The sequence below is a fragment of the Galeopterus variegatus genome, unplaced genomic scaffold (assembly GCF_000696425.1).
Source record: "Galeopterus variegatus unplaced genomic scaffold, G_variegatus-3.0.2 Scaffold2450, whole genome shotgun sequence".
NCBI lineage: Eukaryota > Metazoa > Chordata > Mammalia > Dermoptera > Cynocephalidae > Galeopterus > Galeopterus variegatus.
This window is the reverse complement of record NW_007728561.1, coordinates 415,049-476,646: the sequence shown is the minus strand read 5'-3', so window position 1 is coordinate 476,646 and position 61,598 is coordinate 415,049. Positions and strand designations below refer to the sequence as shown.

At 34.9% G+C, this 61,598-nt stretch overlaps 1 protein-coding gene and 1 pseudogene across 4 annotated transcripts; one reads left to right on the top strand and one right to left on the bottom strand.

Annotated features, from left to right (window-relative positions):
• Positions 1-3,777: 3,777 nt before the first annotated feature.
• LOC103597875 (SWI/SNF-related matrix-associated actin-dependent regulator of chromatin subfamily A containing DEAD/H box 1) lies at positions 3,778-61,057 on the bottom strand. Of its 4 annotated transcripts, none has more exons than XM_008581743.1 (14): positions 60,932-61,057; positions 60,077-60,317; positions 44,048-44,225; positions 36,847-37,018; positions 35,237-35,303; positions 31,744-31,844; positions 28,122-28,223; positions 27,077-27,158; positions 25,036-25,427; positions 13,211-13,410; positions 7,547-7,637; positions 4,650-4,749; positions 3,960-4,019; positions 3,778-3,857 (listed from the first exon to the last, which is right to left on the bottom strand). In XM_008581743.1, the coding sequence occupies exons 2-14, from the start codon at positions 60,264-60,266 to the stop codon at positions 3,778-3,780; spliced, it is 1,815 nt and encodes a 604-aa protein (XP_008579965.1). In that variant the 5' UTR covers positions 60,267-60,317; positions 60,932-61,057. The 4 variants fall into 4 exon arrangements, 2 of the variants coding, with proteins under 2 accessions (XP_008579965.1, XP_008579964.1); XM_008581742.1 differs by lacking the exon at positions 60,932-61,057 and adding an exon at positions 60,594-60,819; XR_551148.1 differs by lacking the exons at positions 3,778-3,857; positions 3,960-4,019; positions 4,650-4,749 and adding an exon at positions 11,846-12,021 and having other exon boundaries at positions 7,561-7,637; positions 60,932-61,040.
• Positions 33,484-33,864, top strand: LOC103597874 (annotated as a pseudogene).
• Positions 61,058-61,598: the final 541 nt, after the last annotated feature.

Here is a 61,598-nt window from a genome sequence, read left to right as displayed (position 1 = left end):
GGGCTGGGGGTGACTCACAGAGCTCGCAGAGTTGGGCCGGTCTGGCGCGCTTCACTCCGCCCCTGCGCCTATTTTCATTACTTTAAATAAATTTTTTGATTTCCTGTTTAATTTCTTCTTGGAACCATATGTCATTAAGTAGAATACTGTTTAATTTCCATGTATTTGTATAGTTTCCAGAGTTTTGTATTTAATTTATTTCTAATTTTAATCCATCGTGATCTGAAAAAATACATTGAATAATTCCAATTCTCTGAATTTGATGAGACTTGATTTGTGACCTAACATGTGATCTATCCTGGAGAATGTTCCATGTGCTGATGAGAAGAATAAATATTCTGAGATTGTTGGATGGAATGTTCTGTAGATATCTGCCAAGTCCAATTGGTCTAGAGTTGTTTGGCTCTTGTGTTTCTCTGCTGATGCTTTGCCTAGGATTATCTGGCCAATATTGATAGCGGGTTGTTCAGGTCCCCTGCTATTATGGTATTAGTGTCTATTTCCTTCTTTAGGAATAATAGAGTTTGCTTTATAAATCTGGCTGCTCTGACATTGGGTGCATATATATTTATGATTGTTATGTCTTCTTGATAGATCAATCCTTTTATCATTATGTAGTGGCCCTCATTATCTCTTTTTATGGTTTTTAGTTTAAAATCTATTTTATCAGATATAAGAATAGCTACTCCAGCTCAATTTTCATTTCTGTTTGCATGGTAAATCTTTTCCCATCCTTTCACTCTTAGTCTGTGTGAGTGCGCCGCTTGGGAAGTGTGGTGGCGCTCCCGCCGAGGGTTCGGATCCCACATACAGACCGGCCGCTCACTGGCTGAGCGAGGTGCGGGAGCAACACCGAGGGTTGCGATCCCATAGCCGGTCCCGGTCCGGTACGGGCGTGACACTGAGGGTTGCGATCTGTTGCCAGGCACGAAAAAGGACAAAAAAAAAAAAAAAAGGAAAAAAAAAATTTGATGAGACTTGATTTGTGACCTAACATGGGTCTATCCTGGAGAATGTTTCATATGCTGATGAGAAGAATGAATATTCTGAGGTTACTGGATGGAATGTTTTGTAGATCTCTGCCAAGTCCAATTGGTCTAAAGTACTGTTTAGTTCTTGTGTTTCTCTGTTGATTGTTTGCCTAGATGATCTGTACAATATTTAGAGTGGGGTGTTCAGGTCCCCTGCTATTTGGTATTAATGTCTATCTCACTCTTTAGGTCTAACAGTGTTTGCTTTGTAAATCTGGCTGCTCCAATGTTGGATGCATATATATTTATGATTGTTATGTCTTCTTGACGGACAGATCCTTTTATCATTACATAGTGGCCTTCTTTATCCCTTTTTATGGTTTTTGGTTCAGTCTATTTTATCTGATATAAGAATAGCTACTCCGGTGCATTTTTTGTTTCTATTTGCATGGTATATCTTTTTCCATCCTTTCACTTTTAGTCTATGTGTATTTTTACAGGTGAGGTGAGTCTCTTGCCAGCAGCATATAGTTGGGTCCACCTTTTTAATCCAGTCAGTCATTCCGTGTCTTTTGAGTGGAGAATTTAATCCTGTTACATTGAGTTGTTATTGAAAGGTGCTGATTTACTCCTAGCATTTTATTGATTTTTGTTTGGATGTCTTAAGTATCTTCTGTTCCTTTCTTTCTGATTCACTGTTTGTCTTCTGTGTTTGTTCGTTTCTTGGGGTGATAAACTTTTTTTTCTCTTTATTGTTAGCATTTTTGTTTTACTGGTGGGTTTTGTTCTTTCTTGAGTTGTATATGGCAGTGGTGGATGTTTTTCAGGTGTACCAAACCTAGTACTCCCTTGAGAATTTCTCATAAGGCTGGTTGTGCGGCAGTGTACTCCTGCAGTTTTTGTTTGCTTGAGAAATATACTATTTGTCCTTCATTTCAGAAGGATAGCCTTTCTGCGTAAAGTATTCTTGGCTGGCAATTTTTGTCTTTTATTATTTTGAATATATCATCCCATTCTGGCTTTTAGGGTTGCCTGATGAAAAGTCTGATGTTGGTCTGATTGGGGCGCCCTTATAAGTGACTTGACGCTTCTCTCTTGCAACTTTTAAGATTCTCTATCTGTCTTTGAATTTTGCCAATTTGACTATAACACATCTTGGAGAGGACCTTTTTGGGTTGAACAGGCTTGGGGATCTTTGAGCCTTCTGAATCTGAATATCTGTGTCTTTCCCTGTACATGGGGAATTTTCTGCCATTATTTCATTGAATGTGGAATATCCATGATTTGGATATGGGAGTGTTTAAGGTTGTCTGTTATCTCTCTCAGATTTTCTTCAATATTTAAAATTCTTTTTTCTTGTCCGCCTGTGTTAATTCAAACAGCCCATCTTCAAGGTCAGAAATTCTCTCTTCTGCTTGTTCTAGCCTGCTGGTTAAACTCTCTGTTGTGTTTATTTCATTGAATGAATCCTTCAGTTCCACAAGCTCTGCTACATTCTTTTTCAGGGCATTGATTTCTTTGTACATTTCTTCTTTCAGGTCCTGTATACTTTTTCTCATTTCATTGTGTGGTCTAACTGAGTTTTCTTGTATCTCATTTAATTTCCTTAGAATTGTTGCTCGATATCCTTGTCATTTCAAGGACTTCCTGTTCTATAAGATCTAGAGTTTAAGAGTTATTATTTTCCTTTGGTAGTGTCATACTTTCCTGATTTTTCATATTTCTGGTATCTTTCCTCTGGTGTTTAGTCATTGTGGCAGGGGATTTCATAGTCCACTCATTCGACCCTACTGTCTGGCTAGGATCCTGCAGTGACTGCCAATTCAGCATGGCTACCTCGGAGTCTGTGTGTTGGTGGCTTGGGCCTCTCTGGGCACTGGGGACTGGGGACTGGTTTGGGCTGGGGATCCTGCAGTGCGTTGCTTGCCTGTTTTCATGAGGGTGACTTGGGGTCCTGTGGGCCCGGTGGCTCCTGGGCCTCTCTGGGCAGCACGGACGGGCCTGGGCGGAGGTTCTCTTGGTGTGCTGCCTACCTGTTGTGGCACAGGTGCTTGGGCCTGTGGGTCCAGTGGCTCTCGGATCTCTCTGGGTGGCGCAGACTGACCTGGGCTGGGGATCCCGTGGAGGTGCCTACCTGTTCCAGCACAGGTGGCTTGGGGCCTCTGGGCCCAGGGGCTCTCAGGCCTCTCTGGGCAGCGTGCACTGGCCCCAATACTTGAATTTTTTTTTTTTTGTCCTTTTTTGTGACTGGCCGCATCGTGCTCAGCCAGTGAGCACATCGCACCGGCCATCCCTATATAGGATCCGAACCCGCGGCGGGAGCGCTGCTGTGCGCTCCCAGCATCGCACTCTCCCGAGTGCGCCATGGGCTCAGCCCACTCAATACTTGAATTTTAAATAAAGGCAGAATCCAACCCTATACTTGCTGCACTCAGCCTTGCTCACCTCACCTGGCCCTAACTGGCTTTTTAATTATTAACACTTATCTGCAAGTTAGAAATATAAATCATTTTGGTAGGATATCTTGAGTTTTACTTTAAGCTTAACTGAGAGTCATATTATAAGACTATGCTTTCAAAATAAGTGCACAAAACCTTTTTATATCCACTGCTAATGAGCTGATGTACTAGCAAAACCTCTGTATTGGTGGTATACCCCAAACTAAAAAATGCCCGAATCCTCAACATATATCATTCCACTATTTTGATACACAGTTCATAGCATAAACTTTCCTATATGACTACAAAATATATATATTTTTAATTTGGAGGCTGTGCAAATCTCTTCCAAAAAATTTTCTCAGTACTTACGTGGTCACAATTACATTGTACTCTTCATATTTACTATGAATGTTGAATCTAATTTGTTTACGTTCTTCTTGAGAGCCTAGAATTTAAAAACAATACACACATTTTGACTGTATTTATAGTGCTTTACTATAATTTTAATGAAACTCCCAAAGTAAAAAGCAAAATGACATATTCTTACCATAGTAACAGAGCACCTTTAAAGTGGGGCACCATAAATTAACTTCCCTTAACCAGTTATCTATGAAATAAAAGAGATATTACTTGCATCTGCTACAATAGGGTATGTTCACACAGTTAAAAATACTGAAGTTTGACAAGTTCTACTCAGAATTATTCTTTTATAAATATAAATAACATGATAATTTTGTTTTTATTACAGACCCTTCACAAATTACTCCTTATAATTAAAATGATCTTGAGGTTTTGAAGAGGCATCAAAATAAGGGACAGAAGACCAACTATTATATTTATAGGTGATTATAAACTTTCAATTTAAAGAGATTTTTATTTTGTTACATTCATATGTAGAAACAGTCTCTTACTCTAACTTCCACACCCAATCAATTTAGAAAGAATAGAACAGTAATTTCAGTAGGGATTAATCACAAACTTTCTAATTTAATTCACTAAATGTTTAATTATAAATGAAAAAGTACTTATTTGCTTAAATACTCTAGTAAACTTATCAAATGGTCTTAGTACTACAATAATGTAAAAACTGAATAAGTGACTTTTATTTGAATTATTTTCTGTTAAAAGACTGCCAATACAACAACAACAACAACAACAACAACACACACACACACACACCCTTCTACCTACATAAAACACTATGAAGTCAAGTACAGTTGTCTCCAGTATTACAAACCTATAGTTGAGGCTGGAACAACGATCAAATGAGGACCTTTATTACCCTCCTGATAGAGGTATGCCAGGAACGCAATGGCTTGAATAGTTTTTCCTAGGCCCTAAAATTAAGTTTAAAAGACAATATATGAAATTTAAAAAAGAAAACAAAAAACAAATAAATATTTGAAAATACAAAAAGAAAAGAAGCCTTTCTGGGCTGTATTCATTTCAGACATCCCATCAAAAAATTCTAAGAAAACTTCTATGTTCTTAGTTCTCAAATGAGAAAATTGATCAAATCTTTGATGTACTTTAATAAGCAGGAGAGATGGATCTTAATTGCTAGTTTATATGTGACACACGTTAATATGGAATTCTTTTTGTATTGTACAGAAAGGACATAATTTTGTTTACTGCTTATATATAGCAAATATTTAATACACACTGGATGGATTGAGGATGATGTCCCATGACTAACTGGAGTTAAACATATACCTAGTCTATTACCCAGCAATTCCACTCTTAAGAATATTATCAAGAGGGGAGGTGAGAAGAGGGTGGGGAAGAATATTATCAAGAGATTTGAGAGCATATGTCCACAAAAGGACTTGGGTAAGAATGTTCATAGCAGTTTTAGTAGCTGAATATTGGAAATAACTTACATGTCCATCAACAGAAAAATAAACAAATTGCGGCATGTTTATACCATGAACTACCATATCACAGGGCAATAAAAAAAGAAAGCAAACTGCTGATACATGTAAGAACACAGATGAATTTCAGTAACATTATGTTATACCAAATGAACCAGAAACAAATAGTACATACTGCATATACTATATAACTAAGAAAAATTAATCCATGGTGATAGATGTCAGGATAGTGGTGGTGGTAATGACTCTAAAAAAGCATGAGGAACTTTCTGGGTTGATGAAAATGTTGCTTTTTTTTCTTTTTTTTTTCCTTTTTGTCTTTTTTCGTGACCGGTAATGGGATCGCAACCCTCGGTGTCGCACCTGTACCGTGACTGGCAACGGGATCGCAACCCTCGGTGTTGCGCCCGCACCACGCTCAACCAGTGAGCGGACCGGTCTCTATATGGGATCTGAACCCTGGGCGGGAACGCCGCCGCGCTCCCAAGCACCACACTCTACCGAGTGCGCCACCAGGCCGGCCCGAAAATGTTGCTCTTGATGGTGGTCATGTGGGTGTACATATATGTGGAAAGTTCCTAAGCTGTACATTTGTGATTTTACTGCAAGTAAATTAGACATCAATAAAATACTGGTTCAAGAAAAACCTACTGAGGAGATTTAGCTCCTTAGGGGAGCTAAACATTACCAACTGTTATGAACTGAATTGTGTCTGTCCCCACCGCCCCCAAATACATATGTTGAAACTCTAACCCCAAATGTGGCTATATTTAGAGACAGGGCCTCTTAGGAGAAAATTAAGGTTAAAGGATGTCATAAAGGTGGGGTCCTAATCCAATAAGGCTGGTGTCCTTAAAGGAAGAGAGATGTGCGCACACAGAGAAAAGGCCATAAGAGGACACAATGAGAAGGTCCACAAACCAAGAAGAGAGGCCTCAGAAGAAACCAAACCTGCCATCACTGTGATCTTGAACTTCCAGCCTCCAGAACTGTGAAAAATAAATTTCTGTTGTTTAATCCCCTCAGTCTGTAGTATTTTGTTATGGCAACCCTAGCTAACTAGGCCACAAAGTTATCAATATTATGTTTTAAAGGTTACAAAAATAGTCTCATTATTTTTTTAAATAATATATCTTATTTGATACCAAATGCAATCTTATAATATAGCAATTATCTACATTTTATTAATATTAGTTCTGAGAGGTTAGGTCACCTGGCAAGGATCAGACAGACCAGGAGAGGCAAAACTGGGGCCCAAAACCCAAGCCTGAGTCCCAGGTCTAGTTACACAACTAGACTACGCAGTTATTGCATATGTAATTTCTATAAGTATTTTGAAATCCTGTATATATTATTCATTTTCTATTAGATAAATAGCACCTTTATTTTAACGACAGTATGAAGTATGTATGGGAATGTGTCTTATAGTACCGAAGATTACCTTCCTAGAAGCTAACTAGGGAACAAGCAGCACTAATCTTTGTTCATTTTTATTTTGGGAATCCTCATAGTGGAATACACATGTACATATAAATGTTTTCTCTCTTGAACAAGACTAATTTTAAATAAGCACTATATAAAAGGATAGCTGGAGGGAGACAATGGTAGAATAAAGGTCAGGTCTCTACATGACAATACCTGGACTATTGGCTTTAATGTACTTTCTGAACTTAGCTTTAAACAAATGTGATGTGGGAAAGAAAAAAAGACTCCGAAAGACATCAAAGAAAAGTAAAATGGCTGAAATGATGTTGCTGATATATGTGTGGATTTATTTCCTGACAAGTATAAGTATCTGTGTTAAATTAAAATTTAAAAGGCAGCCATAGAAAAGCACATATAGCAAAATGTCAGTATTACGTATGTTTTTATATGTATATACATGTGTACACACACACACACAAACACACACAACCTGCAGAAGAAAAAACCTAGAAAGACAGACACCAAACTAATGCTTGTTTCTAAGTGGTAGGATTATGGGTAACTTTGCTTTTCTTCTTTGTGTTTTTATGTAATTTCTAATTTCTAATACATCTATTCATTAATCAAAGACAATAAACCTATTTTTATTTGGGGAGGAGGGAGGAGGCTGGAACTAAGACAGGCAATAGAACACAGAGAGGGGTGAGAGAAATTATAAGATAATGAAGTGAGAGCAGTTCATTACGGTGGCAAGGAAAAATTTCACATTTTAAATGACAGCAAGGATGGCTTTTAATTACACTTTGAATAATAAATCCTATAAATAGAGCACACTTACCATTTCATCTGCCAAAATGCCATTAAGTCCATGTTTATGTACCAATGCCAGCCAATTCAAACCAACCTTCTGATAAGGCTTGAGTGACAAACTGGTAAAGAAAGAGTTACCAAATATTATATATTTATGCTTCCATTAGTTTTCTGTACTAGTTTTCTAACATTAACTTTAGGCTTACAACACACATGAAAACTGAAATGCCTAGGTCTAGACTTACCTTTTAACCTACTGTTAAAAGCTATGTACACCTACTTAAGAAAATGAACCCAACACATAATTTTTTTATTTTCTCAAACTTTATTCTGTATTTGTTGACTTATTTCTTCTGGCAATAAGAATTACGTATTTCCATATTTGGTCATAATGTAATGCCACCTAATTAATCAATTCCATAAATATTCAGAATAATAACTATGATACCATATTACTAAGCTATATATACTAGAAAATTGTAGTGTACTAATTTGATTTTTAGCAAATTAAGGAACTTCAAAGTATTAGAACAAAAAACACAAACATAATTTGCTACTTTGCCAGGCTGGTTTTATAAATACTTTCTGAGTGTGTGACAATCACCCCGAATGTCACTGGTATAATCCTGAAGTGTGCTTATATGCATGTATTTGTTTGTGTTCTATGTACAAATGTAAACTTGCCAGATATCAATGATCATCAGTGAGTAGAAAATAGCATAGCAGTGTTAAAAATCTTATTTTATTTGGAAAAACATACAGAGACTAATCTCTGGGAATGAGCTGTTTGAAAGGTAATATGGGAGAGTTATAATGAATGACAAGAACAATTTTTTCTAACAGTTCAATTGGTTAAAAACTAATAGCAGTAATTTATTGAATACCTATTATATACAGACACACACAGATATCCTTTTTCAGACATCATCTCAATTAGCCCTCTAAACATCCTGTAATATACCTATTGAAATGAAAAACCCTGAGACTCAGTAATTTGCCTGAGGTTGCATAGCCACAAAGTGTTAATGCTAAGATTTTAATTCAGGAAATCTATCTCACTCTAATGCCTATTTTTATACTCACTAGGATAGCATATGAGGGTACTTCAAACAGTTCATGGAAAAATGGAATTATAAAGATAATAGGAGTCTTTCAATGAACTTTGAAGACCCTTCATACATACCATGTTAACGTGAAAACCTAGGACATGGCCATGCCTCCTATCCTTCCAATTTTTATCCTGTCCCCTTAGTTTCCTCTTACATACATCCTGTCTGCATGTAGGGTTGGGGTCTAGACATAGCTATGGTATAATAAATGGTTAAAGGGTCAAATTCTAAAATCAAAATACTTTAATTAGAATGAAGTAAAAGAAGTGGGGTTGAAAGATGTCCATCTTAAATCAGAATCTTTGTTTCAACTGTGGGGTATGCAGCCTATAAAATGTTTCTCACTTAAAAAATTAAAAGTATACGTAGGAGAAAAATTAATAGTATTTCTAAGGTTTTTACAGTTCTTTAGCTGGATTTTAAAAAACATCTTTTGCCTTCTTAGCCAATACAATTTCTATGCTACTACAAAAGTAATAATAAATAAAACATATTACTGTAAATATTTTAATTTTTAGATCCAAAAGAATTTTTTTTACTATAGTTAGTGGTGAGAGTAAATACTAACATAGAAATATTTACCATATTCCAGACACTATGCTATGGGCTTTATATGCATTATTATTTCATTTAATCTACATTTTATTATAAAGTAGATAATTATCCCCATTTTACAGATAAGTTCACTGAGCCTCAGAGAAGCTAAATAACTTGTCCAAGGTCATATAGCTAACCAAATCTCATGTGTGCAGTGGTAGAGCCAGTATCCAAGCTAGGTCTGATCCAGAGGTCAGCCCTTGACCACTAAATACAAAAACGAAAAAGTTTCTCTCTCTCTGACCCACCCACCCTATGGTCAACACTGAGTTCTCCATTATTTTTCTGAGTCCTTCCCAATGCTGTAGTCATCCCACAAACATAAAGTTCACATTTTGTAAAAATAATGAAACTTGGTAAGGCAGGCATATTACATCACCTATAATTGTATTCAAGGGCCAACATCCCATCCTAGTGTATAGCCTATCGCAAATAACCCAGAAATATAATAAGCAAAAATTACTGAATTCTTCATCACCAACACATGTTGAGAAATAAGTCTAACTGTCAAAATACTCATTATACATCAAATTTTAAGAAGTGATAAGGAAATTTTAAAAGCATCTACTACAAAGAATTTTCTATTCAAATAAAATTCGCAATCACAAAAGTTCTGGTAAAGTGTTTTGATCAGGACATTAAACAGTTTTATTATATATTAAAATATTTGTTTTAAAAATATATAAGTATTAATACGTGTGTGTATATTTGCCTCTCTGCTAGATTTGTCTAAATCACAATTAACTTTCTGTTGCTTAGTATCACAGAAGTGCTGTCCATTAGTTCCTTTCATCAGAATGTAAAAGAATCAATGTAAATGCAGTTTTGACAAAGACTCTTTGAACCCAATTCATTTAATATGACATTTTAAAACAGCATAGCTATATTCTTTTCTCTAGTAGGTTCTAATATTTAGATGCCATATAATCATACTCCACATTATTTTGAAACTCTACAGTTTTCTAGGGATTTTCATGACTGCAAATAAACCCCAACCACCAATTTACAGATAAGAATGTAGGGATTTGCTCAGGTCTTCTGAATTAGTTAAGTGCTCTCTTCTCAATATAGTAGTACAAATATCTCCAAACTAAAGGTTTTCTTTCCTCCCACTAAGAAAAAAAAAAAAGATTTTAAGATTTTCTGAGATCAAGAAAGAAAATGAGACAGGTTATTTTGAAGTTACTTGTCTTGGAAAAAAAAAAATCCTTCCGGCAGAGTTACTATGATTTCTTCACAGTGTGAAGATTAAATTGGATTTAAATCTCCTGTCATAGAAACTAGTTTCAAAATTATTTTCAAAGGTGAGAAAGGCCTAAAATAGAAACAACAGGTTACGTATATAATGTGTTAAATCTGACTTTAAAATGCAGAAATATAGTGCTAGAGAGACTTGTTTGAAGCAGTCTCTCTAAACTGTTTTTTATACAGATTATGGATGCTGACCAAAAGTTTATGTCCCCTAAGTACGACCTGGCTGCTGAATATATTACCATAATACTAGTTTGTACTAACAGAAGTATTCGAACTAAAATATTTACATCCTAGTATTTTGAGTTAGTCAAACCACATATGGGGTATTGATTTGCATTCACATCACTGTCACATGGTCTCATAGCTCCTGTTTAAGACCAGGATAGGCAATGATCCAGAATGAACAAGATCAGAACTCTGGTAGATTTGGCTCAGAAAAGACAGGACACACACGATTAAATATATTGTATTGTGAACATGTGAGAAAGTTTTTCAGTTAGAACAGTTTAAAGCTGTTAAATTTTAGATTAATTGCTAAAGCTTTATAGATGGCTACATCTAAGGAGAATAAAACAGAAGAAACAGTGAATTCTTTTTTTTCCCCCTCACTGTATTATATTTTAACTAAGCAATTTTAATTTTGACATTTTAAGATAAAGATCATAAATGTAATGATTTAGAGGTACATATCAGAAATTTAATTTTTCCTTACAAAGGCTTTATTTTTAGCAAATCCTGGAATGTCTCTACTTGTTTCTCTAAAAGGCAATTTTCCTTCTGTTACAATTCACATAAATTTGTAATAGAAACTAAACAGTAAACATTAATTTTCCTTCAAAGTAAGCTTTGCTACAAAGAATTTGTTCTGTTAACAGAAAGATGCAAGCATGATAGATTATTCATCAGGATAGTCTAATATTTTCCTATATGCTATTAAATTCTTTCCCAAGGCAAGGAAACAACTTTAAATGTCTCTATACTAAGCAGCCTCAATGCCTGGCCAGTACACCAAGTAAAAATTGCTTGTGCAACTCTTACCTTGGCTGAAGAACAAAAACTAAGACAACAAATTCCACCCCCTAAAAGTGCACTTAAATAAACTCTAAAGAAACTATCTAAACAGGTTTTGGAAGTTGAATTAGATCCAATTATCACATTAAAAAAACAAAAACAAAAAACACTATTTTTCTTATTAAATATTTCGTTTAAAAAAATCCTCAGTCTAATGAAAGGATAGTTTATTACCTGATCATACTATTTACAAGTAATAGGACCTTGTGAATGTGGGTTTAAGAGAGAAATTTTTAAAGTGATGCAATAAAGCACTTGATTTTTTAAATTCCAAATTATGATAAAGTAGACTCAACTGGGTAAGTCTTGTAGAGTGAAGAACTCCCCACATCCAGTGCTGGAGAACAAGAAGCAGCAGCTCCAACTACACTTTTAGGAGATGAATTTGCTGATATAGTTCTTTCTATGCAAGAGAGAAAAGAGCTTCTTTGTGGGAACTGCATCACGTTTCCCTACACCATCCCATAGCACCCTAGAAGGGCACAGAAAAGATTGTAGCTTACTATTAAAGGCCAGTAACCATAGCTTGGTTTTTTTTTTTTAATACCTTGATTTTTAATTATTAATCAATGATCAGCAAATATGCTTTGATCATTAACTTAGAAAAAACCCAGAAGTAAATAAAATAACCAAGGTAATGAATTTTAACGAGACTCTAGTGCTAATCTTATTAAAATATGTCAGAAATATTCTAAACAGATGTAACTCATTTTTAAAGCTGCATAACATTGCTCAGTATGAATATACCGTAATTCATTCCAACTATTCCCTGATTTTAGGAACTCAAATTGTTTCCATGTTTTGTCACTATAAATAATAGCATAGTAAATAATTTTATATATTTTTTAAAAGGAAGTATTCTGAACAGTTCTGAGTCTCTGAACTACGTAAAAATAAACAAACTTTTAAAGGAAGTTCAAAACAATTTCCCCCACCCCAACTGCTGACACCATGCAAAATGTGGGTGGTCACAATTACAAAAAGCCATTTAAATATGTACTGGCTATTGGACAATTTTTAATGTTTATTTTTTGCAAGCATTTTGCCAAGGTATTTTACTGAAGGTAGCATTTCTGGGGAATATGTATACTTATATAATCTATTTAACAAAAGTATCTGTCCTTTCCCTTTCTGATGTGTTTCTATTCCAAAAGAAGATTTAAAAATCTGGGCTTTTCAAAGCATTTAAAACATTTCATCACAAATATAGAATATTTTAATCATTTCATTTTATTTATGATTAAAAAGAAAATGGGCTAAGACAAAAATTTTTAAACTGATGACTTATAAGCAAGCAGCTTTTTCTTGAAACACCAAATTTATGTATAGAGATAGCTAAAACTACCTTTTCAGTTTCTGTGATTATATAAGAATTATCTGTTATCAGACAAGGAAGGCATAGGTTACATAACATTATACCATTTCCCCCCTCTAATTTATAGTAATATGATGGAATAAAATACTCTGCTGGGGAAGGGGGAAGAGAATCAATAAAAATTTATATACCACTTATGTGCTATTATATAGGAAATTTTGGGGGTTTTCTTCTAACATCAGTTGCCATATCACTTCCACATTTAATTTCCCCAGACACAATACAGAAATAAGTTCAGATATTTTATACAATTGAGAAAAAATAATAAATGTGTTCAACAAACTACCTTTGGTTTAGAATGGAGGGCTGTTCGATGTTCCATCCACCTCCGTTTCCCGTGAGCATGGTAACTTGTTTGGTCAATTTATTTGAAATGTCTTCACATTTGTTCATAAGTTTTATAACTACATCCCTTTCTTGGATCAGTGTTTTACAGTGCCATATTAAATCTTCTGATAAGCCATTAGTTTTGGACATCTTTGTGAACTATGGTATGAAAAGAAAAATAATTATATAGTTCAGATACAGTAAATAGAAAGCCAACCTTGATTTCTTTCTTTAAGGGAAAAAAGTTTAGTTTAAACTTATAATAATGAACTTAATCAAGTGCTAACAGAAACTGATTCTTCATGTACACATTCTTTTTTTTTTTTTTTTCCTTTTTTTCATGACCGGTAACGGGATCGCAACCCTTGGTGTCGCGCCTGTACCGCGACCGGCAATGGGATCGCAACCCTTGATGTCGCGCCCACACCGCGCTCAGCCAGTGAGCGGACCGGTCTCTATATTAGATCCGAACCCTTGGCGGGACCACCGCCGCACTCCCAAGCACCGCACTCAACTGAGTGCGCCACCGGGCCGGCCCCATGTGCACATTCTAATTCCCAAGTTTTCCACTTTGATATCTTATTGTCACTTCAAACTCATTAAGCTGAAATAAAACATATCTTTCCTCCTAAACTGCATAATCCCAAACTTTTCAGTTTGACCCTGGGAAGCTATTGTCTTATAGGAGAAACAATAATCATTAGTAAGTCCCACGAAATTTTGTTTTCTTTTCAATATCTCAAATTCACCTTTCTCTATCACCAAAGGTAATAGTACCAAACATGATAACTGCATACCTGATACCTTGCCTCCATTTTGGTCATTTCCTATGACCATTACTCATTAAGATTAATTTTCCTAAAACATATTTTTCCATTTTTATCCTCAAAGTGCAACCCCTCAAGTTTTAAAAACTCCAATTATTTGTCACTTGATGCTTTACTCCTAAACTGAAACTATTACTTTGAGAGACATCACATGAATCGAAAGTTAACTATGACCAATTCAATACTTAGACAAAACTTGCTATATACCAGAATTAGAATTCTTCATACAGATGGCTGAAAAAAAATATTCTGAAGAACATCACAAAAATATTTTTAGTGAAAAGGATTAAAAGCCCAATAACTGTCTGAAAGCTTCCTGGACAAAAACAAAATCCCATAATCCAGAACTGAATAAAAGACCAAAGTAAAACCATATGTTAGGATAAAACCACACATGATTTTGATTCATGTCATGTTATTTAGCATATTTTTCCAAGTTACAACTAGAATCACATTAACAACTCTAAATGATTCCTGTGATCACAGTATTTCTAAAGTCAGAGAAATTCAAGCAACAGAAATTTAACACTTCCAGGATATACTAAAATAGCTTCAAAAAATGCATTAAAACAATACACATTTTTCATATTTATCTTAAAATATGTTGGTAAGATATAAAATATCCAATCTATTCCAAAGCTACATTATTAATGTACTGCAGGATTTTAAAAAGATCCCCAAACAAAAAATTTAGTACTTCATAAAATGGCAACGTGAAATACTAAGTTATTTGCACACTACTGTACACTCTCACAAGGACAACATTCATAATCACAATATGACCCCCCACCACCCCCCACTTTGTGTTTCTGGGTAACAGATTATATATAAACATCAAGATAGATAAGAATCAGTGTTTTAAGGAGTTTCTATTACAATTTTAATATTTTTATTTTTAAATGCAACCAAAATTTTATAGGTCAAAATACCAACCTCAGGCCTACTGTGGTGTGTGTATGTATATGTGAGAGAAAACTAACAAGATTTACCAGGAAATAAGGAAGGAACATATATTATGTGCCATTTATGTGAAACTATTAGATGCCTTTTATTCAGTAATTTATTAAAACCTCATAATTGCAAGATTAGCCCACTAATTCTGATAGAATAAACTAAGGTTCAATTTCCAAGGGTCACAAAGCTAGACAAGAGATTCCAAAGTCTGTGCTCATTTCACTGTAACTAGTACCTCCCTAAAATTTTAAGATGTTAAAAGTTCAAAATAAACTTTTCTTTCTGTAACCAACTACCTTTACTGTGTTCTTACTTTTTAGCAACTATTCCTCTAACTGATAAAGGTACCTGATAGAGAACAGTCCCTGTCTCCATGTGGTTTATGGTCATTGGGAAAGACAGGTATCAAATAATTTTAAGTGTAACAACTGGTTATTATGAGAGAGAGAACAGAATTTCATGAGCACTTCTCAAAAGAAACTAATAAAATCTAGGATCTGGGAAGCCCTTTCAGAGTAATAAGGCCAGAAGTAATAAAGAACTTTTAACTAAAAGAAGGCTTTGAGGTGAGAGACAGTTATACCCTGGGTTAGCTGTGGAGAAGTTGATAGATTAGTCATATATAGGAGATGGAATCCATTAAATGTGGTAAGATGAGTGGGGGGAAAAAAAAAAAAAAGTTAAGCATGACTCCCAGACTTCTGGCTTGATAAACTAAGTGATTAGTGGTAACATCTACTGAGATATTGAAATTTACCAATATAGAGAGCAAAGTCTCCTGAATGTATTGTTTGGGGTAACTGCCAAATTTTGAAGAGGAAAGGGCCAGTGTTTAGTTAAATAAACAGATCTAGTAAATAGGGAAGAGATACAGGCTGGAGAAAAAGATGTCACATAGGTGGCCATCAAAGTTAGAGATGATGATGCGATTACCCAAGGAAAAGCACATGAAATTAAAAGAGCCGACTGAGAACAGAATCTTGAAGAACATCAACATTTAAAAGAGTTTGAAAAAAGAATGAAAGCGCACGAAGAAATGTAGATGCGGTACTGGGGAAGCCAAGCAAGGAATAATTTCAAAAGGGAAAGTGCAGTTTCACCTGTCAAAAGAACAATCAACTTACCTGACCTCTTTTGCCAATTAAAGTGAATTTATAGAAAAATATACGAAATGGTACATATTAATTTTTTACAGCACTTCTCATTGACTGTTCTGAGCAATTAAAAATGTAACTATTCACAGTGGTTATTATTCACAATGTTATGCTTGTAAGACATATATCAAAAGCACATAGAGAGGTAAATACCCATCTAATGACAAAATAATTATTCACGAGAAATCTAAAGATGTTACTGTATCTCTGAAGGTTACTGCCTAAGCATAGTATGTGCTTAGTGATGAATAATCATTTGTTATATATATTACCTTTATTTTCCAAAAATGTATAAGGAAATAAAATATCCACTATAAAGATTCCTTACACAGGTAAGTCACATTACTCTTGTTAACAAAACCAATATTAAACAATATACTAAGTGAATATATCCAAAGTGAAGCTGAAGTATACTGAATCTTTAAAAAGTGATTTCAAGTTTCAATTTTTTTTTTTACTAAAAAGAATACAGTAATTCCTCCTTATCCATGCTATTGCTTTCCACAGTTTGTTACCCCTGGTCTCAGTCACCCATGGTCAATAGTGGTTCGAAAATATTAAATGGAAAATTCCTGAAATAAACAATTCATAGGTTTTCAATTGCATGCCGTTCTGAGTACCATGATGAAATCTTGAGCCTGGGATGTGAGTTATCCCTTTAGTTCAGTGTCTCCACACTGTATACGCTCCATGCCCTTTAGGCACTTAGCTGTCTAGGTTATCAAATTAACTGTTACAATATTGCAGTGCTTGTGTTCAAGTAACTCTTATTTTCACAATGGCCCCAAAGCACAACAGTAGTGATAATGGCAATTCAGGTATGTCAAAGAGAAGCAGTAAGGTTTTTCCTTTAGGTGAAAAGGTGAAAGTTCTCAACTTAATATGGGGGAAAAAAAATCACATGCAGAGAGTTGCTAAGCTCTATGGTAAGAACGAATCTTCTAACCATGATATTGTGAAGAAGGGGAAAAAAAATTTGTGCTAGTTTTGCTGTAGTACCTCGAACTGCAAAAGTTATAGCTGTGGTACATGATAAGTGCTCAGTTAAAATGGAAAAGGCATTAAATTAGTGGGTGGAAGACATGAACAGAAACTTATTCTGATTAATGGCAATCTGTTCGGTACTATCCACGATTTCAGGCATCCACTGGAGTTCTTGCAATGTATGCTCTGTGTATGGGAGACTAATGTATGGTACTATTATAGAAATGTTTTCCTTCTTTTTTTGGTGGCTGGCCAGTATGGGGATCCAAAAGTGTTTCAAAAGTGTTTTATGTAACAGATCTTTTGGGAAAAAATTAGCATATCATCTGATGTGTAATTATCAGATTACTGTTTTCTGCCTCTGAACAGCCACCTGAAATGTAAGATTTCTATTATATCTGAACTTCCCAAAAGATGAAAAAAATTACAGAAAACATGAATCCTAAATTTGCTTAAGCTGTTCCAATTTATAAATTTAAAACAGACTTTTTTTAAAAATTAAAAATATCTTTTTTTCTTCTTTTTACTTATTTTTTAAAAGCATAAACTGGTTATGGTCATTTGGAAACCATAAGAGTTAGAAGACAGGGTTGACCAATCATTATTCTTAGAAGTAGGAAATAAGGGAAAGAATTAAGCATTTACTCTGAATTTTGAGCATGAACAGCAATATTTAGACTGGTAGATGTGTGGAGGTACTTTTACAAATAGTTCCTAAAGAAGTAGTAATGACAGTATTAAAATATTAATTCTGTAGCCTCTAATGAGTTATGGGTCTAAGCATGTAGCATCAACAACTGCTAACATTACAAAAAACAACCAGACATTACCTTCTTCTGATAAAAGAACACATCACTATGTAATAGTATTGGTTGAGCATTTAACCTTCTACTTATCATTCTACAGAAAATACATGTCCAGAGAAACATGTCAAACTATACCAGAGAGGTATAACCGGAAAAGTCCAGATAGGGAAGTTATAAAACAAATGAACCAGTTTCTTCACCAAAGATATTGTAGGAAAAAGAGAAAGAAAAGGAGAGAGAGGGATAGGGAAACCACATATTAAAAGAGAGTTAAAAGACCTATCTATCAAGCAAACTCAGTATGTGGATCTCATTTGGATTCTAATTCAAACTACCGAACTGTAAAACAAATACAGCATTTATGAGACAACAAAAAATTTGAACTCCAAATATTTTCTGATATTAAGGAATTATTGACAATTTTTATCAGATATGAGTGTGTTATTGTGATTTTGTTTAGGGGGAAAAAAACCCCTTTTCAGGTACATATTTAAATTTTTAAACATAAGATGAAGCCTGAAATTTGCTTCAAAATAATATGAGATGGAAGGAAGTAGAAGACAGCATGGATAAAACAAGATCAGACATAAGCTGGTAACTAAGGCTCGTTAGTACGTGGGTGCTTCATTATACTATTCTAATTTTGTTTAAAATTCTTATAATAACAAAATGGGGGAAGCGATGAAGGGGAGTGCAAAAAGGCCATTCTTACCTCAGGGTGCTTCAACAGTTTGAGTTGGTTATGAAATTTTTAACTGAACTTGACTTTTTAGTTATTTTTGAAGTCAAAATTTCAGAACAACTTAACTCCCTGGGGCTCCCCACACTCCCTATTCGTCCCTTCTCACACAAGTAAGCCAACTTCAGAGATGATCTAAATTATTGTTGCCAATTTAGAATTTAAATCTAATAATGATCCTCTGTCCATTAATGTCAGACATCAATAGACAGTTTTTCAAAGGAAAAAAAAATTTTACTGAATGATGAATTTATTAGAATTAAGATCAGTTGTGAATGACAATAAATCCTAAATATCAGGGGCTTAAATAAAACTAGTTTATTTCTCTCTCGTGTAAATGAAGACCTGAGGAAATGGTTCAGGTCTGGTATGGTGGTTCCAAAATCAAGGATTCTTCTTTGTTGCTTCAATATTCCCAACATGTGGTTTCCAACATCACACTGACATGTCAACCAGTAGGAAGGGGCACTTTCCACAAGTTATAACATACTATTGCTTACAACCCATTGAACAGATTTTGTCAAATTACTGCAAGGGAGGCTGAAAAATGTAGTCTTAACATACTGTGGGTAATGTTCCAAGTCATAAATCTGAAAAAAAGCAAGAGAAAGGAGAGGGGAAAAGGAAAAGGAAAGGAAAAAAAAAAAATCCAAAAAATACTGATTTACTATGGCTAGAACTGATATTGGGGGATAAGCAGGGAAAAAAAAAAGTCTTCTCAGCATTTCACTAGTAACATATACAACAATTCTGGGGCAAAATATTGCAGATATCTGCAGCTAGCGTTTTCTAAGAGCCAGGCAATTGAATGAGCATTTACTTTATTTAATCTTTAGACTTCCTCATAGGTAAGTAACATAATTAACACAATTAGGATGTTAATAAGTAACATCTGCAGGTAACCTCACAGATGAGGAAATAAAGGAAAAAAAACTTGCTTATGGTTACATAAATTGCTAGAAAGTGACAGACTTGGGAATCATAACTAGGTCATCCAATATATTATTCACCCACCTCCTCATATGAGCTTACAAATCCAAGGGAATAAAAAAGAGGCATGCATGGAATTCAAAAACAAGAGATCCAAAAGGACAGAGAGAGAAGAATTCCCAGGATGTCAGGAAAGTGAGATCCTAAGGCCACAGCTGATCAATGCAACCAGTACAAATTGGAGCAGGTCATAACACTCCTGAAGAGATTTCCTCACAAAGATGTAACTGACAGAACACCTGAAGTGTCTAATTACTGGGGAAACTTAGGACACCAGGGAAGGGCGTAGAGTTGAATTAATGATAAGTATATAGAAAAATAAGCAAACAGAAAAACCAAGACAACTAAGAATTGGAAAAAAAAAAAATTTTGAGCATGAATAGAAAAGTAATCATGTATTATACTACATGGCTCATCTATAAAAGGCTTTTACATAGTCATAACAATGTAGACATTAACAATGGTCTTCAAAATTACCATATTATTAACATATATTAGTAAGACTGAGGAACAGGAAATGGGCATGTGAGGTGCAGTAGACAGAAGAAAGCTAAATCCTACTACTCTATAATGTTACATTGATAGATGAGGCCTACAAATGACAAAGAAAAACAGCATTATAATTATATTACCTAGAGTTATGGAGGTAATAAGAAGAATCACACAAAAGTGCCAAAAGCAGTTATTTGCAGTGTGAAAAATAGGCTGGGGAAAGGGATGGATATGAATTTTGGGGAGGGAATAAGCCTACAGAATTATTTAACTTGTTAATCTATGTGCATGCATAAATAATAAAAATCAAAACATTAATAAAAAAAGTAATAAGAACCCAATATTTTCTTCCACAATACCTTCACTAAGTGGGGGGGGGGGGGTCTAGCCGGGGGGTTGGCACTTAAGGAAAAGTCTAAGAAAACTCAACTGCGCCATGTTACTGTTCTCTGAACACAAAAACCATTTAACAATCCTGTAAATTACTGAGCTTAACACAAGAACCACCAAGAACCACAAAATACACTGTAAATGCAGAACGTTTTAGTAAATCTGAAGTTCTTGGGGGGGGGGGGGGTCTAGCCGTGGGGTTGGCACTTAAGGAAAAGTCTAAGAAAACTCAACTGCGCCATGTTACTGTTCTCTGAACACAAAAACCATTTAACAATCCTGTAAATTACTGAGCTTAACACAAGAACCACCAAGAACCACAAAATACACTGTAAATGCAGAACGTTTTAGTAAATCTGAAGTTCTTGATGAGCACAGAAAATAAAATCCTGTTTAAATGGTATGAAATATACAAATGAATACATAAATAGATGATGCTCAAAATGTCCTAAGTAGGGATATCTGGTAGAATTTTGGGTAAACTTTGCTTTCTCTTCTCTCTTCCATGTACTTTCAATTTTAGGCAAAACAAATCATTTTCAAAAAATGATCAAGCTATTTTTTCAGGGGGAAGAAAAGAAAAAAACAGTTGCTACTTGCTGGATAATTACATGAAAAAAAGATCATCAATATGACGCTGATTACTATCTCTTCAATTAAGAAAAGTTAACACTCTAAGCACTTTTCTTTCAGAGTAAGCAACTGAAGTACCCCTCTCTTGCCACAGTGTGTCACTCTTATTATACAAATATTTTCGAATTTCTATAGAAAGGGGGAAATTGTTTAAAAGCAGATTTAATTCTCAAATTATTTAACCCCCACTTAACAAGGATCAGTCCCGAGGACAGAGCGCTAATCTTATTCATTAACAGAAATACCTGACGGCAGCCTACAATGTACTCAGAATGCACTTATAATTTTTTAAATATAAGTTTATGAACCTATACAAATTAAAACAAAGCCTGAGATAGTAATCTTATAAACAAATTTAATGAAGCCACCCTGTCTGAAGAGAAGAATTGCGCATTACAACGCTTTAAATGACAGACTTAGACAGACTTTTTACAGAAATCACGGGGCAAAACAAAGCAAAAAAATGAAAATCTGTGGTATAAGTTAGTACATGGAAGTAGCATAATGAAGAGTATAAAGGGTCCAACATGAACTATACCTGGTTTGCTCTACATGGATCTAAATGTTAAAATAGATGCATATATAAAAAGTTTTTGGGTTGAGCTGTTCATACATTGAGTTACTCATAATGTTACATTGGTCAGTAAAAATACATTATTATTCTGATTAATGTATAAAGATGCAATATAATAAGATTTATCACAGAAATAATAGTATCCCCCACCATAAAAGGCTAGACAAAAATTCAATAAGGGATTGGTGAACTGATGCCAACAAATATGTGAAATTTGGCAATAAAAGTTCCAATTTTACCACATTAACAGTACAGATTTTTAAACTTTAACATTTTTGGTTTGCTATGTTTTCAATGTATACCAGATTTATGATGTGGTTTTCTTATAATGATCACCTACATTACTGCTATTATGCAGAAAAACTAAGTAAAATGAAAAAATTATGAGTAAAATTTAACAAATATTTAAATTTTGACTCAAAGGGCAAAAAAAAAGAATGAGTATAAAGCTGCAAACATAAAGACCATCTTAGGTTTTAGTTTTAAATAACCAAATTTTCCTCATGTAAAGTGAGGGTGACTAGAATAAAAAAAGTATAATTCTCTGACCAAAAAAGTTGTAACAATATAGAAAAGTGTATTATCTCTAGATTTACAAGTATTGTGATTAGATTATTAAGTAGCAGATATTATATATGCATGTCATATTATCCTTATACTTTATATATTACATATTATATTAGACTTATATTGCATTGTATTTGTAATACCTTGGGGAAAAAAACCAATGATCTACAACTTTTAAAGAAAACTTTTGGTTTAAAAGTCACTGCTAATATAATTTTCACATTTAAGTTACTTTTACAATAAAATAAGACAATCTACTAATGATTAGATTTAATAATTTAATAACTATCATTGTTAAAAAAAACTTCATTTTTAACAAAAATCATAATTAAAATGTGTCTGTGTATTTGTTTCCTGGACCCAGTAAGCATTTTTTGATGAAATATTTATCAGTTTTACAGTTCTGCCAAATTCCCCAATCCTTTAGCCTATATTCTTCAACAATTATAAGAAAATCAACTACATATCTTCAGTTTGTTTTTGATATATAATACGTTATAATTTTTATTAAAGTATGACTGAGTAACATGATTAAAACCTCAACTAATTCCCATAGGAATTTCTAAATATAGCAGCTATCAAAACAAAAATGGTGTTTTTCTTTGCTTTTGTTTCCTTTTAAAGTTGTTTAGAGTACATTATCAAATTTCACTGATCAATGAGGAAGGAGTAAATTATACATATAGCTTTTTGACAAAATGTGCATAACACTTTTTCTTTGATGATTTGTTAAGATATTAAATTGCTCTATAAACCAGTCACATGCAGAATTCTAAAGTTATTAAAGCTAAATGTTCTAAGAAAATTAAAATTTAAAGCTTATATACATTTACTTGCTAATTTAAACTATGAATTTCAAAAATTCATCATTTATCTACTTTGCTCAAAACAGCAAACCACCGTATTCATTGAACTAAAAGTAGAAAGTTTACTTTTAAGGTACTTCTAAACTGTTACATAAAATATTCAACATTTGGATGGATGGTTAGAACATACAAGATAGTCTTTATTTTCAACTTCTACAAAGGGGCAAGATGTTAGGAGGTTTAAGAAGTAATGCATAATCTCCAAATTCATGTCAAGACTAATTTAAACTATGCCAATTAATTAGTAGGGGAAATATGCTTTCTACATGTTAAGTTGCTGAATATTTTTAAAAACATCTGGCATATAGATCTCCAGTAAAATTGTATAATTTACTTTTACTATAAGATATCTGGGCAAGTAGTTACAGTGACTAAACAAACTAATGCAGATAATTGCATTCCTTATTAAATAAATTAGAATCCCAACAAGCCTGAGCAACCCAACTCTGCAATAACATAGGAGACCATTAAAGATTAAAAGAAAGAAGAAAAGGAAGAAAAGAAGAACAAAAAAGCCCTTCAGCAAATACTTTAACAAATAAATCACTCAGGCAAAGCCAAACAAGTTTTGAAAGGGCCTGCTTTGACAGATGTTCTCTGGAAAAGCAAAGGCTTCAGGCAAAACAAATGGTTTATTTATTTTTTTAAAACTACAAAATACTAGTAATGTTGTTTCTATATTTTTCAAATATTTTAATTAAAAAAAAATGCTTTTTATAACCATTGTTCAGGGATCCTCCCCTATCGCCACTTCAAGATACTTATCAAGGGCACTTATGCTCATTTAGATTTATCATACAAGTATAAAATTAATAACAAAAACAACTTTGCTCCCTATCTTAGGGAATAAAACTTCCTAAAACGTTTTATAAAGCATCAAGAGTCATTTCATCTTCTAAAGCTGTAAAAAAATCATCCATATTGCTTTTACAACAGGGCCTATACACAATTCATGCTGTAAAAGCCCACATACTTAAAAAAGACAAAGCAAAATTTAAAATAGTTCTGATTTTCTCTGTATGAATACGTTTTGATGACTATTCACATTTATACAACTCAAAATGCAGGTATTTTAGTTAAAACTTGTTCATAGGAAATCAAATTCCAGAAAATGATCATGCAAAATGTACTTACCAGTGTTAATGCCTTCCCTTTATCTAATGCTTGAATTCTAGGCTTCCACAAACTTTTCTATCTTTCTAATTAAAATCGCTGCAGCCTGCTACACTCCATAAAATGGCCGCGTTGTTTTACCAAGAAAAACATGTCAGAGATTGAGCTGTCACTTTCAGAAGAAAAAGAAAATAAACAACTGCTTCTTTGCTTTTTTGTGGTGAAGCATAAAACACTCGGGCTGGCATTTTGAATCATGGAGCTCCCCTGGACGTTGCTATTGCTCTTCAAGTAGTCGTAGCAAAATATCTGCCACATTCTTGCTTTGTGCATGGTGTCTCAGCAGTAACAGATCAGAACAGGCTAGCAAACAACTCCTTCCTAAATGTAAGCTCTAATTTCTTCTTCTGCAGTGAAATGAACCAAGTTTCTATGCAAAAGAATGAGTGACAGTATTCCCAGCCAATCAGCTTGAGTTTTTTCAGGAAAATCACCCTTAATTCATTCAAAATTAGGTCATATGACACTATTTGAAATACTATTGGCTTACAATGAAAGTAATGTTTGACTCTACACAGAATAAGGCCACCCATCTATGCTTCTCTGGGCTGAAGACAACTTGACTATAAACGGTACTGTGAATTAAACACACACACACAAGGGGTAAAAAAAAAAAAAAAAGAATGTAGCCTTACCAGAGCTTCCCAACTATTAAAGGGCCGGAGTTCTGTTATCTTCTGAGCCTTTTTTTGAGAACACTGCGGAATCAAAGTAAGTTCACCAATTGAAGCATCTTGAAGGAAGTGAAGAATTTTACCTTTATAGCCATCCTCCATCACTTCTTCACCACTACTATAGTCCTCATCTAGTGAACTACCGACATCAGAACCTGAATCATATTCAGAGTCTTCAGTGACTCTCTTTGGATTAAATACATTTTTTTTACGTTTCTTGTTAAAACCATTTTGTGGTTTCATGGAAAATTTCTGTTTCAGTTTTGTCTTAGCTGTATTTTTAGGATAATTCTGACTCCTTGAAGAAACTTCTTTTCCATTTGGAACCTCACTTTGTGAAGCATATTGCATATCTGTGTACAAAGAAAGGCATAAACAGTAACTAAATTAGAAATATATAAATGAAATATAAAGACATAAGACTTCAAGTAAGATATAAAAAATATTTAACTATATCTGTATTTCTTTCTTTTTAAAATATGGAACGCTTCACGAATGTGCATGTCATCTTTGCTCAGGGACCATGCTAATCTTCTCTGTATCATTCCAATTTTAGTATGTGCTGCTGAAGCGAGCACTCATATTACTTTTGAATACAGAAGAATTCAACTACAAACTACTGTTAAATCTTGAAACACTTTAAAGAGAAAAACTGAAGTAGAATTTGAAGTTATATAATAAGTTAAAATAATTAGTTTCAAAAGCAGGTGACAACTTGTTTTTTTAAAATGAATTAAATGTAAGTTTCCATTTTCTAACAAAAGCCCTGAGAAAATAAATGGTAAGTTCACATCCATAAGATATCTCAGATGCTACTTAGTAGCTCTATCCTCTATGCTAACACTGATGAGTGTAGCAAAACAATGCTCATCCTACTATGAAGCTTATTAATAAAAGGGTCTGTTTCAACTATCCATATAAAAATTAATTTTTCCATCACTATCTCTACTATTCCAAGTTTACCATTACTTAAAAAATTTAAATATATTATTATCAAAAAGCGCCACTACTTTGCCACTGTCTAAATCTATCACATTTCATAAAATTCTAAGGTGGCTATGGATAAAGGTACATTGTTATTTTATGGACAAGTAACAAAATACACACCACAATTAATCTATAATGCAATACTTTATTTAGAATTTTTGTTAAACTTACTCAAAAAACCTTTACATTTACACACGCCCATTCATTCTAGTGCATATATAAAAGATATAAGCAAAATAGATAAGGTATTCCTCAAATTTCTTCACATTCATAACCTTACTATTCTGAATTATTTTTTAGACTTAAAATTGGTTATATTGGTGGTTTTCTTTTTTCTGTACAATATCATTCTCTGTGCCATCAAGATTATTGGTAGTACTGCATTTCTTAAAAGAATTCATTAAAAAAAAGAACACCCAAGCCACTGTGCTGGGCTTTTAAAGCTGGGTTTACAGTTATGAAGAGCTAGTCTACTTGATTCTTACTTAGGGATGTCACTAAACATGTGTGATTCAACTTTCCTACCACCTCTCCTTTACCATTTGGTTCCTAGAGTTCAGTGTTCCACTATGGATTCACAGACTTTGTTCCATGCCTATGATACCCATAAGTTTTTAATACTAGTACTCATGGAAGTACAGGCTAAGATGTCTGCATTACAGTGATTGTAAGATATCACAAGTCACGAGATCCATCCTGACTGAGAGCTGTTAAAATGTAAAAAATGTTTCTTTAATACTCAATAAAACATGGCAGTTTAAAAGTAGCCTTAACTATCAAGAGAAACTGGCCAAATAGAACAAGATATTTATTGTTTTGTTTGACAGTATCATAAAGAACAGGTCAAAACATTTAGAAACTAGTCATTTAAAAAAATTTTTACACCATTACTTCCAACACCTTTTGCAATCCCATTCTTTGATTAATAACTAATAGGTTTACTATTTTCTTATATACTAAAATACAGGATGTAATGTGAAGTGTGTATTTTCTAAGACACAGAATAGATAATTACCTTGGTCTTCTGCAAACACTTTTAGAGACTCTAAAGCTTCTGTATACATCCATTCATGTTCCTTGAGTACTTCCCTTAGTTCCTGGAAATAAGTCATTGATCGTTTTGTTAAAAATCTCAAATTAGCAATTTTTCCATAACTTATTTTTAAAAGATCATAAAATGTATCACCTAAAAACATAGAGAACATATCTGATTATTTGACATTTGTTTTTATGCTGCTTTGCAAAAGCTTTCTATGTAATTTTGTCTGCAAATATACAATAGTGTTTGAAAGGAAGTAAGCTTGACTTTTTTTGCATTTTTAATTCCCTATGAAGTGCTCTGAATAGTAGAGGATCAAGAAAAGTTTGCTCATTTAAAAATAAAACTTCAACATGCAACTAAGCTTTTTACAAGCTACAAACTTCAAACTAGGTACTTTCAACATTCATAAAGAACCAGTGTAATACAAGATTTTGCATTAAGCTCATCAGAATTCATATACTCAAATAAATCAGAGCAAGTATAAATGTATTCCAAATGTTCAATCAACATGTTCTTCTACATATGATCACGGTAAAACAGGGGCACTTTGAGCACTGGCATGCTTGGCCTGGGTCTTTAATGACCATGAAAGTATTCTTACTATCTGGGAAATACAACAAAGATTATGAAATGTTAAGACACTTTTGCAATATTACACTTTAATTTTTTAAGAGAAATTTCAAGGATGAGAACATGAAAAAAACTAAGCAGTTACCTGACAGGGTGCAGGGTTACAAATGGCTTTTTAAATGATTTACATTTTATACATGAGTTCACAACTTTTATTATGATTATGTTTGTTATGACTATGGTTATTATGTGGATACTATTAAATAGTAAACATGGTAAATAAACAATGTAAAGAATTAACAAACAATACTTTGTAACACTAATTAAAGAACACAATTAGAAAAATGCAAAACTCATCCTAAGCTTTTACATGGTTGAAATCAAACACTATTTTTGTAATACAAACATTTAGTGCACACTGATTATATTTCTATACATGACTACTCACCTGTTTATCAAAATTGGGAAATTCTTTTTGCAATTTCAGTACAATACTTTCCTGCTTTTCCCAGTTACTGCTAGATTCTGCAGACTCATTTGATTCCTCTTCCTGATGACAAGGGGGGGAAAAAAGACAATGTAAGAGATTATCAACAGCAATGGTACTAAGGCAATTACAGCTATATTTGACTTGATTTGAAAATTATCACATTCAATCAGAAGAACCCAAAATATTTCACGTTCATGTGAACACTGACAAATTTATGTTTTTAAGGATAAAAAATACTACTAACATAAGATCACTCCAAGACCTTGACTGCATATCCAATAACTCAAACTTTATTCACAGTGCTCAATGTGAGATAAATCTGATAAAAAAAAACTAGAATGTTCCTCAGATTAACTTATATAATTCATATATACTGAAGTCTTTTCCAAGTTAATGGCAAATAAAAAAAAAAAAGATACAAATATCACATCTGTGGTCATAATTTTATACCCATCTATAAATTTCAAATTCTATGTGAGAAAGGCTGTTCCTGATTTATTTTACTCTTTGGTCTTGAATCCTAATGTTCAACAATCTTTCCTTTTCTTCTGTTTCTTTACACCTTATTCTTATTGATTTCAAAGCACCTGAAGCTGATCCAGCCATATACTTTTATTTTTGTGGCATTATCTCTAATGGTCCACAACATGAATTACTTTATGCCAGTTGCTCAGCATCTACCACATGTTCTCATTTTCAAACATTTTTTTTGTTTCAAGATTTTCCTTAATACTTAAAACATTCCTTTTGCATGCACTACACAGCAGTTTTCAACCAGAATGCTTAAACAGGTTTGGGAAATTAAATGAGTGCTTTTGTCAAAAAGAATGTTCACAAATATTAAAGAATAGTAAAACACAACCTTGTAGGATAAGACATGGTAAAATGAGACAGCCAGTAGATGTATGACATTTGTGTGTTTTATGTATTCCTATGTGGCTTGGTTCAATTGGGTGCAGTTTTCTGTGTTCACCTAGTATTTCTTATGGACAAAACTGTACATAAACAAACGCAACTTTTGGGTTACACTCAAAGTGTTCACTAATATATCAACAGCACTGGAACAAATTCACATTTTTAAAACAGAACCGACTGATCTATTTTTGCGAAACAGTTACTGGCTTGATAGGTCTTGATAGAAGCAGAATGGTTGAACATGGGACGTCAAATGACTATGAGACTTGAGCTGTTAGGTGATCTGGGTATCTGATTCACCAAACCTAAAACTGAACACTGGCAGCAGCAACCCATCATCAAGTAGAAATGGTTATTTTAGACTGGTCTCAAGCAGGTTGAAGAGATACAAATAAATTGCATGTGCCTCACACTCCCATGGCACCTACTTCTGCTTCACTGCTGCCCCTTCTTTGACCAGTATCTATGGCACTATGGGAACTTCTTTATGACCAGCTAAAGAGGGAGGAAAATCTTAAATTTAGTTTATAAAGGATCTGCATAATCGTTAGAACCAGCCAAAAGTGAACAAATGCTATAATATAATCCCATTTAGGAGAGTAGCCCTGTGAACAACTTTGGGCAGTATATCTTGTCCATTTTGTGTAGAAAGAGATGGCCAGAGGTACAGTGGCTAAGGAGAACAAGACTGGAAGATGAGTGACCAGGAAGTCTGGGGAAGTACGTTATCGAACTTCTCAGAACAGAAGTTGTCCTGAGAACAGAATAAAAGAATAATAGTGTTTCACAGGAATATCCAGCAAAGCCTGTGAACTGCAGAGGAAGTTTTTTTTTTTTCCTTTTTGTCTTTTTTACTGACCGGTAATGGGATCGCAACCCTCGGTGTTGCGCCCGCACCGCGCTGAGCGGGAACCGGTCTCCACATGGGATCCGAACCCTCGGCGGGAGCGCCACCGTGCTCCCAAGCGGCGCACTCTCCAGTGCGCCACCAGGCCGGCCCAGCAGAGGAAGTTTTTAAAGATCAGGTGTACAAGACTGTCCATTTAGTGAACACCAATAAGACCACAGCCACTCAGATGCTTGCTCATAGGCCCATATATAAATGGCCATGGCAACAGGGAGTGAGGCTGTGTGTGCAGATCAACAAGAGAAGATTTTCCCACAGCAAGATTAATGTGGCTATTGCTACTGGTGAGTACCCAAAATGCCAGGAACAGAGTACAACGATGAGTCCCAATTATAGCACCTTTCTTTGGGAGATTCAGCCAACAGTTTAGTGGCAGGCTGAATCTCTCCCATAGTCATTATCACATAGATCTGTAACCTAAAATGTGGGCTAAGTCCCTCAGACCTAAAAACCCACTCACAAAATTTTTACTTTCCATCAGTATTAGTTCCTAAGAAAAGAATGCTTCCATGCAAGGACACAATTCTCATTAAATTATGGTAGGGTTTGTCTCCTTGCTATTTGGGGCTTCTTATACCACTGAATCACAGGCAATTATACAGGTTACTGTGCTAATTGGGGTAATTAATTTTGATTACCAAGGACAAATTGTGTTGTTGAGAATTCAAACAGGGAGAACTATTTGGATTCATTGGGATGCCTCTTGGTAGTTCTGTTTGTAGAGCAGAAGTTAACAGAAAACTAGAGTAACCCAATAAAAGCATAAGCACTATTATTTATAGATATACAGTGCTATGGATTGAATATGTCTTCTCTAAAATTCAACTGTTGGGGCCGGCCTGTGGCTCACTCGGGAGAGTGCGGTGCTGATAACACCAAGGCCCTGGGTTCGGATCCCATATAGGGTTGGCCGGTTCGCTCATTGGCTGAGCGTGGTGCTGACAACACCAAGCCAAGGGTTAAGATCCCCTTACCGGTCATCTTTAAATAAATAAATAAATAAATAAAATAAAATTCAACTGTTGAAATGTAATCCCTATTGTGGTGGTATTAAGAAGTGGGGCCTTTTAGGAAGTGATTAGGGATTAGGTGCCCTCACAAAAGGGTTTAATGAAGGGAATTCACCCCTTTTGGTCCCTTCTACCATGTGAGGACCCCTCCTGAGAATGCAGCAAAAAGGTGCCACCTTGGAAGCAGAGAGCAGCCCTCACCAGAGAAACTTAACATGCTGGCAGCTGGATCTTGGACTTCCCAACCTCCAGAACTGTCAGAAGGAAATTTCTACTGTTTATAAATACCCACTCTGTGGAATTTTGTTTTGGCAGCACAAACATACTAAGACTTGCAGTTAAACATCAAAGGAGTCTGTAGAAGAGTTATAAATAGTTGCCACTGTAGAGAAGGAAATAATGGTGGTGGTGTTAGCTGTTTTTCACATGTGTTGTAGAACCACATGTATATACAACTTTTATGAAACAGAACTTAAAAGTATTGTATTTTCTCAAAAAGTAACTTTAACACACCACAAGAATATTTTAAAAATTAATTTTATAACTCAGAGATAAGCAATTAATACTGGATAATTTAAAGAGAAAGAAAAAACAGTTCCAAATTATATGCAAACAAGTTCCTGACTTAGTTGTAAAAGAGAAGAAAAATTGATTCACTTAGGTGGATTTTCAGGTCTGCTATCCACACACTCAACATACTCTTTGCTGAAGCAGCCAATTTTGATACTGCAATTCAAATGTAACTTACATGATCCAGTCTTGTCCTTTTTATAGATTGATCATCATTAAATTCATCTTCTTCATATAGCTCTGAAGAAGATGATAATTTTCTTTTCCTGGGACCACCACCTTTTAAAACACAGAAACACACTCAAACTTTTCACAGAAATAGTAAGAATCAATTTAATGCAAAACAAAGACAGAAATGCGTTAAAATGAATACTAGACAGTTCTCTTGCTCTCAGGCCCAATGTTCTTTCTTCTACCTAACTGAATTGAAGGAAAAGTAGACAGATATTCTTAGCAGTCTTTCACAAGTAGAAATCAGTGTAACACTGTATTCTTAAACCATCACACTATTATTTAATGCTAAAAATATACACCTTTGCATTGATGAGTAATTCTACAGAGTAATACTGGGAGGGTGGGGTTCTCCACAGCGGCTGAGCGTTCCACAATGAAAAAAAGTTGAGCTCTATCCAGTTTAAGTTATCTGAATTGCATCACTGACACCAATAATTATTGTCTACTGTGTACATACCAGGCTTTGCACAAAGTCTTTTATAAACTGTTATTTTATTTAGTTTCCACAACAAACCTACAAAGTAGGTAACGTCTTTATTTTACAAATGAGGAACTGAGATATAGATAGCTTAAGTGATTAATGTTTTAAATCTAAAAACAAGAAAGTATAATACAGAGAGTATAACAGAAACAGGAAATCTTATATTCTGTCATGACTGTAGGAAAAACAAACTTTAGCTACATAATCTTAAGAAGCCATGCTATATATATATATACTTTGCATGAATTTATCTATTTCTTAAGTACTTTCTCTTTGAAGAGAGCAGATTCCTTGGACATACTGCTGTGTTAATATGAAAGTACTTGCTAAAGCCTACAAAGGTTTAAGATTTCAGCATTAATTACCTCAGAACCCTAATTATACAGTTAGAAAGAAAATTTATAGAAATACAATACTCTACTAATAAATACATACATGACAGCTTTTAAGTTGTAAGCTTAAAATTTTCATAACATGGCTATTACCAAATAAAATTGAATGTCATTAACATCGTAAAGCACAGTAATCATGTTAGTATAAATACTTAAATGTTTTCTCCTGATTCATTTCATAATGTAAACGTGCACTCTGCATACACCAAATAATTTCCAGTATCCACTTTAAAAAGAGGGAAATACAACCACCTCATCATCACCCATATACTCATAACTCTTGGGGTTAAGCAAACACTGGTAGTAATATTTTAAGCCTGAAACAAAGCATCAAACTAGATAATTTATGCCATGTCACCAAGACACGCTTAATTCTTTTCTAAAAAGAAGAAACTGGAGAGACGACTCCTGACAACATCAATAAATTCATATTTTTACCTTCTAAAGTAGGCTAAAAATTTTGGATATATATTTTTCTACTTTTGAAACTTACTATTCATAAATACTTTCAAAAGGTACTGCATAAAAATACCCTTATTGTCCAATACACAGTGACATTATCTATAAAAGACTTCAATTTGTGTAAAACTAATGTCTAATGTCATGATTCGTGGACCTGTCCAAGATAGCTCACAGGTATTTAAAAAGGCTTTTTCTTGAAAATTGTTCTAAAATGCCAAAAATAGTTTCCTGCCTTAATGACATAGTATACTGAAGGCTCTCTTGGCTTCAAGCCTTCACGATCACAGCACTGGCCACCACACCAAAGAGGAGGAAGAAGAGGCCGGAGCCAAATACTCTTCCTGCCAAGATGTCTATTGGTGTGCCGATTAAAGTCCTGCATGAGGCCTAGGGCCACAATGTGACATGTCAGACAAACACGAGCAAGGTATATAGGGGGAAGCTCATTGAAGTGGAGGGCAACATGAACTACCAGATATCCAACATCACAGTCACGTACAGAGATGGCCGAGTGGCACAGATGGAGCAGGTGTACATCCGAGGCAGCAACATCCGTTTTTTGATTTTGCCTGACATGCTGAAAAATGCGCTGATGTTAAAGAGCATGAAAAATAAAAACCAAGGCTCAGGGGCCAACTGGGGAAAAGCTGCTATTCTAAAGGTTCAAGTGGCTGCAAGAGGAAGAGGACGTGGAATGGGACGTGGAAACATCTTCGAGAAGCGAAGATAACTTTCCCTGTTGAACAGAACTTTGCCCGTTTTTCTTTTAGTTATTTGGGTTTGTGGGGTTGAGTGCTTGTGTATATGTCATCGGTTTTCTTTTGACATCTCTTTCTCATTAGATCAGGAGAGATGTTAAACTAAATAAATCTCTGTTTTTTTTTTTTTTAAAAAAAAGTTATCTTATAAGTTAGACAAAGCTGTCATTTCATACATTACCTCAACGTGAACTGTACTAAAAATAAAGATGTCTGATACGACTGTCCTGTTCATTCCAAGGTGCAGCATGGAAGATTACTCAGAAAACAAAAAAAATCCTGATTTCTTGGTTCCTCGTAATTTGCCATTTAACATTTTTTAAAAAAGAAATACTATGAAAGAAAGTACAGTGCAAGAGGGCTGGCTGGTGAACTCAGCTGGTTGGAGTGTTCATGTTATAACACTATGGTTGAGGGTTTGGATCCCTGTCCTGGCCATATGCCAAAAAAAAAAAAAAAAGAATGAACAAACGAAAAAAAGAAAGAACAAAAGAAAGGAAGAAAGAAAGAAAGATGCAAGAATGAGAAGAATGAGAAGAAAAAACTCAGCTGAGGTTTAAATTTAAATGATTTTTAAGAAGTGCAAACCAGTATTTTTACATTTTGTAACTTACCTATGTGTGTGTTATACACTGGTGTATGTAAACATAGGAAAAAGTTGAGAATAATACAAAGCAAATTTAAGAGTGCTTAGTGGAGTGTGGGTTTATTTTCATTACTTTAAATGCTTTTTTAGTAGAATTACAGGTAATTTTTACTGGATATATTTTTCTGATATGTGCAAGTTAAAAAAAATCAAGACAGCATTTACTAAAAAATTAGAGATGCTTTTATATTGCAAGCTCCTTCAAATGCATTTTTGTATCCCAAGCCCAAAGTATAACATAAATATTTACTAAATAAAGGAATGCTGATTATCAGCTAGGACTTTCCTTAAGACATTATATTCCTACTGACTCAGATTTGTAGACCTATAAAAATAAAACCACAATGCAATCAGAAAGGATACCTAAGAAAGAAAATACACCTTCTAAAACTTCACTGTTATGAGATTTGATCTGCAAAAATCAAGCAAAATTACCAATGAGAAATTGTTCCCTGCCTTTTTTGAAAGAAAAAAAAAAAAAAAAAACCAAAAAATTTGGCTTCCAAATAGCTGTATGACCTCAGGTAAGTTACTTAACCTTCTTAAGCTTGTTTCTCCAACTAAAAAAACTGAAGTTATTAAAACTTCTTAGGTTCTTGTAATAATTCATGAAGGTGCTTTGTAAATTAGAGCAATATTAACAAAAAAGATATTATTATTATATAACTAATTAATCAACATAACTAAGTCAGGCATACCTGCATCACCAAACATCAGCAAGGCAGCAGCAATCGCTCCATCCATAGTACTTGTGGATTCGATCAACTAACAGAATAAGAAAACATTCTTGATTTAAAAATAACGACTTAAGAATAATTTCACAAAGTAATTAAAATATTTAAAATCAAATGTATTAAATACATACAAGGTGGGGGAAAGTGTGTGTCACAGTCGAGTTCATTAAGTCCTATGATAAATGTTCAGAAAATCTGTAAAAAATCTAAACTTATGTAAGGTATATCCTAAAATGTGTTAGATTTACTCATCATCACTAAAGGAAAATTAAAACATAACCATATGTAGAGAAAAAGAGAGAGAGAGAAAGGGAGGGAGATTGACACTCATTTTCATTCCCTTTTTAATTTCCAGAGGAAAAAAAGTAAAATTTTGCTTTTTAAATCTAATACTTCTTAAGAATGGGATAAAGAGCTCTTAATTTTCACTCTATTTCAGTAATTTTAGATTTCAGAAGAAATGAAATATACCCTACTCTTCTTTGCTATAATTGTCTGTATTTCTAATGAGTTACTTTTTTTTTTAATAAGCTATTTTTGTATTAAATCAAATAACCTCAAATCAAACATGAGAGTGCTCTCTTCCATTCTAGTAATTCCTAATCTTGGATCTTCAGATATTCTTTTTTTTTTTTTCCTTTTTTTAAAATCTTTTTTACTGACCGGCAACGGGATCGCAACCCTCGGTGTTGCGCCCGCACCGCGCTCAACCAGTGAGCGGGAACCGGTCTCCACATGGGATCCGAACCCTCGGCGGGAGCGCCGCCGCGCTCCCAGACGGCGCACTCTCCAGTGCGCCACTGGGCCGGCCCATGGATCTTCAGATATTCTATAAGCCCCACTTCATTTTCAAAATAGCCAAGGCAAGGGCTGGCCCGTGGCTCACTTGGGAGTGGGTGGTGCTGATAATACCAAGGCCATGGGTTCAGATCACTATATAGGAATGGCCGGTTAGTTCACTTGGGAGAGCGTGGTGCTCACAACATCAAGTCAAGGGTTAAGATCCCCTTACCGGTCATCTTTTAAAAACAAAGCAAAAAATCCAAAAAACCACCAAAATAGTCAAGCCCAGAACTAAATCTGTATTTCACAACTTGAATTTTTGTATACAGGTTTAAAAACTTTTGTGGAGTAATTTATAAACATCACCTTTAAATCCCTTGAAATACAGATTATTTCAAGAGTGTTCTGCTTTGGAATGAGTGATGTGTTAAATTCCCACAATTTCAGATAATGATTAATGAAACATTCAGAGAACTTGTGCATATCAATTCTATTTTCCCATTGAAATTATAAAATTAGAGAAAAAAATTTCTACAAAAAATCCCTTTTAACTACATTACAAAAAAGGCAAACACGCTGAAGTATTGTTAAATTGAGATTTGTTCCTTTATGCTGAATACTTTAATACTCCATCATGTTTTTTCTATTGGAAGCTAAATATCACATATTATGTGATTCTCTTTATATAAAACGTTCAGAATAACTATCCACCACCGACTACAGCACTGGATATGGGAGAGATATTTATCATCATTACAGCTACAACAACCAATTACTATAAAAGGTATAACCTTAAGTAAATCATTGTCACTTCTTTGTGGAAAAAGTTCTTTCAAGGTCTGTAGTTTAGCATCTTTAAGATCTTCCAATTCCGAAAGGTCTTCCAATTCTGAAATATCATCATTATTTCTATGTGCCATGGTGGGAAGGCCTTGGGACTCTTCGTCTTCAGATGGTTCAGAACTAAAAATATTTTCAGTGGGGAAAAAAAACATTTAAAATGTATTGCTAATGTTATTTCACTATGTTGTTTATACATAATACAGCACATCTGCAGTTCTTTTCAATATTAAATGCAATCTAGGGCTGCCTGATTAGCTCAGTTGGTTAGAGCACACCCTTATTAACACCAAGGTCACAGGTTCAGATCCCTGTACTTGCCAGCCAACAAAAAAAGGAAATAAAGTTAAAATAAACACAATTTATACTTGTCAAAGAGGAAAAAACTTTTTTTCATTTCAAATCTACATTATCAAAGTCAGCATATTTGAAAAAAATCTTAAAATTATTTGAGCTGGGATTGGAAAAACAAAGGGAACTACTTGGCATGTATTTCTGTTAAGACCCATACACATTTACTGCATGCCCACTTTCTCTTTCCTAATCTTTTACCAATGATCTCTGCATATCAGAAGATGCTGTCATGCTGCTCCTGAGAAATTATAAAGCTTACTCTGACACAAAGATAAAAGAATTTTCATGGCTTTCCAAGGTGACCAGAATCTAAGTGTCAAAATTGGAATGATCCCATTCAACACAAGAATCTCTGCCAGGAACAAAACATTTCCTCAAAAAACAGGGAACATTTTTCCATATGAGGGTTTATTCTCCAACAACTAACACTAATCCTTTTGCATTTCACTTTGTATGTTTATCCTATATAACAGGCATTTGTAGTCAAATTTTACTCATTTATCCCCCAAACAAAAAAACCCTCATTTTGAGATTTTAATTTTCTAACACAGCAGGTATTCTAGAGATCACAACTAGAGCAATAACAAATGGGGAAAAGTCATAAAGATCAGAGAAAAACAGCAAGGTGGGAATACAGTTAAGTATATTCCTAATGTCAGCAAACGCAGTTTGTTATGCAGCTAATTCTATTTTTGGACAGCTCTCTTAGACTTATACCCAGAATATACATTTTAGTAACTTCTCTATACCTAATCATGTATGTCCTTTAGGGCACTGCTGATGCCTAAGAATCACTTAACATTTAAAAGCAAATTCCCAAAGACCAGGAATATGTATTTTCACAAGCTTCTAGGTTGACTTCTTGAACTCTGCTCTGAGAAGATGCTCTAAAGTAATAAGATAAATAAATATCTTCCTTTACCACTGTGCCTGTCCTTCAAATATTTGAAGACTATTACACGTGCCTCCATTACATTATTATACCCAGATTTCTCATTCTTCAACTGTGAATTCACATTCTGCCCCACTACTGCTCCCTACCTGACTTCTCCTAGTTCACCAAGAAAATGAAAGCATCCACGTTGGAATCCTTTTACAACTCCTGCCCTGGATAACCAATTTCAAAGATCTATACTTTTATGGATGTCAAAATCTCTACCTAGTGATCAGACTCATGACAATTCATAGTGGGACAAACTCATGTAACTCCTGATGTAGTAAGTATTCATTTCGACCACTAATTTTACCATGCCTTGGATTTAACTTCTAGTTTGCAAGAAATACAAGTAATAAAGCAACAAATTCAATAACACCATAAAGAAACAGAAAAATCTATTTTCTCTAAGCAAAGACTTAATCTCTTCAATAAGTTAAAGTCTTTAAAAAAGAAGAGGGGAGGGGAGGGAAGTGAACTGTCCTAGATTAAGAGTTAAGTCACAACATCCAAATGCAGTATTGTTCCTTATTTGGATCCTGGCTTAAAAAACCAACTATAAAATACAAAAAATCTGAACATAAAGTAGAAGATATTAGAGAATGTTCATTAATAATATTGATTTTTTTTGACAGGAAGGAGGATGTATAACCAAGTATTAAGGGGAGAAATGTTGGAGTATCTGTAATTTTCTTTAAAATACTTCAGCCAAAAATAATAATAGTTGCAACGACGAACAAACAGGGAAAACAATCATTAAATCTAGGTGGTATGTATATGGGTGTTCATTATATACTATTTTATTTTCTAGTATGTTTGAAAATTTTAAAATAAAAGAACAAAACCTGTAAGCACAACAGCGTTGATCACTTGATCTTTTATCCAGTTTCACATAAAGAAGTTCCTTCTTGTTGAAGGCAAAGTCCCCTCTCAGTGCTAGGGGATTCTAATTCTAGTCCTTTCTACTTCCTATAGGACTTTGCTTTAACCGTCTACAACTATGCTTTAACTAATCTCTCCTAAATCTTTTCTTTCTCATAAGCCCTTCCTCCCAAGCATACGATGCATTAAAAACTACATTCATTAATTAATTCAATGTGCCAGAGGTTCCAGGCACTGCAGATACAGTAGTAAAAGTAAATTCTTCTCTACTTCACATATTTTATTAGAATGACTTTCTGTTTGCTCGTTTCCTATGTACTTCTCAACTTACTACTTTTGTATCTTTTGTACTACCACTTTAGTGAAACTGCTCTCCCTAAAGATAATAGTGTCCTCTACACTGCCAAAGATAATAGTGTCCTCTAAACTGCCATGATAAAAACTTTTCATTGTTTATTTAAGTTTTCCTCTGTGATCCCATACACTGTTGACAAATCTATCCTTGGAAATGTGGTCCTGGCCCTACCCCCACCCCATGGGTCTGTGACACTTCTTCTGATTTTCCTTTGACCTCTCAGTCTTTCTTCTTAATCTCTGTAACAGGCTCTTCTTTCTTTGTTCACCGTCTTGAATTGCAGTTCTTTGTTGTCTATAAAACACTTCCTGGGAGATTTTATCAATTGCCAGTTTCCAACTGATATTTATATCAGTGGTTCTCAAAAGGGGGTTGATTTTGTTGCCAGAAGACATTTGGCAATGTGCAGAGAGATTTTTCATTGTCTTGACTAGGGAGTTGCTACTGGCAACTAGTGAGTGGGTAGAGGTCAGAGATGATAAACTAACCATCCTACAATGTACAGGACAGTGCCTCACAACAAAGAATTACCTGGTCCCAAATATCAACAATGTCAAGGTTTAAAAACACCTGAAAACTAAAATGCCATGCATGAGAATTGAGATATACACTGGGGAACATCCACACAATGCAGTTTACCATAAAGTTATAAAAAAGAATAAAGATATCTAAGAACTGATATGATTTCTAGGATATATCTACTGCTAAGTGAATAAAACAATGAACAAATGAAGGCACGCACCTGTAGTCTGCTATCTTTTGTGTAAGAAACAAGAAGAAAAAAAGATACACTAAAAAAACCCAAAGCATGACAAGAAACTAAACAAACTGGTTAGTTCTGAGGTGGAAAAGGCGTGGGGATGGAATGGAGAAAGAATAGGTGAGGGAGTGATACTATTCTGAGTACATCCTTTGTAGAATTTTGATCTTTGGAAACTTGTTAATTTTGAAAGTAAAATAAAGAAGAAAAGGAACAAGGTTAAAAACCCTTAAAAAAATTACAAACAGAAACTGAAGAACCTAACTGTATTTTATATAAATAACACAAAGAAAATTTTAAATAAATAAATAAACTCATAATCAAAGTGCTTTGACTATATAATGTCAATCTAAAGACAAAAAAAAAAAAAAAAAAAAACCCCAAAAAACCCCCCAAAACCAAAAAAACCCTTATAAACAAATCTCAGTGGGCTTAATGGTCAAGTGATATGGGTATAGCAATTCTAAAACTATTTTATGCATACTTGATGACTGAGCAAATCAGTAATTATATTGATACTGGAGGAAGTCAGGGTTCTCACTGTCAGAAGAAAATACAAAATGAAAGGCAAGGACAAGCCCTTCAGTGACAAGTTAGAATTAACAGAATCGGTATAAATAAATTAAAAAAAAGAAAGAAGTTATATACATTTTCCCTTCTCCCTTCCTACCTCTATCTGATGCCTGTGCCCCTTTCCCCCATCTCCTAGCTTGTTCCGCTGAAAAGGCAATGGCATAAAGCAGCAAAGAACACATCTAGTCCCCAGATTCTGAAATACCATTCCCTATTAAAAAGAACCAAAGCTATGAGAAAGGGCTAATTCTAATTTCAAGCCTGGGGTAGGGAAAGTACAAGTCAGGAACATCTTTTGGTAGAAGGGAATGACTCAAAAAATGCTAAACACCTCTCAGACACAACAGACTACGTGAAGGGGCCCTCATCTGCCAAAACTGAGCAATTTATGCATCAAAATTAATAATGATAGCAGTGGATTATAACCCACTGAATAAATATCTATGATTCCATTTTCATATTTACTGTACATAAGTACATAAATAAATGAATAAATGGGGAGAAAAGGGAAAACTTATTTACAGTAGAATACCAAATAATAAAACCATAAGTTCTTAAATGCCAGTTAGAATATCACCACTTTGCAACCATGATTGTCAAAAATGAATCAGGCAAAATGATTAGATGCTAAAATTACTGGGTGGAAGTTGGCTAGAGAACAGGATCATTAACCAGTCTCAAAGTCTCTCTACAGATTACTTAATCATTACAAAGAGAAATGGTAACTTTATAGGAGAAATCTGGCAGAAACTATGTTTACTGAGTGGTCAAAGTTCACTTCACCAATAATGGGACAAATGGATATCATGTGCCTCTTAATACAGTACACTGAGAAGGACACAACATTGTTTATGCGGTATTCCTCCCATTTAACCTAAATTTAATTATGAAGAAACATCAAGTCAACCCAAATTTAGAGGCATCCTAAAAAAAATTGGCCTGTTCTCTTCAAAAGTCAGTATCATGAAAAACAAAAAGGGCTGAGAAGCTGTTTTGGATTAAATTATATTAAAGAGATATGACAAACCAAATCTAATTTATGGTCTTGGAGAAAAAATTATTGTAAAATATTACTCAAAATATGGTCCACGGTTTCAGTCCTCCAACTCCAACTGTACCAGAAGGTAAAATAACTACATTACTAAGCACAACAGCTGATTTTTTTCTTTTCCCAATGCAAGACTTTCTTGGTGAAGGTATTAGTACCATGATTTACATTCTAGAGCATATTCCTTATTTACAAACCAGAACTTTGAGTAGCAATGCTATAATGGACATTGCTGAGACAAGTGGTAAAATTGAAACATGGACTGTATACTAGATAACAGTATCATATTGATGTAAATTGTTATTTCTGAATTTAAAATACTACTGTTACTATGTAAGTAAATGAATAATCTTGTTCTTAAATCAATGTGAAAGTATTGAAGGCAAGTGGTTCAGTAATAACTGAATAATTAATGTTATAATAAAGCAAATGTGGGGAAATGTTAACAATGGGTGATTCTTCTCGAAAGGACTGTGGGAGTTGATTACATTATTTTTATAGTTTTTCTATAAGTTAAAAAAAATTTTTGAAATAAAAGTTAAAAAAAAAAAGGGTGTGTGTGCTAATATATCCATTTTCTCAGGATTAACTATGCAGAATGTTCACTGTTTTTCATTTTGAAATGAATTTCAGAATAAGGCATGTTTATAATGGCTTTGTTTGAAAAATTCAGTTTAAGAAGAAGTCCTCATCTTATCATCAGCAGTAGACAGTCCTGATCTCTCACTTTTTGCAACACTTTCTTCACTTAGCTTCTAGAAGACCACATAACCTTCTGACTTTTCTCTTACCTTAATGGCTGCTCTCTCTCAGAACCTTCTACAGAGTTCTTCTCATCTCCCTGATCCTAAAATCCAGAGTTCAGAGTTCCCCTGGCTTAAGTGTTCAACCAATACATCTTCTCTTCTCTTGCTGTACACATTAGTGTCCCTTAGTCATTTTAGACATGCAACCTAGACTACTCCCTAGAAATCAAATGTCACAAATACAATTACTTACTTGACATCTCCACTTAGATGTCTAAGAGTCTTCTCAATCACAGCATGTTCAGGCCTGAACTGTTGACTTTTCTTCACAAGGTGTTCCCCCACCCCGATTAGAAAGTCTTCCTTATCTCAGTAAATAGGAACTCCATCCTTTCAGTTAGTTACTCAGGCAAAAAATCTTAGGGTCATTTTTGATTCCTTTTTTCCCACCCCACATGAAATCTGTCAACAAATCCTCGCTACTCTACCTTCAAAGTATGTCCAGAATCTAACCACTTCTTATCCCTTAAACATGCATTATCATGGTATAAGTCTCCATCATTTTTTGCTGGGTTATTACAATATTCACGCTTCTACTACTGCTCCCCTATAGCCATAAAGACCTTTTGAACATCTCAGTCCGATCATTTCACTCCTCTGCTCAATATTCTCCATGGACTTCCCATCTTATTGAGAATAAAAACCAAAAAGCCTACAGACCTAACATGATTAAGCCCTTCTCTACCTCATCCTTTACACTGTGACCTCAAACCCTTCACTCTGAATCACTTGCCTCCCACTTTCCTCAAAAACACCAGGCATAATACCACCTTCAAGGTCATTGTTGAACATGCTATTCCCAATGCCTAGAATATGCTTTCCCCCATAACGACATGGTTCACTTTCTTACCTGCTTTAAGTCTTTATTCCAGCATCACCTTTCAATGAAGCCTTTCCAAACACGCTCTATAGAAACCATGCCCTGGCCCAGAACTCCCTATTTCTCTTTTGCCCATTAACTTATTCTTTGACATACTACATGTCTTATTTGTTTACTACCTTTCTACCTGACTGGAATATAAGTTCTGTGAGGGCAGGGATTTGGGGCTTGTTTGTTCACTGCTGTACTCCTAATCGTAAAATAGTACCTAGCTAATAGAATGTGCCCAATAGATATACTAAAATGATTTGACTCACGGACTGAAGAATAAATCATAAAGCAGTTATAGATGATCAAAGGTACTAGTTGAAATAATTTTCCTACCTATGGAGGATTTAAAAAATTAAATATCTGCTCTCACTAAGCCTTTTATTGAAAATCATCCAGAAAACACACACACACATTATACCTTGCCATGTTTACATGTTAGGGAAAAATAACCAAGATGTGGTTGAGAAAGGCATAAAAAAAGAGAAGTCATCAAAAGATTTCAAATTAAGTAACCTTTTCGTGAAAAATCTCTTGATGTGGAAATATAATGAATCTATTAAGTGGCTTACACTATAATCACTGTGTCTTTGTTGAATTTTTTCTCTTGAGCTGTATTGGAGCAATTTGGGGAAACAACATCTTCACTATCAGAAGACAAATCAATATACTGTATTCCTCTTTGATTCTTGAAATATGATATACTTGATTTTCTTTCATTATCTGGAGTTTCTGGAACACTAGAATCTTCTGCAAAAGAAAAAAAGAAGAAAGGCATTTTGATCAACTTGAAAATAAAACAAATTTGTTTTTGATAATTACAATCATGGATTAAAAATCTCTAATTTTATTACCTTTTTCCATTCTAAAACCAAAAATTCCTATCACTTTTTAAATAAAAAATTAATAGTCAAACCAGGGCTGAGGCAAAATGATTTTCTATTTTACAGGTTGCAAGACCTTAGTGGAAACTGCAAAACACACATAGGTTTGTGTTTTATATTCTAATCCTTTTCTCTGTGCTTTTATTTTCTATTTCTTGGTTCTTGCCTGAGACAGCATGGACACCAGAGCCCAAAAAGACTCACATTCCAATTCAGTCCTAGTCTTGTTACTTAAATCTGTCTAAGCCTTAGTTTCCTCATCTGTAAAATACAGATACTAACAGTCACAGAGCTAATAGGCATATAAAATCAGATGATATACGTAAAGCATTTAGTTCAATAACTGGCACATAGCCACCATCCCATAAATATTAGCTTTTATGTACATGTTGATATTATGGGCTGAATTATGTCCCCTTCCTGCCCCCATTCATATGCTGAAGTCCCAACCACCAGTACTTCGATATAACTCTATTCGGAGACAGGTCCTTTAGAGAGGTAATTATTATTAAATGAGGGCATAAAGGTAAGCCCTATGTGACTGTAGGTTAAAATAAGGTATATAGGTTGGGCTCTTGTCCAATATGACTGGTTAACTTATAAGAAAAGGGACAGACATGAGGGATGCAAAAAGAAGAAAGGCATTATGAAGACATGGTAGGAAGGCAGCCACTTTCCAAGCTAAGGAGGGAGGCCTAAGAAGAAACCTGCCAACAACTTGGACTTCTAGCTTCCAGAACTGTGGGAAAATAAATCGCTGTTACTTAAGTCACCCACTTTGTGGTACTTGGTTATGACAATCCTAGAAAACTAATACAGTTGGTATCATCTATCTGTGTAAAACAAGTCAGTAAAGTATTATACCAAGATCTCTTCTCTCTGAGGGGTGAGTTCCAAAATTATTCTCCCTTCTCCCAATAAAGCCACCTTTTTCTTTTATATATTCTAGGAGGAAGAGATCAGATTTAAGGAATTCATAATAAAGTAAAAATAGTGCACTGGTCTAGTGAGTTAATTAATTTTAAAAAGCAATAACCAGATAAATATTTAGTTGAAAGGCAAAAATAGCTGCCATTAACTACTTTCTAGGTCATTATCAAATCCTCAAGTATAATAAACATTTAGTTCTCATCACAGCTCCAAGGGATACATAATATATCACCATTTTAGAGATAAATCAAAGTTTAGAGAGAAAAAGTAACCTGCCTGAAGTCATAAAGGAAGAAGTAGCAGATCTGAAATCTGAGTCTGAGCCTCTCCCACAGAGGGTCACAAAAATATCGTAATCATTATTATGAGGTTCACATGCCATATTTGTTAATAACATTAACCAAGTACTACCTAACTACTATTTGCTCTGGAGGGCACCAGAACACGAATATTTCTTTACTTCCTACAATGCAGTCCTAGCAACAACACTGAAAAGCAAATCATATTTTCCCCAAAAGAACAGTTTTATAAACATTGAGTGCAGCCTGGGTGACGAACTGTATTGGAATTATCACAGCTATGTTAACTGCCATAAATATGAAGACAACTAAAAATTCTGATAGTTACGTGAAGTAATTACAGTCCAACTCCTATAAAATAAACACAAGGGTACACGGACTCTGATTTTGCAAAGTGTTCCTGATGTATCACAAATCATACATACATAAAACTAAAAATTTACATCTTTACTGTATCAAAAATTTGACCTAAAGCTAAATGCATTATCAGCTGAATACTTTAATAAAAATGTCTTACTTTCTGATACTTCAGGGCCTATAGAAAAATGATTTAAATTGTACAATTTTCTTTAAAAAGCCTCCTTATTCAAAATGAATAATAATCTTTCGAAAACTAGACATTTAAATGCTTAGCTGTTGAAGGTCTAAAATTTGTATTATTATTATTATTATTATTATTATTATTATTATTATTATTATTGTTATTTTTCCCAGTGGCTGGCCAGTACATGGAAGTCTAAAAATTTTATTAGTGAAGATTAGGAAAATTAGAATTTCCTGAATATGATTCTATAGTCACCTTTTCTCCCCTTATTTTATACAGAGTGTAGTACAAAACACATGGATAAGACATGCCAATTTTAAAAATTAACCATTAATGTGCTTAGTTAACAGAACAGAAAAAGAGTAAAGGATAAAGAATAAACTTTGGCTTACTCCCCAGCATGTACTCAAATACATAAAAGAGCTTTCACCAGATATGCAATATACATTAAACATGTATTCTGTACTGAACTAAATGGCATCCTCACAGCCCAATGGGCAAGTAATTAACAAAGAAAATGGTTAGTATAATATGGGGTCAGGGAAAAGTTATGACACAATATCTCAAACTCAGGACCCCTTCTTACTCTTAAAAATTGAGGGCCCCAAAGAGTGTTTGCTTATGTTGGTGATATCCACGATACTTACCATATTAGAAAGCAAAATGTTTAAATATTTATTAAAAAAACCAAATTCTTTATCTATTAATGTAAATAACATATATTTATGAAAACTATATCCTCCCAAATAATTTTCTGAGAAGAGTGGCATTGTTTTACATTTTTGAAAATCTCTGATTTAATAGAAGATAGGGGGATTCTCATATCTGTTTCTGCATTTAATTTATTTCAGTATATTGTTTTCGTCTAGATTTATGGAAAAAATCATGCTACAGTTATGTAGATGGAGAAGGGAGGAGTATTTTCATAGTCATTTTAGATTACTGTAGATATTATTATTTAATACTAAACCAAAACTTGACAGGCAGTAAGTAATTTCTTAAAGGTTAGTTGCAATGTGGAATCTGAAACTGCATGAAAAAACATTTTGCATTCTGTTACACTGAAACGCACTGGTCTATCTTACACTTTAATGGACCTTTAACTCATGCATTATTCTGTAACACTTCCAGAAGAGTAATGCCATCTTCCAAATGTTGACCCATTTCATGATGTTACATCCAAAAAATTACATTTGTTAATATCACCACTGATCTCATTAGAAATGTCTAAGTATCTGAAAGCTATCAAATTCACAGCTGTGGATGCTAGTTTTCCAAAATTCAAACTTGCCTTTGAAAACTGGAATTTTATCACTGGCAATAAATACCGTGTAGCGTTCTTTGATATCACTTTGTTCATTTTTTTTTTTTTTCGTGACCAGTAACGGGATCGCAACCCTCGGTGTCGCGCCCACACCGTGCTCAACCAGTGAGCGGACCGGTCTCTATATGGGATCCGAACCCTCAGCGGGAGCGCCACCACGCTCCCAAGTGCCACACTCTACCGAGTGCGCCACCAGGCTGGCCCCACTTTGTTCATTTTTGAGAAAATATCTGCCAAATACCTAAGTCTCTATAACCACAGTTTACCAGTCATTCTTTAAAGTAAAAATGGTGTTGTATGAAAAAAATGACTAGCTAACTCAAAGCAATTGCTCAAATGCTTCCCCTTGAGATAATTGTTGTACTGTGGTATACAAAGGGTACTTCACATTTAAAAAGACATCTCATAAGTTGAAATTTAATAAAAAGAATAATTTGTTTTGCTTCATCAAGGACTTTTTAAGTGAAACTGGCATTTACAAAATTTTAAGAATACAATGACTTTGAGAACAGTTTGGAGCATCGCCTTAATTCATGCTTAATTCATTCTACCATTGCTTTTGCACCATCAGAGCAAATATCAATAGAGAAAAGGAGAGTAATGTCAATATAATTATGACAATAGTTTTGACCTTATGGACACCCTGAGAGACTCTGAGGGACCCCCCCTCCAAAGGTTCACAGACCACTCTCTGAAAACTGATGGGCGCCATACAAGTTTATTTATGAAATATAAACTTTCCAATATAGTCAATAATCTAGAATTAGAATAGTGCTGAACACTTAGATTTGTTCATCCAGACTATTTTTAGAAATAAGCAACAGCAAAAACAGCTAAGAGCCAATGGCTAAAAAGACATTCTTGATGCAATGATTCTTTTTGAACCAAACCTAAGAAGTGCTTTTAAGCAGCATCATAAAGGAGACAGGAAGCAAAAAAGAAAAACACAAAAATGGAGGAAAGAACAGGGAAAAGCAGAAACAATTATGAAGAAAAGACATCTGCCACTACTCAATTCTGACATATGCTGATTGCCTTTTGTGTTTAAGGTTCTGTTCCAGGAGGTGGGGGATATAAAGAAATAAAAGGCAAGCTATGGTTCACCTTGTTCTAAAGAAACTAATAGGAGCCAAGTAGCCATGTATGCAAATAACTATGTTATGAGACATAATTTGTGCCAGGAGAGAGGAATAAGCAAAATGCAAAATGAACATGAGGGAAAACAGCCTGTCCTTCCATATACAAGCAATTAAAAAAGCTATCTTGTTTTAAAGACAGAAGATGATATTTTCTCATTACCATATGCAAGAAGACTCCAAGTCTCCAAGAAGTAATTCCAAATGATATTTCCCATTAGTGGTATACACAAGAGACAATTTTATATCCCAAGTTTTTCCAGTACCTTTGTACCTATTCTCATATCTAAGTTTACCATGAAACAAAATAAACATTCAAGCCTACAATGATTTTGCTGTTCAAGTGGTCCAAAATCAACACTTACACAAAAACAAAAACACTGCTGGGAGATTATGAATTCACAGAAAAAGTTTAAATCAATTTGATAATACATAAATAAAGGCAATCTCACCAAGTAAAATAAAAACACACAGACCTTTACACCTATCCTGCAGACTTACTAAAGCCTGCACTTTTTGGTATTTTAATCACATATTGCTCTATACTGTTCAATCTAGCATGGCAACTGATTTTCAAGGTATTTCCTCTAGATACCAACTAAAACACATCATATATTTGTCCTTTTAAAAGGGTTATTACCAAAAAGGTATATTGTAAAATCTGGACAGCCTTAATTTGAATGTCACAGTAGACAGGGAAATACTTTTAGCTTCTTAAAAAAGATAAATCAAACTCTCTCTCTGATGAAAGCTCTAGTAAAGAGGCTGACAGTTAATTTAGTTGGTTAGAGCTCTGTGTTGATAATAGCAAGGTCAAGGGTTTGGATTGCCATACTAACCAATGGCCCCCCAGAAAGAAAGAACACACTAAATACAAGATGAAATGAGAAGAAGCCTGGCCGGTTAGCTCACTTGGTAGAACATGATGCTGAGAACACCAAGATCATGGGTTCAGATCCTCATACCCACCAGCTGCCGACAAAAAAGGAACGAACATTTCAGGTTTAAGCCAAAAGAAAGGGTAAAGACTTAAATTTTAAAAATGTAAAGAAAAAGAAAGTCATGTTATTAATATGGGACAAGACAAAGCATTAAACTTTTGAGAGGTACTTTTTAACAACAGCAATTTTATGTATGTTTTTATTCCTAAAAACAGAACTGACATATCTCAACTGTACAGTAATAATAAAATGCATTCACACTACAGGATATATATGGCAAAGAGTCAACAGAGACAAATATGAAGTTTTAACTCTCTTCTCTCAGCTCTTAATAAGGCAAAGAGCACAAAAATAAATAAGATGTAGAACATTTTTACAAATGTTTTTGATTGGGACCCACTATAAGAGACAAATTTTAGATTATGACCCTAAACACACAAATTGTTAGACAGGTATAACTGAAACAAAAGTTTCAGAAGCTCTTACTATAAGTGATAACTTTTGATAATTTTCTATTTATTCTATTTCATTAAAAATTATAGCTAGGGCCAGCCCCGTGGCTCACTCGGGAGAGTATGGCATTGGGAGCGCTGAGGCCATGGGTTCGGATCCTATATTGGGATGGCTGGTGCGCTCACTGGCTGAGCATGGTGCGGACCACACCGTGCTGAGGGTTGTGATCCTCTTACGGGTCAATAAATAAATAAATAAATAAATAATTATAGCTATATAGTGTATATTTAGTCGGGACCCCCAAAATTTATTTATGACACAATAAATGTTTGTAATCCACAGTTTGAAAAATAATAATAAAACACATCTATTATTTAGCGTACAATTAAATCTATCCTTAGATTATATCTTCTTTTCAAGCACCCTTGGAATTTATACAGAAATTAATTTAAATTAGGTCACAAAGAAAATCTCAGCAAATACCCCAAGGCAGAAATACTACAGACCACATTTTCTGGTCACAAAACAATGAAATGAGAAGTAAATATTAATAAAAACATGCAATCAAAATTTCTTCCACTTGGAAATTTTAAAAAAGGGGGAAAAAAACTCCACAGAAACCACTTCTAACCAACTTTCAGGTCAAAGAGGAGAAAAAAGAACAAAAACACATTAAAATTTAGGATATACCATATATATTATAATACTACAACAACTAAAATAATCTAGTAAACTAATATTATAGAAACAGATTAATGGCCCAAAAGATACAAATATACAGTCATGTGCGCACAAAGATGCATCAAAGGTCAATGATGGACCGAATATATTGCAGTGGGTATATAGCCTAGGTCTACAGTGGACTATATTATCTAGGTTTGTGTAAGTTCACTCTATGATGTTCTCAAAATGATGAAAGTGCCTAATGATGCATTTCTAACAACATATCTTCATTTCTCAGAAGGTATCCCTGTAGTTAAGCAATGCTTGACTGCAGGAATATAGTCTAGGGCTGCATTTAAAAAAATAAAAGCACTATTCATATTATAGAAAATGTTAGTCTCACTGTATTGTGTATGTTCATGTCATATCAGATAGTATGGTCTGTATGTTCATGTCCCCCCAAAATTCATATTGAAGCATAATCTTCAATGTGTTATTAAGAGGTGGGGCCTTTTGGAGGTGATTAGGTTATGAGGGCTCTACCCTCATGAATGGGATTAGTGCCCTTATAAAAGAGGTCCAATGATGCTTGTTCTCCCCTTCCACCATTTGAGGACACATAGAAGGAACTACCTGTGAGGAACAGGCCATCACAAAATACTGAATCTGCTGGCACCTTGATCTTGGACTTCCCAGCCTCCAGAAATGTGAGCAATAAATTTCTGTTGTTTACAAATTACCCAGTCTAAGGTATTTTCTTAGCATGTTCAGCTGAGACATCAAGAATACTATGTGTAACTAAGTACTAAAGAAACAACCACAATCAGAACAGTGAAAGATCCAGAAATTATATCATACTAGAAATAACTTTAAAAATAAATGGCATTGGGCTGGCTGGTTAGCTCACTTGTTGAAAGTGCAGTGCTGATAATACCAGGGTCAAGGGTTTTGATTCTTGTACTGGACAGCTGACAAAAAATAAAAATAAATGGTTTGATCAGTTTTGAAGACTTTGACTAAAAAAAAAAAAGGTGTTGAAAAAACCAAGAGTGTAAAATAATGACAGACTAGAATTACCCTGTTTTCACAGAGCGTTTTATAAAACCGTGATTCCTACACTTGGTTTATCAACATTTGTGATACTGTGAAATATATATTTGGTCTTCATCCTTATTTCCTGGCATACAGCTCCTAAAATCCTTGGAATATCTAAAGCGATAAGAGTGTCTTCTGCATGTTAATTAGATGACCTGGCTGGGGACCCATAGATAGTTTCTAGATGGGGGAATGGTCGCCGAAAAGATCAAGGCATGATTAGAGGGCTGGGACTTTCAGCCATACCACCAACCTAAATTCCCATGGGAATTTAGACTATAATGATGACAGATTAACGTAAGAAAAAGGACTTTTCGGGGCCGGCCTGTGGCTCACTCGGTAGAGTGCGGTGCTGATAACACCAAGGCCACGGGTTCGGATCCCATATAGGGATGGCCGGTTCGCTCACTGGCTGAGCGTGGTGCTGACAACACCAAGTCGAGGGTTAAGATCCCCTTACCGGTCATCTTTTAAAAAAAAAAAAAAGAAAAAGGACTTTTCAATAAATGGTTCTGGGACAACTGACAGGTCAGTAATGTGACTGGTGAATGCAAAAAAGAAAAACGTATCACTATTTCTTTAGTACTTATAAAGAAATAAATTTCAGATGAAGTTTAAAGTTAAAAATCAACATAAGGGGCTGGCCGGTTAGCTCAGTTGGTTAGAGCATTCTGCTGTTAACACCAACGTCCAGGGATCTATCCCCGTACTGGCCAAAAAAGAAAAAATAACCAAAAAAACCCTCATAAAACCCACGAGATACCATCTCACACCCATTAGGTTGGCTATTATCAAAAACACAGAAAACATTTGGATCTCCATACTGGCCAGCTGAAAAAAAAAAAAACCAAAACAAACAAACAAACAAACAAAAAAACCCTGTGTTGGCGAGGAAATTGGAATCCTATGCTCTATTGATAGGAATGTAAAATGGTGCAGCTGCTATATAAAACAGTATGGAATTTCCTCAAAAAATTAAAAATAGAATTATCATATTATCAGCAATTCTACTCTTAGTATATAACCAAAAGAACTGATAAGCAGAATCTGGAAAAGATTTGTACATTGATGTTCTGAGCAGCACTATTCACAATAGCCAAGAGATAGAAGCAAGCTTAGTGTCCATTGATGAATGAATGGATAAACAAAATGTGGTATTTACATATAATGGAATATTATTCTGCCTTAAAAGGGAAGGAAATTCTGATATATGCTACAACATGGATGAACCCTGAGGACATTATGCTAAGTGAAATAAGCCAGTCAAAAGGATAGTGTATGATTCCACTTTTTTAAGGTAACTAGAACAGTGAAGTTCTATTTGACAGAAAGTACAAGGCTGGTTGCCAGGGACTAGGGGGAGCAGGCAAAGGGGAACAGACATACGATAGGTATAGAGTTTTAGTTTTGCATGATGAAAAGAGTTCTCAGCATTGGTTGCACTAAAATGTGAATGTACTGAACTGAATGTACTGAACCCTACTAAACTGTACACTTAAAAATGGTTAAGATGATAAATTTTATCTCATGTATATTTGACCACAATTTAAATCCTAACCCCAAAGGTGATGGCATTAGTGCCCTTATAAAAAAGGCCAAGACCCCTCACCCATATGGCCATGTGAGGATACAGTGAAAAGATCATTAGACACCAAATCTGTTGGTACCTTGATTTTGGACTTTCCAACTTCCAGAACTATGAGAAGTAAATTTCTGTTGTTTATAAGCTACCCAGTCTATGGCAGTTTGTTATAGCAGCCCTAATGGACAAAGACATGGAATTAAAATAAATAAACAAAAACTTACAAGTTATTTATCAGAAAAGAGACATTTACCAGAAAAAGAGAAAAACATAAAGGAACACAGAAAAACCAAATGGCTAATGCATATATGAAAACATACTTAACCTTAAAAATAAAGAAAAAAAATAAAGCAACATCTCATACTGCCCCACACCAGAGCAAACTGTGGTCCCAAACCACTGCCTAGTCTCTGTGCCTGTAGGCTGCTGGCAGGTCCCACATTGGAAAAAAATAAATAAATAAAGCAACAATAAGATACTTTTGCCTATTAGCCTGTTAAAGATTAAAAAGGTTTTGCGATATCTTACCCAGGTATGAAAAAGCAGATATCAGAAAACCAAGCTGTTGTCTGGTGCAAAGTAGTAAAACTTTTGTGTAGGGTGATTTGACAATAACTAAAATAATACTTATAGTCTCTTTAATCTGACAATTCCATTTTCAGGAATTTTTCCACAGATTATACACATACAAAAATATCTATGTAAAAGAATGGTCACTATAGCATTCTTTTGATACAAGAAAAAACTGAAGAAAAAGCCCAAAACAACTAATGACCATTAACAGGAAACTATATGAATTATAATACATCTCTAAGTCATTCTGTAGTCACTTAAAAAATTTGAGGTATAGTATTTGTATATGGACTGAGACGGAAAGCATTAAGACAATCTTTTTAATTAACAGTAAGTTACATTTTAATACGTATGTAATACAATGCTATTTTTATTTAAAAATCAAAATAAAAACCTGGACTATATACACAGAGAAAAAATATCTAGAAAAATAAACATGAAAACTAAACAAGGATCAAGGAAGATTCTGCATTATACAATGCTGTATTGTTTAACTTTTTATGTAACATTTTGTTATGAAGAAAATAATAGCTAAGCATGGCAAGTAAAAAATGTAGTTTAGGAAAACACAGACAAAAGATGTACATTTAAATGCACTTAAGATTTTTACTTATGAGTACTTATTATACTTACTATCAGACAATTCAGCACTAACCCTGTTACTAAGCACTGCTTTTCAACTAACATTAGTAGACATTAAGAAACCAGAATGACTATCTACAGATACTGTGATGATTCACATTTTGGCCACACACACTTAAAAACACTGAGTATCGCCCAATGGTTACAGAACTGTGAATCTAAAATGATACATATAGCTTCATCATTCAAAGGATCATATCCATTTTACTGTTGACAAGGACAGCAGAGAACTTCTAGGCAAGGGAGACAAAAAGTGAAATCCAAAAAAGTGATTTCTTACCCAAGATCATGCAATCTGTATGTGGCAGAGCAATGCTGTCTGGAATTCTTTTTGATAACTGGTATAATTCTTAAAATGTCTCGCTTATTAACAACTTATTTCAACATGACAACCACCTTGAAGTGGCAACCACTTCAGAGGACTGAATCTATATCACCAAGAAATAAATTCATCAAGCATACACTAGAACTTTCCTCTATTCCTACGTCAAAATGATCTATGAACCCATCTATTTTTATCTCCTTCAATATTTCCCCCCCAGGTAAAGTGTGTCTCTATTCCTTTGCACAGTTAAACAGTATAACTGTGCTTCAGTTCCCATTCCCTTCATGCCTCTCTTCAGATACCTCCCTCCCTTCATCCTTTCCCTCTCCACTAGCTTCTTTTCCTTGGATATCAAACATGCTCAATTTTGAACAAACCTGAAATATCTTTTCTTGATATGGCCTCCCTATCAAGCTGTTTTCTCTTTTTCCCTTCTTGAAAGAATGTTCTCCCCATCTTCTAACCATTCTACTGAAACTGTTAAAGGTTAATAGTAACTTTTAATTTCCAAGGAAACTGGTCTTTGATGAGTCTCATCTAACTTGACTTCTCTACAGCACTTGATATTGATCACTACCTACCAAGCTGAAAACTCTTCTTTCTTTGGCTTCCAGGATACTATCATTTTCTATGACTATTCTAGTCATCCTCTATATCTCTCACTGTTTACCCCGCCTTTGTCAATCATCACATGTTGATGTTTCTTACTGTACATCCTGCTTAGGACATTTTTTGCTAACTAACACAGTGATGACTCCCAAGTTGATTTCTCAGGTTCAGACCACTCTTTGAGCTTCTAGCTCTAATGTTCAATCATCTACTACCTTGCTACTGAAATATGATAGGTAATGCAAACTCAACATGTTTAGCACCTTTCTCCTATACCTACCTCCTAATTCAGTTGATAGTGGCAATCACCCAGCTGACCAAAAAAGGAACATATGCATTTCCTCTAAATCCTCCGTATTCAACTAACTGATCACCAAATACCATTAAGTATGGGCCATATAAAATTCCCCTAAACTGGGGGCCGGCCCGGTGGCACACTGGATAAGTGCGCTGCTTGGGAAGCGCGGCGGCGCTCCCGCCCGAGGGTTCGGATCCCACATACAGACCGGTTCCCGCTCACTGGCTGAGCGAGGCGCGGGAGCAACACCGAGGGTTGCAGTCCTGTTGCCGGTCCCCGGTCCGGTACGGGGGCAACACTGAGGGTTGGGATCCGTTGCGGGACCCGGAAAAAAACAAAAAAAAAAAAAAATTCCCCCAAAACTCCTTCCTTTTTCTTTCCCCTAATTTTGGAAAAAAACAAAAAAAAAAAAAAATTCCCCCAAAACTCCTTCCTTTTTCTTTCCCCTAATTTTGGAAAAAAACAAAAAAAAAAAAAAATTCCCCCAAAACTCCTTCCTTTTTCTTTCCCCTAATTTTGGAAAAAAAAAAAAAAAAAAAAAAAAAAAAAAAAAAAAAAAAAAAATTCCCCTAAACTGCTTCCTCTGTCATTTCCCTACATTTGGTACAGTACCAAATAAGATCCATTCTCCCTGGCATAGCATATAAAGGCCCTTCTCAATCCAGCAGTTTAAATTTCTTTTGGCTTTATCTATATTGTCAAAACTTCCTCCTCCATAGATAATCCTCCTCTCCCCACCCTCCATACACATACCACAGATTCTTCAAGGCAACATGTATTTTCAACCCTTTCATGATTTGTTCAACCAATAAACAATAACTTCATTGTTTAGAGTCCACTTCAAAGGTTATCTCTCTGACTTTTCATAATCCTCCCCAGGAAGAATGGATAATTTAATCATTTGTGAGTCACAGATTGTGACCCTACTTTGCTTAATATTTTCCCTTATTATAGGATTTATTACATCACACTATTTTAACTACATATCTACGTGTCCTTTCCTCCTGATGCTCCTTGAGGATCCTCTTTTATTCCTATTATTTTAAATGCATAAGGCATTGTAGGCTCTCTCCTCTCTCACTCATCTGCCATTATCCTAATCTCTCCAAACACTCTGTGCACCCAAAGTCAAAGAAAAAAGAGAAATAATGGGTAAATAACAATCATTGATAATACTGAGCACTGTGAAAGTAAAATAAATCGGGGGCACAAGTTAAGCGTATTCCCTCAAATCCAAAAGCTAATGTGAATTTAGATGGGCATTAGGGAGCCTGTGCTATACCAAAAGTACATTCAAGTATCCATGGCTAACGAGTGCCTGATGGCTAGGGAACTGTTTCAAGGTTATAAAAAGGTTGAAGGATATTAAAAAATACATATAAAGTATTAACATCACCCACTCATCATGCAATAATCCTTACTTCAACACATTTATTGAGGGCCTATTACATTCCAGTCACTGTTCTGAGCAATGGAGATAAACAGATGAAGAAGACAGATAAGGATGCTGCTTTCATGGATCTTACATTCTAACAAGGGAGACACAAATATATAATATAATGACAGATAATGATAAATACTATGAAGAAAAATACAGTAAAGCTGGGGGATGGGGGAGAGAAGAGGGGCTGCTATTTCAAAAAGAGTGATCAGGGAAGGCCTTCTAAACAAAAAGGTGACATTTCACTAAGACCTAATGAAATGAAAGAGCTCGGTTATATGCAAATATCAGCAGGAAGGTGTTCCAGGTAAAAGGAAGAGCAAATTGGAAGAAGCAAAGATGGGATGGGATCTTGCTTGGCATATTCAAGAAACAATGTGGCTGTGGCAAAGTAATTCAAGGAGAGTGGCAGGAAATAAAGTCTTAACTCACATCAGGTAAAATAACAGCATTCGTTGAAAACGAGTGATTACAGGAAATTTTGACTATATACAATTTCTGTCCTATAACCTGACTTTGACCCTAACACTCTACTGTAAATAAACTAATATAGTATTATCCCATAATGGCAGTATGAAATGTTACCATATGATGATAAAAGTAGTAAGGTCAATACTCTTATCCTACTGATGATTTGTCAATCTCCATCTCCAGTCCTGACCATCTCATCCTCTTCACAGGTCCAACACTCAATTTAGCATCCTTCCCTACTCCCCAAGTTGCTTTAGGAGCTGGGGGCAGGGCCTTGGTTTCTTATTTGAATTCTTAAAGGCATGCCCAATAGCTTATAATAGGTACTTCCTACCTATTCTGATGTACAGTACTAATCATTTATTTTTTCAGTTACTTAAACTAAAAGTCTTAACATTCATCTTATCTCATTCCCACCCAGATTAGTCTGAAAATCTCTCACATCTTTCTTCTCCATTTTTACTATCATCATTAAGCTCAGATTATAAGAGCGTCCGAAATGACTTCTCTCCCTACAAACCTTACCCTCTGTCAATGTACAGTACTCTATACTGCTAGACTGACTTTTTTTTTATAAAAGAACTTTCATTTTATCATTCTATCTATGAAGTCTTTAACGGATTCCTAGTACCTATAAAGTCTAAAGTTATCGGCCTTGGTTTTCAAAATTCTCCAAAATTCACAGAACCATTAACAAAAATAATTTTTTAAAGCAAAGCATGCCATTCCTACTAGAATGCGTTCTCACCATTCCTAGAACAAACTTAATTTTCATATTTCTCAAGACTGACCATGTGATTACTGAAGCAATCTCAGTTTCTAAGAGGAGCTTATGTATAAAAAGAAGTCCCAATAAACAGAAAAGGAGTGGAGTGTCCTTAGAAAGAAAAAAAAGTAAAGGAAAAAAACATCTGATTTGAAAAGGTAATTAAGAATTTCACATTACCAATACTGATAAACAAAACATTACATTGAAATCCAGTTTACAAAGTGCTTTTAGAAGTGAAAAAATTGTGGATCCCCAATTTTAAGTGAATTATTTAATCTAAGTACTCAAAATCCCATGCCTACACCTTGACCTTCCTTGTCTAACCACATAAGAAACAGATGAATATATTCACTGGAAAAACATTAAAGTACCTGGGTGTTCAGACATTAACCACAGCATTTGTTATGCAAATCAAGTATCTATTGAAAGAATGAACACAGGAATGTCACCCCTGGACTTAAAATCCTTCATTTGTTCCCTTTTGCATTTAGACAAGTTCAAAACTAAGACAAATCAAATCCGAAGACTCCTAACTACCTCTTAATCCAATCTACCAAATCATTCCACCAAGTTCCAATTATATTGAAGTATTTAAAAATGTTACTCTAATGATAACTTCTAGGGAATCTACCATCATTGTCACATTTAAATAGAAGCATGGCAGAAAAAGATACCAAGGGTGATACATACAAGCTTTCGGGCCACATTAATTTAAAAGCTGCTTGTGAGATACTGAGTTTTGCATAAAAAAAGTTCTTACTGAAAGAAATATTAAAATAAAACTTATAACATTCCTTTCACCTTTCATAAGAAACCATACAAAATAATGATTAAGAGTTTGTGTTCAGGAAGCAGACTGCTTCGAGTTGAGTTTGGACTCTACCAAGATCCTAACAAATTATCTTCTCTGGGTCTCATTTCTGCAAAATGTTGATAATAATACCTGTCTTGTAGAATTATTGTGCAAATTAAATGACAGAATGTGAAGCTCTTAGCTCTACTATGCCTAAAACGTAGAGCTCAAATATATTCCTCTAATTGTTAATTGTTCAACGAACACAGCATAGAACAAAAATATAAATTTATAATTTATTCTCAAATCCTATTATCTGTGATAATCTGCTGATATGGGTAAAAATGGTTCATTCACTATAAATAATACCAATTATGCATCTGCATTCTGGGGATATCCAGACAGTCAAATGGAGGCAATATCTGAATGTGCATAGGGATTGTCTTCACCTTGATCAATGTCTAGCCTCACAGTAGGTGATATTTTTTGAAGGAATACTGGAATGAATGAAAACGTTTGGCCAAATAACAGACTCAAAGCCTATCATGAGACTGAATCAGCTACATTTCTCTTCCAGTAGCAACCATTCTGACCTAAGGATGACTTAAATTCAGATTCAACTTCCATCAATGTGCCATTTTCCAAGAACTCTATATAAAAGTGAAGCAACACTCTGAATGGACATAGTACCTATTGACAGTCCCAAAGCTGTATTTAAAAGGGCACACTGGAGGACAATGCATCAAGAATAAAAATTAGAATACCTTCTGCCTTTCATCTTTTAAAAATATTCTTTGATGCCACATCAAATTGCAACATTGTAACTCACCTGTTTTTTCAGTTATATCTGAATCAGGGGTGTTTGCCCTGCTAACTTCTCCTTCAGCATTCTCCTCTTCAGCACTAAGAGAAATTGGCGAAGAAGGGCCAGGCTGGGAGGGTTGAGGGGTTGCTTCGGGCGCTTCCTCAATCTTATTCCTTTTCTCAAAGCGAAAACGGTCCAGATTGAAAAGATTCATATTGGTGTAGAAACCACCACCCCGGGGGGTAGGGGGATATAAATGAACTATCTGCAGGGGAAATAATAAAAGGAGGGAAAAAGGCTATGAAAACAACATAAAATACAAAGCCATAACATAGTTAATTTCCAAGGCAATAAAGGGCCCGCAAACGTGCCAGTGCCTCAGGACCTTTATGGCTACGCTTCATTGTTAGGCCACACCGATCAGAAGGCGGACAGGAGTGTATTTTAAAAGTTCTATTGCTTTTCACTCCCCTTCGTCCGTATCTCCCCCCTACCCTCCTTACTGAAACCACGAGCTGACCCTCGTGCAACCTCCTCTTACCCCAGCACGCTCAGGCACGTTCCCCAACCTAACCCCCCAGCGGGCCGCGCGCCCACCCACAGAGAGAGGCTCCCTGCACTACGGTGCCCCCTGCCTCGACAAAGGGCCTTCCAGGGCCCGCGCCACGACACTGCGGGGACACAAAGGGGCCAAAGAAGGGGAGCGGCGGAGGCCGTGCTGGCGGGCACCCGCCCGGAAGTTGACGCGGCGCGATCCCAGCTGAGAGGAAGCTGACAGGATTAAGAACGCACAGGATGGTTCAAAGGTGGAGAGAAAGCCTGAGCATCTTTTTTAACGCTCGCTCGCTCGCTCACTCACTCTCTTCCATAAGTACTTACGGCCTTGTAGCCTCAGTGCAATGTAACAAAGGTTGAAAAGAAAAAAATAATTCCTGGAGTGGGTCGACGGTAGCCGGGCGGGGACCTACCAAACGGCACGGAGAAACCTACCGAGCGCGTAGTGATGACGCAACACGCAACCCGTGCTTTTTTCTTCCCAAGAGACGCGAGCGGAAAAATGTCTAGGCGCGCGCTGTTGTCTTGGTAATTCGTACCGCCTCCTTGCCTGGTTCTAACGGTGGGATTATTCGGCACTTTTGTTCTGTGTCTCCAGGTTCGCTAGAGAGTCGTCAAATAGAACGATGACAGTAAATAACATCATAATATAATTAATATATATTTTATATATTATCAAATATGTTTAATATATAATGTAAACAGCATAATAATGATATTGTGCTAAATGTTTTAAGTGTATAATCTCAATCCTTACAAAATCTGTTTTTACAAAATATGGAAACTGAGGCCTGCAATGTTAAGTAGTTAATTAGGGGTAAAAAAAACCCAGGGATGTTGAATTTAAGAGCACTTGAACTGCCTTCTCACTGTTGATGGGATTATTCTTACAGTGGAATGTGACAATTAATTCACCTATCTTAATGGAACACCTATCTTGATGGGATACCTAAACAATATTTACTCTCTTTGTTCCAACATGAGACTAGAA

Coding starts and splice junctions, on each gene's coding strand:
- LOC103597875 (XM_008581743.1), bottom strand. CDS start 60,266: ATGAATCTTTTCAATCTGGACCGTTTTCGCTTTGAGAAAAGGAATAAG. Junction 28,224..31,743: donor AAAGGACAAGACTGGATCAT/GTAAGTTACATT, acceptor CCTTGTCATCAG/GAAGAGGAATCAAATGAGTC. Junction 7,638..13,210: donor CCCTCCATTCTAAACCAAAG/GTAGTTTGTTGA, acceptor TTTCTTTACCAG/TTTGTCACTCAAGCCTTATC.